This window comes from Thalassophryne amazonica, chromosome 3 (genome assembly GCF_902500255.1).
Source record: "Thalassophryne amazonica chromosome 3, fThaAma1.1, whole genome shotgun sequence".
Lineage (NCBI taxonomy): Eukaryota > Metazoa > Chordata > Actinopteri > Batrachoidiformes > Batrachoididae > Thalassophryne > Thalassophryne amazonica.
The window spans coordinates 51,170,612-51,242,700 of record NC_047105.1 but is presented as its reverse complement, the minus strand read 5'-3'; the positions used below and the strand labels follow the sequence as shown (position 1 = coordinate 51,242,700).

The window sequence follows — 72,089 nt, the reverse complement described above, 5'->3', positions numbered from 1 at the left end:
GCTTTAATTTCTCAGAATATCGCTTTTGATCTTCGGAATCAAGAGTTGACAAGTAGTCTTTCCATGTGTTTTCTCACTGCATCTGCTTGGAATCTGGTGTTTTCTTCCTATCAGTCTGTGCGCAAGCGCAGGAAAGTTGGATGTAAACAAAAACAGTGTTCTCTTGTATTCACCCACACACAATGCAGCTTGAGAGGAGGCTCGTCTGACCCAGTCAAGCTTTCAGATGGACAGCAGATGGATTTGACTTCTGTCACCCCCACCTTTGGCAGAGCTTGAGCTGCGTCCTCTTACCTTGTCGGGGACGGGCATGTTCTTGTAGGCTTCAGGGTCGTCATCGTCATAGCTCTCCGTTGGTTTTGGTTTCTGTACTTTTTTGGCTCTGAAAATTTAAAGATGGTTACCAGAATAGGCTTGAATCTCCACTCTGCATCAGTAATAGAAGTTTACAAAGTACAACAGCCTCAACTTCACCCATTTGAGCTGACAGATACTCTTCCAAAACACTGGGTCCTATCACTGCAATGAAGGTTTTTGTTTTGTTTTATTTTTTTGGTTAAATTATCCAGCTGTTTCCAGGTCATTTCTCAGTCAGGGCTCCTCCTAACAAGTTATCTTTATTAGGTGTACGAACAACTTCCTCTTATTTCACACAGGGAAGAAACAAAAACAATTCAACAGAATGAAATGTGGAACATATGTAAGTATTACAGACTGCACAAAATAAAATGTCCTACTGCTGCAGTTCAGACGAGCTACAATTAGCACGTTTTAGCCAAATAAACTTACCTCTGTGCTCGACCCATCGCAAAAACCGGCAACAAATATTTCTACTACATTAGTTATGTAAAAACGATAAAACACAACCTAATTAAGCGCATTAATAATTATAAATACAAATCAAAACGCTGAAAAGCAAACGCCACTCTTTTTTTCCAGCTTCCATGTGCTTCCGCAATTTCTTCTTCTACGCTGGATGTGACAGTTGGCAAACTTACAGGGGCATTTCCACCACCTACTGGACTGGAGTGCGGACAGGACGCGTGTATATATGTTGTCCTTAAATAAAACCAGTCATTTTTTTTTTTTTTTTTTTTGCAGTGGATCAGGGCATGCTCAAGAGTTTCTGGTCTGTTACAATAAAGGCAGAGCCCTATTGGTGCTTATTCTACGGAATATGGTTTAATCCTGTATGCTGTATTTTCCTTTGTGTTTCTGCCCTGCAATCTATTCAACCCTACATACTTTTGAGATACACAACAGCACCCCTACACAGAAGACCCCACGCACTACTAGCGGCCATGTGCTGACACTGTCCCCAGCCAGTGTGAGGAGATCCCTTAGCAGGATCAGTGCATGCAAAGCTCCAGGTCCTGCAACATTCCTGGTCTCGTGAGGGACTGTACTGAGAAACTCACAGATGTTTTCGCAGACATCTTCAACACCTCCCTGAGTCAGGCTGTTGTCCCCATGTGCCTCAAAGCCACCACCATCATTCCCGTGGCAAAGAAGTCATCTCACTCCCGCTTCAAAGACTACTGTCTGGTTGCATTCACTCCCTTCCTCATGAAGTGCTTCAAACAGGTAGTCATGCATCATATGAAGTCCGGCACCCCCTTCCCTCCTTGGACCCATTCCAGTTTGCATATCGGTCCAATCGCTTGACCGATGATGCCATTTAAACTGGCCTCCACTCAGCCTCACTCACCTGGACACTAAGGACTCATATGTTAGAATGCTGTTATAGACTGCTTATAGATTATAGAATGCTTATAGACTTCAGTTCAGCATTAAACTAAATCATCTCCCAGTGATTTACGAACTGGACCAGCTAGAGCTCAAGACCTCATTGTGCAACTGGTTTTTCTGACAGGAAGATCTCAGGCAGTACAGGTCAGAAGCAACACCTCCAGCACAATCACTGTAAATACAGGAGCACCCCAGGGATGTGTGCTGAGCCCCCTCCTCTTCACTCTGCTGACCCACAACTGCACATGATCATCACGCAGCGCCAAGCTCTTCATCAAGTTTGCAGACAACATGACTGTGGTGGGTCTCATCAGCAATGGAGATGAAACGACCTACAGGAGCTAGGTGAGCTGCCTGACCATGTGGTGCAAGGACAGTAATCTCTCTCTGAACATGGAGAAGAAGAAGGAGATTGTTGTGGATTTCAGGAGCGCGCATGCGCAACATGTTCCACTGACCATCAACGGCGCTGCTGTGTCGAGGCTGAGCAGCACCAGGTTCCTGGGTATGACATCTCCTGGAACAACACTGCATCACTGGCCAGTACAGCACAACAGCGTCACGCGCCACTGAGAACACCGTGACTGGCTGCATCACTGATGTTGATATATATAGTCCTGTACTATCACTACTTTTGATATTATTTTTGATTTTCCTTTCAACTTCTCCTACAGACTTTGATCAACAGACAGCAGAACAAATCTCTAGGAAAGAATGGTCGACAGTGACACAGCTGGACTTTTATTTAAAGCTGTACAGCCTTTCAAATTTCACAAAACTGACAAAATTTAATTTCTACTGAAATCCAAACATTATAATGTTGGTTTATTTTGTAACGTGTTGCAAAATTACAGCTCATTTTAATGAAGAGAACATATTTACCTGGGGGGTAAGATGTAAGATGTCTTGTAAATCACTTCAGAGGTGTTATCTGGTTTCAAAAACAAAGTTTTTTAGATTTAGAAGTGTTTATTTCTCGCTAATTTTTATAAAATATATGAGAAACAGGTTACATTTGTACACAAATAAGCTGTTTCTGAACGTTTTGTTGTGTGGGCCGCTGAAGAGGAGGTACTGCTGGCCCACCACCACAAGATGGCGCCCTGCTTGAAGTGCGGGCTTCAAGCACAAGAGGGCGTCAGAGCAACCAGGAGTGACAGCTGTCACTCATCATCCGTACCAGCTGTCACTCATCCACTACTCATCACCACCACCATAAAGGCCGGACTGCAACTCCACCTCCCCGCCGAGAAATCAGCTACCATTCAGGTAATTTCTCTGCTGACTCAAATCATTGAGTGATAACCTGAACTTCTTTTGCAGCCGTTATCCTGTGGTGTTCTGCCTTATCTGTGGGATTGGCGTTTGGTGTGATCAGCGACGGCTTCGCCTCACACCCCAAACCAAGATAAGTGGTTAAACAGGAGCTGCACGAGTGTGTGATTGGAGGTGAAGGTTCTCCCTCCTTTACTGAACACTGACTGTGGGAGTACTGAGTGTGCGAACTCACACTCATCAGGACTGTCTCTGTTTTCTGCCAGCAGTACTGGGTCTGACTGCTGAAGACAGCGGCCACCTGGGGTGCAGGGCTTGGCGGCTCCGGTGTTCTTCAGCTCCGTTGGTGGTGGAAGCTGTGTGGGGATCCAGCTCTTCTCCCGCCAGGCGTCTTCTATCGTCGAGCCTGCCCACACGTCACCTGGTGTATGATTGACAGTCCACCATATTGTAATTGTCTGTACGTCGTTGTGTGATTCACAACATTAAATTGTTACTTTTGGCTTATCCATTGTCCGTTCATTACCGCCCCCTGTTGTGGGTCCGTGTCACGTCACTTTCACAACAGGATTTCTCGGCCAGCGTCATGGATCCCGAGGGGCGTCAACCATCGCTTGAACAGCCAATGGAAGAGCGAGGTGCACAGGCGCCAGCAGGAGGCGTGTTGGGTGAGCTGAAGCACATCTTAACCGCCTTTACCGCTCGGTTGGACTTAGTTACCGAGCAGAGCAGTGTTCTCAATCGTAGGATAGAGGCTCTCACCGCCCAGGTGGAAGTGCATGCTCAGGCCGCTGCTGCAGCACCTCCTCCTGCTGACCGTGTGCCAGAAACAGACATTCCGCTGGTCGTTCAACGAACCCCCCCACCGTCCCCTGAAGCATACATAAGCCCTCCGGAGCCGTACGGAGGCTGTGTGGAGACGTGCGCGGACTTCTTGATGCAGTGCTCGCTCGTCTTTTCACAGCGTCCCGTCATGTACACAGCAGACGCCAGCCGGGTGGCTTATGTGATCAATTTGCTTCGAGGAGAGGCACGCGCCTGGGCTACGGCGCTTTGGGAGCAGAATTCACGGCTCCTAACGGTTTATACTGAGTTTGTGAGGGAGTTCCGACAGGTGTTCGACCACCCTCATAGAGGCGAGACCGCTTCAAGTGTGCTGCTGTCGATACGGCAGGGGCGTCGGAGCGCAGCGAAGTATGCAGTAGACTTCCGCATCGCGGCAGCGCGAGCCGGCTGGAATGCTGTTGCGCTCCGCGCCGCCTTTGTAAACGGACTGTCTCTGGTCCTTAAGGAGCACCTGGTGGCGAAGGACGAGCCGCGGGATTTAGATGGGCTTATCGACCTGGTTATACGGTTAGACAACCGATTAACGGAACACCGACGGCAGCGAGACGAGAGGCGTGGTCAAGTACATGCCGTCCCTCTTCCTCCCGGGTCTGAAAGGAAGCCGACTTCCCCACGCTCCACTGCCAGGGCTCTCCACGTGACAACAGCTCCCCCTGCTGACGTTGCTATGGAGACGAGCAGGGCCAAAAAACGATCAGATCAGAGACAAAGGAGGCTGATCCGTGGAGAGTGTTTTCTCTGCAGCTCTACCGAGCACACACAGAGAGAATGCCCCAAACGGTCAAAACAGCAGCACTCATCCTTAGAGACTGGGCTAAGGGTGGGTCACAACACCCACGTGGGGAAACCCCGACGATCTGCACAAATCCCAGTCACGTTCCTGAGTGGGGATCTAACCCTTCACGCCCCAGCACTGGTGGACACGAGGTTGGAGGGGAATCTGCTGGATAGCAGATGGGCAAAGGAGGTTGGGCTCCCTCTAGTGGCCTTACCGTCACCATTGTCGGTGCGGGCACTAGATGGCACCCTTCTTCCACTAATCACACACCAGACTCAGCCAGTGACATTGGTGGTGTCTGGGAATCACAGGGAGGAGATTGTGTTTTATGTAACACCTTCTACCTCCCGAGTGATTTTGAGTTTTCCATGGGTGTTAAAACATAATCCCCGGATTGATTGGCCGTCTGGGGTAGTGGTTCAGTGGAGCGAAACCTGCCACTGGGAGTGTTTAGGATCCTCGGTTCCACCCGGTGTGACAGCTAAGGAGGAGGTTTTAGTCCCCCCCAATCTGGCGGCGGTGCCGGCTGAGTACCACGACCTTGCTGACGTCTTCAGCAAGGATCTGGCACTCACGCTGCCCCTGCACCGTCCGTACGATTGTGCCATTGATTTGATACCGGGCGCTGAGTACCTGTCCAGCAGGCTGTACAACCTCTCACGTCCGGAACGCGAATCAATGGAGACCTACATCCGGGACTCGTTAGCTGCCGGGTTGATCCGGAACTCCACCTCCCCGATGGGTGCTGGTTTCTTTTTTGTGGGCAAGAAGGACGGCGGACTCCGTTCATGCATTGATTACAGAGGGCTGAACGAGATCACGGTTCGCAACCGATACCCATTACCTCTGTTGGATTCAGTGTTCACGCCCCTGCATGGAGCCCAAATTTTCATGAAATTGGATCTTAGGAATGCTTATCACCTGGTTCGGATCCGGGAGGGAGACGAGTGGAAGACGGCATTTAACACCCCGTTAGGTCACTTTGAGTACCTGGTCATGCCGTTCGGCCTCACCAATGCGCCCGCGACGTTCCAAGCATTGGTTAATGACGTCTTGCGGGACTTCCTGCATCGGTTTGTCTTCGTATATCTAGACGATATACTCATCTTTTCTCCGGATCCTGAGACCCATGTCAAGCATGTACGTCAGGTCCTACAGCGGCTGTTGGAGAACCGGCTGTTTGAGAAGGGCGAGAAGTGTGAGTTCCACCGCACTTCTTTGTCCTTCTTGGGGGTTCATCATCTCCTCCAACTCCGTCGCCCCTGATCCGGCCAAGGTTGCGGCGGTGAGAGATTGGCCCCAACCAATGAACCGTAGGAAACTACAACAGTTCCTCGGTTTTTGCAAATTTCTACCGGAGGTTCATCAAGGGCTACAGTCAGGTAGTTAGCCCCTGACAGCCCTGACCTCCACAAAAGTCCCCTTCACCTGGTCGGATCGGTGCGAAGCCGCGTTTAGGGAGTTGAAACGCCGGTTTCTCGACTGCACCGGTTCTGGTGCAGCCCGATCCCAAGCGCCAGTTTGTTGTTGAAGTGGATGCCTCTAACTCAGGGATAGGAGCCGTGCTATCCCAGAGCGGGGAGTCCGACAAGGTTCTCCATCCATGTGCCTACTTTTCCCGCAGGTTGACCCCAGCTGAACGGAACTATGACGTCGGCAATCGGGAACTTCTTGCGGTGAAGGAGGCTCTTGAGGAGTGGAGACACCTGTTGGAGGGAGCATCGGTACCATTTACGGTTTTCACGGACCACCGGAACCTGGAGTACATCCGGACCGTGAAGCGTCTGAACCCCAGGCAAGCCCGCTGGTCGCTGTTCTTCGGGCGTTTTGACTTCCGGATCACCTACCGCCCCGGGACAAAGAACCAATGATCTGACGCCCTGTCCCGGGTGCATGAAGAGGAGGTCAAGACCGAGCTGTCAGACCCCCCTGAAACCATCATCCCCGAGTCCACTGTCATGGCCGCCCTTACCTGGGATGTGGAGAAGACCGTCCAGGAGGCCCTGACATGGAGCCCGGACCCGGGGACCGGTCCGAAGAACAAACTGTACGTCCCACCAGAGGCCAGGGCTGCTGTCCTTGACTTCTGTCACGGTTCCAAGCTCTCCTGTCACTCAGGGGTGCGAAGGACCGTGGCAGTGGTCTGGCAGTGCTTCTGGTGGGCGTCTATGGAAGCCGACGTCCGGGAGTATGTCCAGGCCTGCACCACCTGTGCCAGGGGCAAAGCCGACCACCACAAGGCCCAAGGCCTCCTCCAGCCTCTGCCTGTGCCTCGTCGCCCCTGGTCTCATATCGGCCTGGACTTTGTCACGGGCCTCCCGCCGTCCCAGGGAAACACCACCATCTTAACGATAGTGGACCGGTTCTCCAAGGCAGCCCACTTCGTGGCCCTCCCGAAGCTCCCGACGGCCCAGGAGACTGCAGACCTCCTTGTCCACCACGTCGTGCGTCTGCATGGGATTCCATCAGACATTGTCTCGGATCGTGGTCCTCAGTTCTCCTCCCAGGTCTGGCGGAGTTTCTGTAGGGAACTGGGGGCCACCGTCAGTCTCTCGTCTGGGTACCACCCCCAGACGAACGGGCAGGCAGAGCGGACTAACCAGGAACTGGAGCAGGCCCTCCGTTGCGTGACCTCTGCGCACCCGACGGCCTGGAGTGACCATCTGGCCTGGATCGAGTACACTCATAACAGCCAAGTCTCGTCTGCCACCGGCCTCTCCCCATTTGAAGTGTGTTTGGGGTACCATCCCCCATTGTTCCCGCTAGTGGAGGGAGAGGTCGGGGTGCCCTCTGTCCAGGCCCATCTGAGAAGGTGCCGTCGGGTGTGGCGTACCGCCCGCTCTGCCCTGCTCAAAGCCTGGACGAGGGCCAAGAACCATGCAGACCGCCGGCGTGCCCCGGCCCCTGCGTATCAGCCTGGGCAGGAGGTTTGGCTTTCCACAAAGGACATTCCCCTGCAAGTGGAATCCCAAAAGTTGAAGGACAGATACATTGGACCTTCCCCATCCTCAAAGTCCTCAGTCCAGCCGCAGTGAAGCTGGCAGCTTCAGCTTCACTGCGGATCCACCCGGTTTTCCATGTGTCACACATCAAACCTCACCACGTTTCACCCCTCTGTACCCCCGGACCGGCGCCGTCTCCTGCCCGGATCATCGACGGGGAGCCGGCTTGGACCGTGCGCCGGCTCCTGGATGTCCTTCAGAAGGGCCGGGGGTTCCAGTATTTGGTGGACTGGGAGGGGTATGGACCTGAAGAACGCTCCTGGGTGAAGAGGAGCTTCATCCTGGACCCAGCCCTCCTGGCCGACTTCTACCGGCAGCACCCGGACAAGCCTGGTCGGGGCGCCAGGAGGCACCCGTTGAGGGGGGGGTCCTGTTGTGTGGGCCGCTGAGAGGAGGTACTGCTGGCCCACCACCACAAGATGGCGCCCTGCTTGAAGTGCGGGCTTCAAGCACGGAGAGGGCGTCGGAGCAACCAGGAGTGACAGCTGTCACTCATCATCCGTACCAGCTGTCACTCATCCACTACTCATCACCACCACCATAAAGGCCGGACTGCAACTCCACCTCCCCGCCGAGAAATCAGCTACCATTCAGGTAATTTCTCTGCTGACTCAATCATTGAGTGATAACCTGAACTTCTTTTGCAGCCGTTATCCTGTGGTGTTCTGCCTTATCTGTGGGATTGCCGTTGGTGTGATCAGCGATGGCTTCGCCTCACACCCCAAACCAAGATAAGTGGTTAAACAGGAGCTGCACGAGTATGTGATTGGAGGTGGAGGTTCTCCCTCCTTTACTGAACACTGACTGTGGGAGTACTGAGTGTGCGAACTCACACTCATCAGGACTGTCTCTGTTTTCTGCCAGCAGTACCGGGTCTGACTGCTGAAGACAGCGGCCACCTGGGGCGCAGGGCTTGGCGGCTCCGGTGTTCTTCAGCTCCGTTGGTGGTGGAAGCTGTGTGGGGATCCAGCTCTTCTCCCGCCAGGCGTCTTCTATTATCGAGCCTGCCCACACGTCACCTGTGTATGATTGACAGTCCACCATATTGTAATTGTCTGTACGTCGTTGTGCGATTCACAACATTAAATTGTTACTTTTGGCTTATCCATTGTCCGTTCATTACCGCCCCCTGTTGTGGGTCTGTGTCACGTCACTTTCACAACACGTTTTCTGCCATTTGATTTATTTTGTTCGTATGAGCAGTCAGCTGATGTCACCATGCCTCTCTTCTTTGATTGGCTGTTGCCATGTGCTTCCCAGCATCTCTCTCGCAAGTTTGGGGAGACCCCATGTGATCCATGATGTTGCTACCATAGACTGTATGGGTCGCTGCAGTAAGTAATTCAAGGCTTTTTGTTCTTTTGAAGTTTTTCCCTTCAGGTGAACTATTTATTAATTTTTGTCTGGACAATGTGAATTTTGATCATATTGGCAATGTCATATTATGAATCACGTATTTAAAGGCTAAGAAATGAAATTATAGTGGAGCCAAAAAATAATAATTTTTTTTTACTTAAATCTTAAAAAACCCAAAGGCCCTACAATTTTAAGTGTGTCAGACCTGCAGTTTGCACCTTTGTGTAAAAAGGTGAAGTCCAGATTGAAAAGCTGTTTCTAGGAGAGCTGGACAGGCATGTAGAAGGTCCTTAACTCATCAGCAGGACCAGTATTTGCTCCTTTGGGCAAAGAAGAACAGGATGAGCCCTGCCAGAGCCATACAGAATGACCTCCAGCAGGCATTGGTGTAGATGTCTCTGATCAAAGAAACAGACTTCATCAGGGAGGCCTGAGGGTCTGACATCCTGCAGTGGGCCCTGTGCTTATTGGCCTGCATTGTGGAGCTGGATTGGCAGTTGCCATAGAACACCAGAAATGGCAGGTCCACTACACACCTTATGCTTTTCACAAATGAGAGTAGGCTCAACCTGAGCACATGTGACGATGTGAAAGAGTCTGGAGGCGCCGTGATGAACATTATGGTGCCTGAAACATCATTCAGCATGACCGGTTTGGTGGTGGGTCATGATGGTCTGGGGAGGCATATCCCTAGAAAAACACACAGACCTCTACAGGTAGACAACGGGACCCTGACTGCTGTTATGTATCGGTATGAAATCCTTGAACCATTGTCAGATCCTACGCTGGTGCAGTCAGTCCTGGGGTCCTCCTGATGCACGACAATGCCCGGCCTTATGCAGCGAGAGTATACAGGCAGTTCCTAGAGGATGAAGGAATTGATACCATTAATTGGCCCCCACGCTCACCTCACCTAAATCCAACAGAACACATCTGGGACATTATGGTTCCACTCCATCCGATGTCGCCAGGTTGCACCTCAGACTGTCCAGGAGCTAAGTGATGCTGTAGTCCAGACCTGGGAGGAGATCCCCCAGGACACCATCTGTCATCTCATTACAAGGATGCCCCCAATGTTGTCAGCCATTAATACAAGCATGTGGGGGGCCATACACACTACTGAGTACCATTTTGAGTTGGTGCAATGAAATTTAGGCAAAATGGACAAACCTGCCAACATTTTCGCTTTGATTTTTGGGGTCTCTTTGCTTTGTTTTAATTAGCACCAGTTCTAAGTCAGCTGCTAGGCGCCAGCCGAGGTCACTCGGGAGGAGCTCGGAGTCAAGCCGCTGCTCCTCCACGTCGAAAGGAGTCAGTTGAGGTGGCTCGGGCATCTTTTCCGGATGCCCCCTGGACACCTCGCTGGAGAGGTGTTTCCGGGCACGTCCCACTGGGAGGAGGCCCTGGGGAAGACCCGGACACGCTGGAGGGACTACATCTCTCGGCTGGCTTGGGAACGCCTTGGGGTTCCCCGGAGGAGCTGGGGAGGTGTGTGTGGATCGGGAGGTCTGGGAGGCTTTGCTTGAGCTGCTGCCCCTGCGACCCGACTCCGGATAAAGCGGAAGAAAATGGATGGATGGATGGATTTTTTGGGTGTCTTTGCATTCAGTCCTCTGTAGATCGGCGATTTTTATTTCCATCAACTGATGTGGCATCCTTTCATTCCTAACACATTACCCAGTTCATACCAGGAAAGATATCCAGCATGATTTTTTTTTCTTCATTGAGATCTGATGTGTTTTCAAAGTGTTCATTAACTTTTTCTTGAGTGTTGCCTCACAGCAAAAAGGTCATAGGATTCCTTTGCACCTGCAGTCTTTCTGTGTGGTGTGTACATGTTCTCCCCATGTTCATGTGGGTTCTCAGGGTGCTCTTCCAAACACATGTAGATTAGGCCATAGTTATGGGTTTTATTGGCCTTCACAGTCTTGAACAACCAACGCGGCCCTCGTCAATAACGCATTGTTCTGACCTCTTACATGTCCAAAAGCTGCACGAGACGTTCATGTTTAAATCATTCGTAGACATATTTCCATGGTGTGAACTGCAGATGAATTGCAAGATTTCATAATGCCGATTTTGTGTCACAGTGACTTGATTTTAAAATCAGCAAAAAAATCACAGTCTGTTTGGAAGAAATGCCACAGCTCCGCAGCAGATTTTTTTGTTTACAAGATTGCTCACAATAAAAGTACAAAATTTTGGTCCTGGTCCTGTCAGGATGTGAGTTTTGCCATGGTTTATTCTTATGCTCTAGTTCTATTGTCTCAGTTTGGTTGCTTTTTGTATGTTTATTCTCTTGTTGGGTTTTTTCCTGCTTGGGTTTGTCTGTCCCTGTCTCTCTTGTCTGTCTCCTGGTTCTTGTGGTGGGCGTTTCTCTCCCTTTGGCCACACCCTCATTCTGGGTGCTTTTCATGCTCTGCCAGATTGAGCGCCTTGTGCCTTCTCTCCAGCTGTTTTGTGTATTCTCGACCTGCTTGCCTCTCGTGTGTATTGACCACCTGCCTGTATTACCACCACGCCTAAGCCTGATGTTCCATGTACTTTTGCTGTTGTTGGACAGCCTTTTTGTGTACCAGACCTTACATTTTTAACTTTTGTGGATCAGACATTGACATTTGTAAAAGGTCATGAATGCAACCTTCTGAAATTCCACACATTCTTCAGTTTAACATAGTCAGCGGGATTTAAAAATCCAGCCTGAATTTTAGAATATGCCAAAGCAGAGTTTCCACAGAAAAATGGACCTGAAACAAAGCAATAAAGCAAAAGCTTGAGTGACAGCTTAATTTTTAAAAAGAAGAAAGTTATATGACAGAGCCACTGCAACATATTTATGTAAGGTAAGTTAGGGATTAAAGGTGACCATAAAATCTGTGCAACAGACAGTCACATATGATGGAGACCCAAGATGATGAAGCAGAAGATTAGACTATGTGAACTATGTGAACTGGGTCCCAAATATAACATTAATTTAAGGTCCATCAGACAACAGTCAGTGATTTATTTGTATTGCTTGATGAATCCAGATGCTGCATGTTGGGACTTTTGTTCCTCATTCCAGCCCCTCTTCTCTCTCTGCCAGTGGACCTCCTCCAGTTTGGTGTGAGTCCATAAGCGGAGGTGCGAGGGCGACTGTTGGGCTGCAAAATATTTGGAGTTTTGTACAATACAGATTTCATTTCATCATTCCTCTTCTTCATCAGAGCAAAAGCGGTGTCAAATGATCCTGGTCGAAGCACTGTCAAGGAAGGAAATATATGTGTGTTTATAAAATGATCAATACACCAGCATCTATATACTGAACAAAAAATATAAATGCAACACTTGTTTTTGCTCTCTGTTTTTCATCAGTTGAAGTCAAACATCAAAGACTTCTATGCACACAAAAGGCTTTAGTCCTGTGAGATTTGGTTCATAAATTTGTTAAAGTCCGTGTTCGTGAGCACGTCACTTTTGCCAGGATAATCATGCCACCTCTCTGGTACGGCATACTGAAGATGCTGATTAGCAGCGCAGCCACCAGTAACTTTGAAAAGTTACTTTATTAGTTACTTTAAACAGTTACATTTTACAGTTACTTCATTAGCAGCTGTGGACAACTTGTCGACAGCTGCTGAATGTAACTAATAAAGTAACTACAGATTAATCTAATTTGGTCATTTTAAAGATTGAGTACTCAGAAAAGTAACTATTAGTTACTTTGCTGATTAGTAGAGGGAAAATATAATTTAAGGGGCTTGTATTATTTTAAAATTGCTGGCGCTCATACGACCAGGAAAAGCTTTTGTGTTTCTACTTGTGGCCCTAAAATATGGAATAATCTGGGGAAGGAACTCAAGCGATGTCCAAATGTCAATCAGTTTAAACACCAATATAAAGAATTGATGTTTTCTGTATATGTGAAAATTGTCCTAATTCTCTGAATTCTCTGAAAATTCAATTCATTGTTGAAGGACTATATAGCTGTTGGTTAAAGTATGGACAATTAAGTTACTGATTTTGTATTATTATTTTTGGATTGTGCGATGTGTGCTGTTATTGGGTGGATATGATGAGGAATTTGAGTTTATTGATTATTTAAGATGTCCCTGTTTTGCTGTTTCTGCTCACTTTGTTTTGTTTTGTTTTGGTTTGTTGTGATAAGTAAAAGTTGCTGAGGTAAAAGGTGTAGGTGTATATAAGCTTTGCTTCTACCTACACCCTTTTGGTTGCATGGGTTGACTGGGCTGAGAAATCAGTTTTGTTTTATTTTGTGTTGCAAAGTTCTTGAAACGAATAAACTTGAACTTTAACTAGTTACTTTGCTGATTACTCAATCTTAAGAATAACCAAGTTAGATTACCAGTTACCTTATTTGTTACATTAGCAAATTGTCAGCAGCTGCTAATAAAGTAACTGTATCAAGTTACTAAAAAAGTAACTAATGAATTACCTTCAAAGTAACTGTCATAACACTGCTGATTAGACAGCAGGATTATTGTACAGATGTGCCTTGGACTGGTCACAATAAAAGGCCGGATAGGTTTTTTTTTATCTGAATGATACTGTTCAGATTTTTTTTTTTATTGAAGCCAGATTTGAGCTGGATTTGCTAAGGTCTGAACACAAATGTGGTTCGAATCTGGCGAGCTCAGGGATCATGAATTCATACTTCCAGGTTTGTGAGGTCAACATTGGTTTGTGTGTGCAACCTCCCACCAAATTCTGATGTTATCCTCTCCAAAACTTTGTATAGCATCTTGTTTGTCTTTGGTAGAAGTTGATGATGGCCATAAAAGAATCCACTTGAAGTTCCTTCTTGTCAAAAGAGGAGACAAAAACTCCTCATGTCATTGTTTGGAGACCAGGAAACGCAAAATAAGTTGGGTGAAATGTACTGGTATCAGAACGTATTTGAGGACATCGGTGCTACATGAGCAATGTCGCCCAGCTTGACACAATGCATGGGTATGAGAAGACAGCAAGCCAGTGCTGTGGAAAGACAAAGAACCTCAAGGCAAAGTACAAAAATGTGAAGGATCACAATGCAAGTAGCAGAAGAAACAAGATATCTTGCTCCTCTTTGAGGAGCTTGATGTCATCTTGGTAGGCAGCCCTAGCTCCCAACCAACAGTAGTCCTGGACAGTGCGGGAGATGGGGTGGAGGGTGAAGTCTCCAATTCTGACAGTAGGAGTGATGAAACCAATGCCTGACGTGGACGCATGGAAGGTATGGAAATGCAGTTCGAAAGGCTTTTTCCTTTTAATCACAGTAATTTTTGATGCTTGTATGTTCTTTTATGGTACGGTTGTGTGAAACCGCAAAGAATTCAGCTTCAGCCGGATGACTTTGGATGCCTGTGTAGGATGAGCCGGATTACAAAACAGGTCTGAACTCTATCCATCTAGAATGTAATCTGGATTGAATCCGACTTGAGCCTGAATCTGAATGTGGTACAAAATGTGTAGCTGATCTTGAGAAGCCAGATGTGGTGGTCCTGGGCTGATATTGTTACACACAGTCTCTGGCTGTGAGTACAGTTGGATGTATTACCATTACCAAGTATCCAGGAACAATGTCAAAGGGAGTTTATGGTTGTGAAATAAGCCGCTCTGGTGGGGCATACCAACTGCCCGTTCCTGCAAAGCATGTGCAGTAATTATGCTGTTTAATCAGGATAGAGATCAGAGGTGGGCACAGTTCCGATAATTCAATAACCATCAAAGATAATGTTTTCATTATCGGATTATCTTTTTAGATAACTTTAAAAAACATTATCGGACTAATTATCTTGCGATAAATTTTTGTCCGGTAATTTTTAGACAGATAATCTGGTAAATAAAGATGAACAGCTACAAACATTTATAAAATTTAAACTCAGTTGAGCCTACCTATCTGTTAAATGTTTCGTAGATGATGTGTAGTTCTACCCTCTGCAAAACAGAGAAGAGCTGTTTCAAGAAGAACTCGCTCTATCCTCTGCAGGCAAAGGAGAACTGGTCCCCCCCCCCAAAAAAAACTAATTTCTTTTAACCCCATACTAATACGAGGGCAATATCACCCAAGTCATCCAGATGCATACATTTTTAACTTATGGTTCAGCTTTTAACCAAACTAATTCGGACCAGTTATTTAACCCCTTAACTCCTATTGTCGCATATATGCTACAATATTTGACTCAAATATGCAACATACCAAATTGACCAGTATGCCTGTTGTCGCAAATTTGCAACATACCATTATTATTATTATAACATTATAACATAAAGTCATTACCAAAATATCAAAATGACTACTTAGTTTTTTGTGCAAAAGTGAAATTAATAATCTCAACATTATTTACCATCTACTTAAAGGCAAAAACACACACAAAACATTTTTTTTATATACAGCTATATAAATTCAGGCATTAAGGGGTTAAATTAACATCATGTCTGAAGTTTTATAAAGTGAAAATATCAGATATCTGTTTTAGTTTTAAAGTAATGCACAAATTTTTAAGGTTTTAGTGTGGATATATGCTGTGTCCAGGTGCATTATGGATGATAGGGTAATCTCAGTACGTTCACGACATGAGAAATGCATTTGAAACACTCTGATCAGGCTCTACGGACAACAGCATTAAACTCTAGTGCCTAAAACTCATGTAAATATATTCTCTGGGTTTATAGACGTTGTTATTGTGTCTGCGTTTATTAAATTCCACGCATCTTAAATGTAGCAGACATGGATTACCTGGAATTTTGTTTTGGCAAGTTTTCAAGGTCTCTACTACCATCTACTGGCCAGTAGTGTTCATGGCAGTATTGGCCCTGAAGCTGGGCTGATATATTTTCAATCACTGTACTCGGCTACAGCTCACAGAACCGCACGGTGTAAAAGTTCAGAGCGCACGATTTATGTTCTCACACACGTACATTCAAAAACCACACGTCGGACTTGTGTTTCCAGAAGCAAAACGTAAACAGAAGCTTTTTTCAAACTTAATTTACAAAAGCTCTCGATGGGAGATATCAAAGTAAAAAAAAAACATTACAAGACAGGTCTGCAGTGTCTGCACAAGCACAGTGCGAGAGGTTGGACGCTTGTAGTGCTTCAGCAGTGGGATACCCTCACGACGGCCGACCAGAATATCAAACAGGTTTGATTTTCATCTCACCATACGATTGCCGATCAGGAGGTGGTCGTGAGATGTTAAACGCAGCTTGTTACTCCATATATACTAAACGATGCAGGACGCGCAATTAACCTGAAACTCAGTGCGATCCAAAAAATTCTCAGACGGATATCTAATTACAACTTGACTTTTTTTTTTTAAAATGTTTTTACAAATAAAAAAATTGAATATTTTACCAAAGCACATTTATCTGTAAACACCAACACACGACACACGTCACATTAACATGTTGGTTTACATAATGAATGACTCAACCAATCAGTGTTTAGCGGAGGCACATTTCACCCAGAATCCTTTACAATCTGTCTGTGTTTGTTACAAAACTTCAGAATTAGTGCATTATTCAACATTAAAAGATATATGTTAGATTTTAACTTTGTACAACTGACAGAATTGACATTAATGGAGTTATTCTATCAGTATTCATTTTATTTATACACCAAACCATAACTCAGCATTGCTTTATTTTCCAAGACCTCCTCCGCCTGACGGGAGCACTGTGATTGAGTAGAGAATTGAGCTTCATGGCTCCTCTCAGCTTGCTTCTGTGCTGGAAGCCATGTAGTAAACAAGAGCTTCCAGCAGGGGGCAAGATGTTCAAAGACAGAAGTGCGGGCTCATTGTTTGGGTCTGTTGTCGCTTTTCATGCTACCAGAAGTGATTGTGGTGTTTAAAACTCAAATTCAGCTTGTTAGTAGTTGCAAATGTACCTGAGACAATACTGGAATTTATCGGTTATCTGTAACTTCCGATACATTTTTGCGTGGTTTATCGGTTTATCTTTATCAAAGATAACTTTTCAGTTATCTGATTATCTGTTATCGAAGTTCATGTTTTGGTTATCTGTGCCACCACTGATAGAGATACTCCACACCTGCTACATGGACAGATTATCTTGGCAAAGGTGAACTAACACAGATTTCAACAAATTTGTGAACAAAATTTTGCGTGCATCGGAAATAAAGTCTTTGTTTTTTTGTTTTTTACTTAAATGGATGAAAAATAGGAACAAAAACAAAAATAATGCATTTAAAATTTTCTTAAAGCTACAGCGTGCATGATTTATTATCAACTCTTGTTGGGCGTTCACATTACATTATGCCAGTCCTGCTTTTGTTTTCCTTCTAGGTTTCACTTCTGTAGTGATCGGGATTCCTGCATGCTTGCCTTCTGTTGTGATAAGCAAAAATGAAGGTGGTCAAACTGGTTTGCCTGCACTAACACCCAGTAGGCCAACTACTGCTTCCTCTTCTTATTTCTTCAGTAATCTGAGTAAATATGTTTCTTTTGGGTGACTGTATCAACATGATGGTGTAACATGGCAGCCTCCATGGATGGCCCACTCCCATGTAGATATGAAGAGCTCATTCTAAGCTCATGAAAACATATCAGTTTTATTGTTGAATGTAGTTATGCACTAATGAACATATAGTAATGAATGTTATATTGCATTCATACTAATAAATGCCCTTACATTCCTACACACTGCAGCCTAAATATATAATAGCCAATACCAGTGGATAAATCCACTGTACTATAACCAAAATCTCACAAATTATTTTCTAACTAAATTACTAATTAATTTGTCATTACTTAGATTTGTCAAGAACTGTGTTTGTCTGGTTATCTGCCATGTTTAGTTTAGGTCTTCGTTTCATTTGGTTCTGAATGTGTGCTGTTTGGGTTTTTGTTTTTAATGTCTGCTTAATTTAGATTTTGGATTGTGTTTTGAGCTACTAGAGGGCACCACAATCTTTACAAAACTCGATCTCCGCAATGCTTACTATTTAGTGCGGATCAGACAAGGAATGAATGGAAGACTGCTTTCAATACTCTCACCGGCCATTATGAGTATATAGTTATGCCATTCGGCTTAACCAATGCACCCGCTGTATTTCAAAACCTGGTTAATGATGTTTTACGTGATTTCCTGAATAAGTTTGTGTTTGTGTACTTAGACGACATTCTGATTTCCCCAGATGAAGGTATTCACTCCTGACATGTGCGTTTAGTACTCGAGGACTTTATTATGCAACCATTTATTTGTCAAGCAGAGAAATGTGAGTTTCATAATCCACTGTATCATTTTTGGATTCGTTATTGCACCAGGGGACAATCCAGATGGACCCGGAGAAGGTAGCTGCAGTGCGTGATTGGGCAACCCCCAAAAGACCATAGGGAAGTCCAAGATTCCTGGGCTTTGCCAATTTTTACCATAAGTTCATTCGAAATTTCAGTTCTGTGGCAGCTCCTCTGCATAACGTTATCTCATCCCTCCAGACCTTTCACTGGTCACCGGAGGGTGATGAGGCATTTCGGGTCCTAAAGAAATGCTTCACAGCGGCCCCCGTACTACTCCTCCCTGACCCCGCCCAAACGTTCATGGTCGAAGTGGACACTTCTGATGTGGGGGTCGGAGCTGTTTGTCTCAAATTGATCCTGTTGATAAGAAGTTAAATTATTAATACGGTTTCTGTCCGCCTTCGATTGTCCAGGTCTGTGAGATACACCCCACCTTCCACGTCAGCCATGTGAAGCCTGCCCGCACCATTCCTTTGTGCCCTCTGGCCATTCCCCACCAGTCGCCCGGTTCATTGAATGGTGGGCTGGTCTTTTTAGTGCGGCGCCTCATAGGGGTCTCGGCGGCATGAAGAGGGGTATAGTAACCTGGTGGACTGGGAGGGGTATGTGCCGGAGGAGTGCTTATGGAACCCCTCACGTTTCATCTTGGACCCGGACCTGATCACGGACTTCCATGCTTGGCATCCTGATCCCCCTGGGCCGTTGGGTGCCAGCTGTTAAGAGGGGGTTCCTGCCATGAACTGTGTTTTGTCTGGTATCTGCCATGTTTAGTTTAGGTCTTCGTTTCATTTGGTTCTGATTTTGTGCTGTTTTGGGTTTTGTTTTATTGTTTTGCTTAATTAGATTTTGGATTGTGTTGTCTATGTGACTTCTCTGGCTGGGTGTTTATTGCCTGGGCTTTATCTGTCCCTATTTCTCTTGTCTGTCTCTGTTGGAGCTTGGTGAGGGGCGTTCCACTCTGTTTGAGCCACACCCTGTTCTGGATCTTTCCACACGTGGTTCCAATCTGCAGCTCATCACTAGGTGTATTTAAGCTCCACTGGTTGCACTGTTTTTTGCCTGATTGTTGTGCCTTCGCTTTTAGCTCTGTTTCATTGTGTTTTCAAGTCCTGCTGCCACGTTGTGTTTTAACCACCTGCCTGTTTATACCGACCACGCCATTTGCTTGATGATTTTGATCTGTTTGCTTCTTTTGGACTGCTTCTCTGTGTACAGGAACCCCCACTGATTAATTCAGTAAACGCCTCCCTGAACCAGAGCTACTGTGTCAAGTCCCACATTTGTCTCCAGCCTAAAATTAAATTAATGAAAGTATATAAATATTCCAAATAATGATAACTTTGTTTTAGTAGGGTTCTTTAGCCATAGTGTTTGTATAAGATATAAGTGATAAATCAAACATAATTTATTATGAACTCTGTTGAATCATTCCTCTCTTCTTGAATCAGTTATTAGAAAATAATGAAAAACATGTTCCATGGTCCTTCTAAATTAGAGTTCATAATTGATAAATGTTGTCACAACACTGTTTCCTTATTTTTATAAAGTTACAGTCTTTATAGTATATTGCATAATTGGCTTGCTGCTAGCTTCACAATAGGTGCAATGTCAAGGCGATGACGTCAAACCTAACGTTAGCATGAGCTGAATGCCTCCATTGTGAGCAAAAGTATTTATAATGTTCTTTAAAAAAAATACATACCTGTGCACCTTAAAAGAGTGATTCACAATGGATTTAATCGTTCACGTGTCTTGAAAACTTGCTAGGGTTACAGAACACGATGTTACCAGCTTAAAGTGAGCATGAAAACTAACATCACATACTAAAGGGTGTTACATAATGTGATGAAAACGAGCTAATGTTAGCATGAATTCCCGCGAGCATCACATAATGCTGGGAGGGTCCACTAGTTCTAGAGTCCACTGGTCCTAATGTCTTTGTATTATTTAAAGGTATATATTACAACCCCAAACTGATTAAAAAAAAAAAAAATTGTGAAATTCTGTTTCACAAATAAATGTAATACTTTCAAACAGCTAACATGCCAGATCCAGTTTTGTTCAATTTACAAAAATAAAACATGTGATTCTGTTGACATACACCATTAATCACCTTTAACTGTACTGTAGTCTATAAATCTGTTGAACTGAAAATCAACAAATAATGGTAATTCACCATAATTAAATGGGTTTTTTATTGTCACACTTTTGTAACATTATGTAACCTACTCTAGTGCAACATATAGCCTACCATAAATGTAAAAACAACTTCATCATGCTGTCCTTAATACTAGAACTAGGACTAGTGGACCCTAGGACTAGTGGGAAGTTCCCACATAATGCAACGCTTACAGGTATCACATAACATGATCCTAATGGGCTAACATTAACATTAAACCTTGCTAGTGTCACATAACGTGATGCTAATGGGCATCACATAATGTAATGCCAACAGGTTAACATTAGTATGAAAACTCGCTGGTGTCACATAACAAGAAGCTAACATGCGCCATAACACAATGCTAATGGCCTAATGTTAGCATGAGCTGAGTGCCACCATTGTGAGCAAAAGTAATTATAATGTGCTTAAAAACATACTTACAGTTGCAATTTTACTGGACATCTTCAGGTAATTTTACATTTTCACTAATTATGTGGTTTTCAATTTTTTTCTCAGACAGACTAACATAGATCAGACACACAGATATGGTCCTTAAAGAATTGTGGCATAAAAGCTGAGTTTGGTCTTTTACCTTTTGTGTGCACACAAATTACAGCACAGTATAAAACATTTGGACACTTACACTGGTCCTTAACCTCAACTCTGGGCCTGCTGTCGTGTCTTGCTTTGGAACTGTGATGTTCAGGTCCATCATGGGCGGGTTCAGTTCTGTTTCCTGTCTCTGCTGTGCACTCTTCCGAGTCTGCAGCCTCCTCTTAATGTCATTCAGAGAGCTGAAGCTCTCAGACTGAGGCACCCTCAGGATTAAAGGTTTCTGTAAGGGAAAGAAATTGCCTCAGGTTTCTGTTTTTTGTACAGTAAAACTCACATGTAATGGATTCAGGTGGACTAGCAAATTTTGTCCGTTATAATCGAAATCTATTATATGTATAAAATGGACAAAATTCATTATACATATAAAATGGACAAAATCCATTATATATATGTAACGGATTAGTTACAGTCAGGAGGCGCTGAATGATCTACGGGGACTCCTGAATCGTGACCTGCCGCATTTACCGTGTCAAAGCTGCATCTGAAAAAATAAATAAATAAATGCCTGTTTTAAATAAGTAACGGACATTATGTGCATTAAAAACATTACATTTGGACGAGAGACTCTTTTTTTTTTCTAATTTTGCTGCGGAGTGGTACCTTAAAATCCTAAAGCCTGATTTACGATTCTCTGTGGCCATGCAATGATATCAACGTGCACATGATTCTTTAAAGTTCTCCGTCACATCTTGTTGCAATTTGCCGCTGGACCAGTAGTGTTTTTCTGGATTAATTTGTCCCTCAACGAGCTCCACCTTTAAATACAACCATCAACCTCCAAACCAACGGTAATGTACATACAATTTCCTCCATGAATTTCTGGTCATTTGAGCATCTTTTTCTGACTCTGTGTTGTAAAATTGGTCATATTTGTGGACTTTTCTGCCAAACATATTTCATCCATGATTGAAATGTAATCAGCGTGCGCACTGCAAAATCTTTTAAAAAATGGTGGGAGAGGAAGGAGTGAAATCAGAAAAGTGACAAATCACAGCCCTTGTGGTCTCAGACGTTTAGCAGGTGCACATCAGACTGCGGAGAGGGTTCGCAGCCATGCAGAGGGCTGTGATCTAAAGCTCTTTGGGTCGCCACATCCAGGGCTATGTGTGAAACTTAACACCATATTACAGAGCAGGTAAGCAGCATTTTGTTAATAATCACCAGCCTTGAATTATGGCTTGCCTCATTTAGGTCTGGTGTCTGAGCATGCTTCATAAAAAATACATTTATTTTAGTCACGGAAATACAGTACTCACTTTCCTCGAATCGGCGAGTGTCAGTCCTGAACCGCATTTAGTGCTTCTGTTACTGGGCACGTCCAGACTGCTCTGTCCGGTACATGTGAGGGGTTTTTTATTAGAAATGCATTGCAATGGGATGGGAAGTTTTTTTCCGATGTGAGCGAAACCATTATGTTAACCTGTTAGGCTGTTAGCAGGAAGTTAGAATGAAAAGCTGGACTAATCCAAAATCCATTATATACCGTTTTCTATATTTATTACATATGAAGCAGCAGGACCTTCGTGGCCAGGACGATGGTGGGGATCGAACCCACGCGGCTCGCACAAAAGACTGTTTCTCTACCAGGTCAGCCAAAGGGGAACTCCCCGTTAGCCAAGCTAGCGGGAACGTCTTTTCAATTGGGACCCGGGACTTTCATCCCGCTACACATCTCCCCACCATTTTTGACTTCGTCCCGAAGTCACAGGTGCATGTTAGCATACTCTGTGACCCACATCCTGTTCGTGACGCCAGATTGAAGCAGCAGGACCTTCGTGGCCGGGACGACGGTGGGGATCGAACCCACGCGGCTCGCACAAAAGACCGTTTCTCTACCAGGTCAGCCAAAGGGGAACTCCCCGTTAGCCAAGCTAGTGGGAACGTCTTTTCAATTGGGACCCGGGACTTTCATCCTGCTACACATAGAAAACCATACAAAAGCATTGGGATGTTTGCTTTTGTCTGATGAGTGTGAATATCCGGTTTATATGATGACGGTTTAGGCGAGTTTTACTCTAGTGATGCCTTTAAGGTGTCAAATCTCACGCATAATCACGTTCTCACTGGGGAGGCCGAGATTTTGTTGTCAGTGTAAACAAGCGTTTGCGGGTGGTGGAATGGACAAGCAACAAGCAACTTGTTTGCAACATTGCGTTGTTATGGAGGTGAGGTCAACCAAAATATGTATTTAGATGTTTATCTAAGATAATCATGAGTCTCTAATGTGAGTTTTATAAAAAAAAAAAAAAGTGTGTTGCTGTTAGGGTCGTGTGTCGGGAACCGGCTCTTTTCGGGTATCCTTAAAAAATATTTAAATCCATCGACATCAATTACCTTTTTGCTTAACGATTCCCTTATCGGTCCTTCAGAGTGGCCGTTGTTTTTGGGGGTGTTTGTCAGGAAAATGATAATTTCTCTACATTGATTACAGACCCTGCAGTGGGTCTGTATAATCCACTGTTTCTGTAGCGCGACTTTGCTTTGAACCATGAACCGATGAAGCAGTGCTTCAATCTTCGATTTGCTGCTTCGTTGGTTCATTGTTTTATTTCACTTTATCTGAACTTTTCCCCGCTAAAACCCAAAAGAGCATATGTCTGTGAGTAATATTTACTTGTTATGGTCTTCTGAAACAGTTGATAGATGTCTTTTATAACTTACAAACGAGACAGATGCTAATGCGTTAGCATGTTTATGGCATTTTCAATGTTAAAGTTAGCCTTAAGCTGAGCCATTATCAAGCCTCCCTCCACAGCGCGCAAAGGATTCTGGGATACTCTAAAACCATGAATATCTGAGCTGCAGTGTGGTCAGACAGCTGCGATCACAAACCAGCAACCTACCCGAGAAGATACCGCATGTTCAGCTCGTAGCTATTTTCCACTGTACTGCTCTCCTCCTCGAAAACCTTCTCTGTTCTCACGTGCTGATTTTTCTGGAAAGGGAAACGTGCAAGTGCACTGAAAATTTGCTCTCTCTCTTTTCCACCAAGTCTCATTGCTGTTTTGTCATCTAAACGAGTGTCATTCTCCTTAGCTAGCTGCCTAAGAAAGTCTGATCAAACACTGCGTTCCTCCCTGTAGGAAAAAACAAAAACAAATCTTACTTTGAGTGGAACATTTCAACTCTGAGCTTTGCCAAATTTGTTTTGTGTTTGTGATCTTTTTGGTGTTACATTTTTGATGTTTCTGGGCTTGTGAGATGAAGGTGAGCCGGCACGGAGGACTGTCTATTACTGAGGAAAAGAATCAATTCCAAAGATTTCCATTAAACATCATCAGAAAAAAAATCCATACTTCAGCTAGCACAGTCAGGGGTAAAAATGGGTTTGAACCAAGACTACATGAACGTTGATGGTTTTTCTAGGCAGATTGTTTGTCACCTGGGCATTTTTTTCACTCACCCTGCCGGATTAAAAAAAAGAAAAAGCATGCATAAGCAACTCATTATACCAAGTACAAAATCTGTGCTGTCCTCCATGTGTGACTATTCAGAAAAGAATAATATGGTACATAAAACATATTTCATGATTTTGGCATGGATTTAAATATGTTGGGTACAATAAATAAATATTCAACCTGTATTGAATATTTACGCACAGACAATACATGCAAAATGAATTTTAGCCTAAAGTCAATCTTAAGGACTCATTAACGCAAGCCAGGTTAGGTTAGGCTCAGGTTTGGGCGCATGCACCTGTGCTGAGATCCGGAGCTGTGTTTTTCTTCATTTAAAGAGTGCAACACTCAGACGCACTTTACATAAGCAGGTAATACACAAAAACCATGCTTCCCTGCACACATTGCAGTTCATCACATGCAATGGTTATTGCATTAAGCCCTCTCAGACACATAACACCCATGGAGAGAAAACAAAAAAAATCACCTTACTGCTTCACCTCAGGGAGCTTTGGTGTGCCACTGTTCCCTTCCTATGCTCTCACAGGTTAACATGTTCTCACTCCCAGCTGTAACATTTTTGGGTGATTCTTTAACTACAGGCACTATTGGCCTTGTAAATGTAATTTCCACCACACCATGCCTTACCACTATAAAGCGCCTTGGGGCAATGTTTGTTGTGATTTGGCGCTATATACATGTGCTCTGATGTCACTGTTATCTCCATAGAAACTACCCAAACAATCTTTCATACAAACTGTTTAAGGGACATTACAGTGTTGTGGTGGAAATTACGGCAATAGTGTGGGACAACTACATTTTGTTTAAAAAAATCACAACAGTTTGTATGACATTGAATACCCCAATTATGTTTTGATTATTTTACTGATATTTTATTCAGAGATATTTTAAAACATTAGAACAACGTTTTTTTACCATTCATTTTTATCATTGAAGATCAAAAGTCTGGGGTGGGGACAAGCACAACACGGCAATATTTGCATATAATGATGCTGAAAAAAGGTGAAAAAGTCATCATAGACTACTAGAACAAATTTCTTAACACACTTTCATTGTAAAGATAACTATAAAAGTGTGAAATTTCCCCTTTTTTCTGTTTTTCATACAATATGATCAAAGGACATAATAAGTGCCCGTAGTCTAAGAATCACCCTTTTATGCTTTTTAACTATCTGCTTCATGTCTGCATCATCTGGGAACATTCCTTTATGTTTTAGTTATGACTAAGTTTACGTTTAAGGATATGGTTAGGGTTTAGGGTCAGCATTTCCTGTTGCAAGCTACCCAGCTTGTCACATATTGATATTCGGTCACAAAGAACCATTTTCGTAAAAATTTGACACCTTGGGTCTGAAAATGCACTGGACAACTTGACACTAATTTGTCAATTCACCAAAAAAATCTTTCAGTTGTGCCCATTTTCTCACTCTAAGCCCAAGTTATGCACCTTATTGATGGCCATTAAAACTTAGTCATTCCCCTAAATCATTTGCACAGCTGTACGCCACTCATTGTGTGCCCGCCTTCAAAACGTGTTTCCAATGATTCCCTGCATCATGTTTAGATCGATCTGACTGCATTCCTTGAGATCATTTGTCTTACTCTGTTGTTGTGAGCAAATCCCTGCGCTATCACACTTCTACATTCCTCATGTCACATGTTCACTGATCTTCTTGCTTGTGGTCTGCTGACGTTCCCCTCAGAATCTCAGGGGCCCCACATGAAGACATGCTTTGGGTGATGGTAAACACCACCAGTGACTAATTATGTTTATATAACAGCCGAGTGGATCCTTGTCATTTGACTGGTGCTTTGTATGTCACTTGAAATGGATTATTCGTCCCATTTGTGTTGCATTGCATTTAGAGCGCAGTTTGGTTACATTTAGAGTGCAAATTTGGTTCCATACGTTTGGTAACATTGCACTCTGCACACACACACACACACACACACACACACACACACACACACAACACACACACACACACACACACACACACACACACACACACACCACACACACACAACGTGCATGCATACACAAAACAAATCCACTGTGCTGTCTGGAGGCAGTTAGCAGGAAGTTAGAATGAAAAGCTGGACTAATTTCTGATGTAATTTTTTTTTTTCACTGCACTTAAGATGTACAGAGTCTTTTTTTTTGTAGTACACACGCGCACAAGCGCTGACCTGGTTGTGTGAGCACGCACACACGTGGGACAACAACGCAAGGAAGGCGGCGATTTGATTGAGCTAACTGATGGTGCTAATTCTTGTAACACACACACACACACACACACACACACACACACACACACACACACACACACACACACACACACCACCCACACCCAATCCCACTCCGCTGTAAGCCATCTGGATGCATGAAGAACTGTTCAGATGAAAAGCTGACGTGATATTTATCTGGACTGAGGAATGACACAGTCTTTTTTTTTTATGGAAGTCTGAAGTCAGTGCACAGCATCACCAGAAAACACATCACAATTTGGACTTCAGCGGCAGTGGAACACCAAAATGTAAGTCCCTTTTCTGTTGTTTATAAATTAATAAATATCAAATGACAAGGATCTATTTAGCCATTATATAAAACAAATAATGAAAGCTGGAACATACCATTCAACTCTGCTTTGCCTCATTGAATGGTTTGTTCCAGCTTTCACCTCATGAAATATTGTACCACTGAACTCATAACATTCATTATTTGTATACTAAAGCATTTGTAGGTGTGACACATACATTTGCCAATCTAGTAGTTGGTTCTATTTTGAGAAAAACATCCATGGTGGGGGCTTTAGGGTCAAGTTGAACGTTGTTCTGCAGCATTGTCTTCTTTGGCACAGGATCTTCATGAAGATCAGCAAGCGTCTCGGGTAAGATGCTATCTCTCTGGACAACACCCATGGCTTCCCAGTCAAGCGTGAAATCAGCAGGCGGGGACGGAGGTGCAGTAATTTCAGGCTCCATGGGGAGATTTCTGGGAAATCTGCGATCTGAGAAGTCTTTTAACCGGTTGATCACATCAGTGTGTAGAAAAGCAGCCCTCCACATGTCTGGGATGGGGAGTGAGGCAGCATAAAGGATCCTGAACTCCTTATCAAACAATTCAACCACTGGGCCTTGGAGGACAGTGATTAGCTGTCGGTGTAGGTGGGCATCCGTCCATGTGAGGCTACAGAATCAAAAGACAGCATGTCACATGACTCATAGGTAAATATTAGGAAAGGGATCATCAACAGCAATTTTTACCTGTAGCTGCCATGAATCACTGTCTCTAGATCCACTAGAAGGAACTTATCTTTCATTTCCCCAACTACCACGCTGCCTGTCCTTGAACAGAAAGTTTTTCCTCCAAGAGTACGGACCTGCATGTTCTGCAAAAGGACACCATAAGTCACGTGTTTCAAGTTTCAAGAATGAAACTCAAGACATCAATCAAACATGGTGTTTGTGTGTGAATGAAGAGTTCTACTTTAGACTTTAGGGCCCTTCACACATAGTGTGAAGTTTGGACAAAGTGCACACTTAGTGCACATGACGCAGGAATCGTGTGCAAACCGTGTACTTTCGTCCCTGTCGCCAACGCCTCGTACACCTGTTGCTACAACTATTTTCACACACAAGCACCTGAAAGACAAAGTGTGCGCTGTGTGAACCCATCGCACCCGGCCAGCCAAATTTCAGGTGACACACATGAACATCTAACACAGCTCGTTTGGCACTTAGAAAATGTGTGGCCAGTCACACACTTGGCACGACAACAGACTGCATACAATCACTTTCGTACTCGCAGATAAATTTGTCTAAGTCCCACAAGAGTATGGCTTTGGTGTGTACGCTGAGATGACAGGAGGTGTGTCCTCCCACTGAAGCAGCTGTGGAAATCTGTGGATCTGGACATTACACTGGACACCATTACTGTGTTTGGGACGGACATGGATAAACAACTGCCTACTGTGACGTGCGTGTGTCTGTTTGCTGTTATCAAGTGGACATAAATAAAAACATATATCACTGTGGCGACGTGCTGCAGTGAGCGAGCGTGCACGGCGCACACATGAACAGGCTGCTCCCATGTTGAAACAGACCAACAGATCAGAACACGCAGCAGGTGATCTCACTGTCATGTCACCCATGTAAGCTCTGTTCCACATGATGCAGTGTCCTGCGATGTATCGTCCACAAGACACGCACGTGGGGCCAGTTGGAGACGCGCCAGCAGATGTGGACATTAATGAGACGAGCGAACTGCCTTTCATTTCATGACTATATGTCTGTGAGGTCATTTACAGAGGAACAGACAGATCACATTTGTATTGTTTGCTTGATGAATGCAATGTTTTTATATGTGTGTAATTTTAATTTTTTTCTGTAATACTTCCATGTCCTTCCTGGTATGAGGCAGATTCCCACAGCTCAAAGAACAGCTTCATAGCTTAGTGGTAAAGTCTCTGACTGGCAATCAGAGCTTTTGGACAGCGCGGGTCCGCGTCCAGTGGGTGGTTTTTTGTTTTTTTTTTTCACATAAGTGGCGCGATGTGCCACAGCTGGCATTGTGTGTTCCTGCCTGAAAGACATCGGTGCATGCACAAACCCTTGCACCGGGTTCATGCATGCCTGCCTGTCGGCGTAATGTTTCGTGGTGCGCTAATTTCACACTGTTTCGCATACTATGTGTGAAGGGGCCCTAAGCAGCATGCGCCTCATGGAGGAATGTTGTAAGTTCATGTCCTTCCAAACACGGAACGTGTTCTCAAGCTAGCACGTCCAGGAGCAGAGATCTTTACAGCCGCGGCTGTGAGCGAACACGCCCCCTGTCCGTTCAGCGCCCAGACCAACGTGTCATGTCACTCTGTGTTATGTGGTCATTCATTTTCGTTATTTGTTATGTAATTGCGTATGTAAGTTTTGTCGTAATTATTTATGTACATGTCCTGGTGGTGGTTTCTGTGTTTTTAATGTGTGCACTGAGCCATCATCCAGCTGTCAGTGTGCTGTGATCAGCTGACAGGCCCATCCCCGTGCTGTGTGCTATCAGACCCGGCTGTCCGGGCCCCATGTGATCAGATCTGTACATACATGTAAGCACTTTATGCAGGTGTGCTCCCTCCCCCCTGGCCCAGCACATAGATGTGTTGGGGGAGAGATGCATGACACACGTGCACATGTGCGAGGCACATGCACCACATGTGTGTGGTTTTTGCAACTCCACAGTCGTGGGGGGCACTTAGACAAATTTTACATCCAGCTCAACAGTGATTATCTGCTGACTGTTTTCATGTTAATAGTGTAAATGGCCACACATTTTCTAAGTGCCAAACGAGCGGTGTTAGATGTTTGTGTGTGTCACCTGGAATTTGGCTGACACCTGCCGCGAGAGGGTTCAATGGGCTCTCATAATGCACACTCTGTCTTTCAGCCGCTGGTGTGTGCAAATAGATGTAGCAACAGGTGAACGAGGTGTGACAGGCAGCTAGGATTTTACGCAATTTGCATACGATTCCTGCTTCATGCGCACTTCATGCACAATTTGACCAAATTCGTACTATGTGTGAAGGGGCCCTTAAGTTTCATGCACATCTGTTTTGTCCAGTTCATGATTGTATTTCTTAAATTTAAAATACTCTTCCTTCTATGTCATTAAAATTTGTCAGTTTTGCACCACCAGGAAGACATACCATTGGACTGTTGTGTGCTAGTAAAAGTGCATGTTCCATTCAATTTAATTCAATTTATTTAGTTTATATAGTGCTAATTTCTGCCAAATCCCAACAAAGTTGCCTCAGGGTGCTTCACACAAGTAAGGTCCAACCTTACCAACCCCAAGAGCAAGCACACAGGCGACAGTGGTAAGGGAAAACTCCCTTTGATGATTTGAGGAAGAAACCTCAAGCAGACCAGACTCAAAGGGGTGAACCACTTCTTAGGCCATTCTTCCAAAAAGGTTTACAATGCAGAACACAGCACAACAGCAACTCCAGCCAATGCAAAAGAACACTTCATGATTTACAACTCAGTGATTTTTAATTACACCTTTCTTCATAATTGGCCTGTGTTACAAAGCAGCTCATCCATGCTGCTCTGTTAGACCAGTAGTGCCTGATTGTTTCAAGTCAATGATTTGTGTAATTTGTCACACATTAAAGGATGGCTGCAGAAATTGACTCACAGGATGCCTGAGTCTGGTGAGTGCAAAGTTCTCCTGGATGGATCTTTGGTTCAGGATGATGTAAACGGGGACTCCTCGGGAGGCAGCATCGTGTAAATCACCAATGACGGCACCGTCTGTAAGCCTGTCAGTCACGATGGCAATGACCTGCATAGAACATGAAATGTCACCAATCTTCTGTTTCATGCACTTGTTGAAATAAAAGCTTCCCTTTGTTATTTCATCCGCCAAGGATGTAATAAAATCACTGGCTTTTATTTATTTGTTTGTCTGTCTGTTAGCAGGATTACATCAAAGCGGATTTTGATGAAATTTTCACCACAGATACATATTAGGCCATGGAAGACTCCATTAAATATTGGAGGTGATTCAGATCCGGATTCTGGATCAAGATTTCGACTCGTAGACTTTTACAGATTCCATTAAAGCTACTTCACAGATACATCACGAATCACGATGTAAAACCAACATCAGGAAGTCACGCTTGTGGATCAAGATTTCACTTTACATAGTCTTTGAAGGATTACATAAATAAAAACAAACAACAAAAAACAAAACAAAACAAAAAATAAAAGTACTTCATGGATTCTCACCAGATTTGTACCACAGATAGAGATAGGGGCATGGAAGACTCCACTGAATTTTGGAGGTGATCCAGATCCAGATTCTGGATCAAGATTTCACTTTATATAGACTTTTAAGGATTATGTCAAAATTACATCACAGATACGACATCACAATATAAAACCAAGGTCAGCAAGACACTATTTTATTTCAGCTAGTGAATTAAATATCAGATTGCAACATCTTGATCAGTCGGATTATTCTGGATCAGTATGCAATTATTGCACTGTGTTGTGGAATCTGGATCGAGGTAAAGTGCAGGTCACGATGTGAATCACATACGTTTTTTATTTTGAGTCCTTGTCAACCCTTGACAGACATCAGAAATCTCCTATTGCTCTTGTTTTCATTATATCTTAATCAAACGTGCCCCAATCACTCTTATATTTGATAGTGAGGTGGACGTCAGAAATCTCTGATTGCTCCTGTCCTGTTTAAAAAAGTGATTAGATGACTATCATTTTCTTTGCGCAGCAATGAAAAACAATTCTGTGAAAATGTTTGTGACCTCGCTTGCACTTTCACACATTTTTATTTGTTTATAACTCAGACTTTTTAAAAATAATTCATGCTTCCTTTTGCTAACCCTTCTCAAAGGACGTCCTTTAAGCTCACAGTGAAAACACTTTTTTTAACACGACATAGTTAGAATAACACAAATAAATTATCACTTTTGCAACCAGTTTTCTTTAACCAGACTAGGGGATGGATACATGAACATTCCAAGTCACTGAATGTGTCTTGCAGTTTATTTACATCAATCATTAAAAAAATACAAACAGCATGGTCAGGTCTGAACGCATGCTCTGATACCGCATATCGCTGCATCCACAATACCTCAGAACTGTCCTGAGTCCTGCATGACAACCACCCAAGAAAACTAGAGCACCTACGCCAACACGTGTTTCCAATTCCACAGAATTTACCTTGGACAAAAATTCCTGACAAAAAGTCCTGTTAGAAGTGGATTTTCTTAAGCTGAGTATGTATTTAGTTCATGCACTTGAATCAAAGTTTTTTTGTGGTGTTGTCAGGTTTTTGTCTGATGTCTCATGTCTGATGTCTGTCAAGGGTTGATGAGGACTCAAAAGATACAGTTGTTCTCAAATGTTTACATACCCTGGCAGAATTTTTTGCTTTTTGGCCATTTTTAAGAGAATATGAATGACAACACAAAAACTTTTTTTTCACTCTTGGGTAGTGGTTGGGTGAAGCCATTTATTGTCAAACAACTGTGTTTCATGACTGTGCATAATTTCTCCAATCACAGCCACATAAGCCTATAACTTCTTCTGGGTTGTCTGGGTGTCTTGGTGGCTTTCCTCACTCTTCTCCTTCTTGCACAGTTCTCAAAAACTGAGTGACTGTGCAAGAAGGAAAAGAGTGAGGAAAGCCACCAAGACACCCAGACAACCCAGGAGAAGTTATGGGCTTATGTGGCTGTGATTGGAGAAATTATGCACAGTCATGAAAATTTGACTCATTTTGTGATGGGCGCACGAAGAAAAAATGTGAGACTGGGCTGCTCTACAAGCACGGTGCTCTAGTTATGGGTGTCCTGGTGGCTTTCCTCAGTAGCAGTAGTAGTTATTCAGTTAATGAGAACTGTACACTCCAGACAGATTTACCATACAATATATTGTTTGTATTTCTTAATGAAAGATGGAAATGAAGTCCATGACATTTTCAGTGACTTGAAAATATTGATGTACTCATCATTTAAAGAAAATTGTGTGTAAAGGTGATATTTTAATTGTGTTAGACTGAAAGTGGCACAAACGTACACATTTAATTCATGCCACATTTCCACCCTGAGTTTAAAGATCAAATCTATATTATAATAGCCAAGTGTGTGTGTGTGTGTGTGTGTGTGTGTGTGTGTGTGTGTGTGTGTGTGTGTGTGTGTGTGTGTGTGTGTGTGTGTGTGTGTGTGTGTGTGTGTGTGTGTGTGTGTGTGTGTGTGTGTATGGCTTTGATCATGCAAAAACCGGGGAGAGCTAACATTTGTTGTTTGGTATGCTTATATATTTTGAGTCAAGGATGAATGCTGCAAAAGTGAAAAGTTGATAGAACAAATATTTTTGGAGAAATTAACAATTTTAGCTAACCACTAAACAATGGATGCTGTGCTGCAAAGCACCATGGGAGTTGGGGGTTTTAAATGTTATTGTGGTTTATGTTAGTTTAACAGTGTTGTTAGTGTTATTGCTTTATTGTGTTTTTTGTAGCACAATTGGTTTAGTCAGTTTAGATAAGTCTCATGTTGCTATTACTATGAGAGACCTACATTTCATGTTGGTCACATGAGTGAAATGTTTAGTGGTTTTAATGTCTTCAGCCACTGTCTTTATTTGTCAAATTAAAACCACCTGCTTACAGGAGCTGTGCATGCATGTTGCTAACTACTTTCTGGACTCACACCATTCCAGCAGAGAGAAGTAAGTCATCTTTATTTTAAAAGTGTGAGTGTGGTGAGTGATTTTAAGTTCAATGTAAGTACATAATATAACTGTAGATACGTTCAAAATACATGGATGACAAAAGAAAGTGAAAACACTTATTTCCATTGTGGACCATTTCAAAATCAAATGACAAAAAAGAAGTGGAAATAAAATAATAATAGTGTATATGATAACAAGAACCTAAACAATTTATAAATACATTAAGACACTAAATTAATATTAAAAAATTACATAACAGGAAATATAAGGGTTGAGTTCTTCTAAAAATTGTTGAGGTCTAAGGTTCTAAAAAGATTTTATACTCGCACACCATTCCAGCTCATTATACAAGCTTAGCTTAATTTATTACCACCTTTACCACAAAAATGTCAGCTATCCATTTCATAAACACTACCCAGTCTAGAGCCTGTGGATCCCCATGGGCAACACGCTAGTTTTAAACTAAATTTAAAACATGAATACTGATTTATCATTATTTTTTTTATTTCATGTAATAATCAAAATAAAATGTTTAAAAAAAGCTCAAAGGATCACTCACAAGGTAATTTTTCAGTTCACTTTATATTCTGTTAGTTTTATTTCATTGGCTGTATAGTTTTATATTCAGTTAGCATTATGCTGTAATACTCAGTTAACTTTATAGTTGTGATAATATTATATTGGCTTTTATTGAGTATATGCAGTTTGTTTTATGTTCACTTAGCTTTAGATTATATTAACACTAGCATGTTAATACTAGTGTGTTGCCCGTGGGGATCCACAGGCTCTAGATTGTTGTGTTTAAAGAGGTAGCTGACATTTTTCAAGTTTTGTGAATAATTGTATTTATTATTTGGCACATTTAGTTGATGTCATGTTTTACAACTGGCACGATGGGGCTATTTGCTTTGTTCAGAGCTTGTGTAGTTATCAGGGAGTGAATAATGGTTAATTAGTGGTTATATCAACGTCCAACGTCCATTGATTACACGTAATATCCCTAATTTCTCCAAAAATATTAGTCCTATCAACTTTCCGTTTTCGCAACGTTCATCTTTGACCCAACATACCTAAGCATACCAAACAACAAATGTCAGCTCTCACTAGTTTCTCCGTGAACGAGGTTACATACACATGCACGCACGCACGCACGCACGCACACAGAGGTCACTTGGCTATTATAATATAGAAGATGTTTGCGCTGTATTCAGTTAATTTCTACTGAGTTAGTCTCATATGCAGTTAGTTCTTAAGTTTTATCTTTTATTGATTATTAGTACTTTTAATTATGACGTGAAAATTGTTCAAAAATGCTTTACAAATAACCAGGCTTGTACTCGTAGCTGGTCTATAGTGCTGGTTGTGTACAAAACAACAGACTCTTTGGATGTACTAAGTTTCGTTTTAGTTAGGATTTGCATCCAATAACTAAATGTAGCTCCAACTCAAACAAAGCACATGCACACAATAAAAAGGAATTGAATTTAGTTGGGGCTGAAAATATTCATTCAGATATCAGCCTTTTATCAAATATGGATGAAAAATTACATTTCGATGTTGATGTCAAGAAAGATGTCAAGACAATTGAAATTGCTAATATTTAAACTCGACTTGAGACTCAGTTCGCCAGTTTACAAGTAAAATAAAAATAAATATCTGCATACGCGGGTGGCCTTTTGGAGATGATGTCGGATGACCTCTCTGACAGGAGGCTGCCCCTCTGTAGGAGGACTGGTGTAGACTGAAACATGCTCCTTCTGCACCCAGGAGTTGTGTTCAGGCCAGCCCAGCTGCAAACAAGGAACTGGGGTGTCTGAACAGAAAGGGAAGTAGGTGGAGGAGAAGTACATCTCTGTGGTGCCATCATCTCCATCCTCCTCCTTTTGTGCTTGTAGCGAGTTAAAGCAATACTCTTGAGCCCAGGTGATTATCTGGCTGACCTCTTCAGGAGCCAGGAAGCAGCCGGAGCCCTCTGCACTGATGAAGCTATAGAAAGCCTCTGGACCTCCACAGAGGAGTCTCTCCACAGCCTGCCGCTCCTTCTCACAGTGGAAGAACTCCGCGGAGGACTCGGTCACCGGCAAGAACACCACATCCTCGTCCAGGGATTGCACCTGAGAATTTGACATTGCGAAAAGCCTCCAGTGGCGCAGACTTTAGCAAAGCTCCATCTATGGACGTTTGGTAGATGGCACCTCCTCGGATCAGCTTACGCCACCATTCACACTATCGTAGGAGAGCATTTCTCCCAGCCAACAGATAAACACCGTCACTGTTAAGTGCCATAACAAATCAGATATCTTGCCAATTTTCCTTTTCCTTATCAGGGTTTGAAAATTCAGTCCTGATCCTGTTTTGTGGTTCCTGAGGTCTTGTGTCCAATGAAGAAAAGTCAGCTGGTAAAAAGTGATCAGTCCTTCAGCTTTTCAACACAAATCGTTTTTACACAAGTTCCCAGGTGCTGCTCCCACGTTCCCTCCCCTACATGTCATCATACTCTTCTTAACTCTTCCACTCCTTACTGACGTTTTCAGATTCCAGAAATTCTGCACATTGCAGATCACTTTCATCGAGGCACAATCACGCCGCTGTAATGACGGCCATTGCTGCACTGTGTACGTTAAATCGGTGCATGTGGCGTTGTGGCCTTGCAAACATCACTATGCAAATTTACTATATAGTATTACTGTGTACTTTTGTATCTTCCATCTACGCCGTTTTCTTTTCCACCAGTTTTCTTCTTAAACTGGTTCAGCCTGACGGGTAGGTTTGTAAGTCTCAGTGCTGTGTTTAACTTCCAAACTGAGTTCTCACGAGTCACTCCACTCCACTTCTTTTATTTTATTATTTTCAAAATTCCTCAAGGTGTGTTGCATTACTGCTACAATGGTGACCTTTTGTTTGTCCTTTTTTAAGAATCAATTGTCCACCACATGTCTGTCTTATTCTGCAGGAGAGCGTGTGCACCGATTAGAAACTCGAAACTACAAACTGGGTGAACGACAAAGACGTCACGCCCTTCTGCAATTACAGCGATGTGTCAGGAGATCACAGAATAAAGCACATGTAGGTAAAGCCTCACTCAGAAGTAGAATTTATAATTCAGTATAATTTCACAGGTTGGTGAAAATAATAAATGATTCATCATATTGTTTTGAAAAGTGAATGTGGTCACTTTATTGTGGTTTTTAATGAGTAAACATGTACACAATCCAAAAAAAAAAAAAAAAAAGGCACATGAGCTGCCTGTTGTTTTGTAAAGAACAGAATATATTCACAACAAGAAGTTACAGCACTGTGGAAAAAGCTTTTGCCCTTCCCCGAATTCATCTATTTTTGAAAATATGCAACAGTTAATAATTGCAGGTCATCATAAAAAGATGATATTAGTCAACAAAAACAATAGATTATTTTACTATCTTTTTTTTTTTACTTGGCTGATTTAGATCAATAATTTATGTATGAAGAAGAATTTAAGTTTTAAGTGTGAATCATATTTGCAACACATAATCTCAGATAAACAGACAATAATAGTCAACACAAGCAGAAACTTATTTTCTTGTTATTTTTTAACTGAGGTGGCTGATTTAAAAAAAAAATACGGTGGCTGATTTTGAAAAATTATTTTTCTACATTAATAATAATAATAACATTTTGAATGGAAATACAATAATTACAGGGATTGTAGTATTTTGAAGAAATTAATTTTCAAGATGCAGATCTTCAAAAGGGTTTTTGTTGTTGTTGAAGTTCAATAATGAAGAAGAAAAAGAAGGAAATGAAGAATTATGTTGAGAAAGATGTGAATATCATCTTAAAAAATTGCCACACAAGATTTAATTTATTTTTGGGCTTTCTGAAATCAACACTGGGTGAAAATAATACATAGCAGTTTCAAAATAATAGCTACAGCACACATAGTATTTGGTCAGATGTCACGTAATAAGTTTCACTTTGACCAGAAGCTTGTGGCAGAATTCTGAAGGGATATTCACATAAAAGTCATGTTCTTTCAAAATAATGCTCCAAATGGTATGTTTTGTTAGTGAAATAGGCCTCCAGGCAAAATGTCTTTTCCTTGGTTGACCAAGACATGTTGGGGAAGACGATTGTTCCAATTATCAAGCAAATTATTACAAATTTTATGGGCTCTGTTTTTTTTTGGGGGGGGGGGGGGGGGCACCCTGTGTGATGTGTAAATACAGAATCAATCAACAAATAAATCAATTAAAAAGCGTATTCACTTGTTTTTTCTTTGACTTAAATTAAATTGTGTCGATGAACTAAAGAAGGGGCTAAAAGATTATTATTTACTTAAGTCAGTGTTGACATACTTCATACAAGATATGAACAAGAGCTTTGTACTGTATCTTACAACGTTTTATGTTTTCATTTGCTGTTGAGTTACTATTCATAAAACAGTCTAATCCATCACAAAGAAAATCCTCCACTATGACATCATATCCTGCACAAAATTCAGCACTTCATGTTGTCTTGAGATACAACAACCTTAAATGAAAGAGTTATTTAATTCATTTGACTTCCTGCTCTTTGAAACCTGCTGCTGATTCCAGTGCAGCTCATCAGGTAGTAATTCATGACTTCATTGCTTCTTTCGTAGGTGCACGTACAGAACGCCACTTAGGAGGAGGAGAGGGACACTCAACCATGCAAGAATGAAGCAGAATCCAAAGCGCCCTTTGCTGAGATCTCTGGAGTCATCTAAGATCTCCTTTTTGTGGAACGTAAAGATCAAGCATGCGGCAAAGGTGGTGAATCCTAGAAGTCACAAATGAAACCTTTTAGGTGAAAATTCTACGGTCTTCTTAATGTTTACATGCAAATGTTTTCTACTTTTATGTTTTAAGCTCAATTCAGGAGCTGATTGCAAAGAGTGAATAAATGTGAAAAGTTGTGCTTTTAACAAACAAGCATTTGAAGACCTGCAAAGGTCTGGCAGAGGCCCGTGAAGTAGAAGAGTCCTCCTTTGGACATGATGAACAGCTGACCCAGAAACACCAGGAAGGAAATGGAGGCGAAGACCACAGAGAGGATCATGAGGGCCTGGACCGACTGCAACCAGTCTGAGACGAGTAAGACCAGACACTTCAGGTTATTCTATCACAAATGTAAAATACGAGCGCTAAACTACAGGTAATAATAATATTATTATTAATACTGAACCGTTTTCGTCTGTAGCAGCACATAACCAGGTGTTTGTGGTGTTGTCATGGAAGCAGTTATACCAGAGATCTGTGATTTCTGAATCTGCCCACAGCCACCATGACTAAAGAAAGAAAGAGAAAGTTAGTTTCAAAGCAAAAGGCAGCACCTTTTACACATCATAACCAGTAGATCATGTGATGGAAGGCCTTCCTCTACCAAGGCTCTTCAGACCCCCTTCATTTAAATTAAACACCAAACCACATTCCTATATTTAAAAATCTCTTGTGTAAACCAGATCCTGATCACTATCTGGGTCTAGACCAAAGAACACCTGCAGACAGAGGTTCAAGTAGATCCTGAACATTCACCTTTGAACCCAATGTTTGATCCTGAATATTCACCTTTCTTTCTGATTGGTGATCTATGATAAAGATCTTTGTTCTTTATAATTTTTTTAAAATTCCTGATCACTCATCTTTGATCCTGATCTTGGATCTTGACCCTGAATTGCCACCTTTGTTTCTGATTGGTGGTCTCTGATTCTGATCTTTGTTCTTTATCACTCGTCTTTGATCTTGATCACTCATGTTAGATCCTGAATGCTCACCTTTGATTCTGACTGGTGACCTTAGATCCTAATCTTTGTTCATTATCATTATTATCATTCATGTTTGATTCTGATCACCCCTTTTTGATCATGAGCATTGATCTATAACCTGAATGTAAACCTTTGTGTCTGATTGCTGAGCTGTAATCTTGGTCCTTTATCACTCATCTTTGACACTGAACTTTGACCCTGATCACTCATCTTTGATCATGTTCCTAACCTTTGATCCAAATGACATATCTTTGATATTGACTGCTGGATTTTTATCCTGACTACTGACATTTGACTGTGATCACATTGCCAATCCTGTTGTCTGGCCTTGACTTAAAGAAATAATCAAAACAATGACTTTAAATCAATCAATCAATCAATCAATTTTTTTATATAGCGCCAAATCACAACAAACAGTTGCCCCAAGGCGCTTTATATTGTAAGGCAAGGCCATACAATAATTATGTAAAACCCCAACGGTCAAAACGACCCCCTGTGAGCAAGCACTTGGCTACAGTGGGAAGGAAAAACACCCTTTTAACAGGAAGAAACCTCCAGCAGAACCAGGCTCAGGGAGGGGCAGTCTTCTGCTGGGACTGGTTGGGGCTGAGGGAGAGAACCAGGAAAAAGACATGCTGTGGAGGGGAGCAGAGATCGATCACTAATGATTAAATGCAGAGTGGTGCATACAGAGCAAAAAGAGAAAGAAACAGTGCATCATGGGAACCCCCCAGCAGTCTACGTCTATAGCAGCATAACTAAGGGATGGTTCAGGGTCACCTGATCCAGCCCTAACTATAAGCTTTAGCAAAAAGGAAAGTTTTAAGCCTAATCTTAAAAGTAGAGAGGGTGTCTGTCTCCCTGATCTGAATTGGGAGCTGGTTCCACAGGAGAAGAGCCTGAAAGCTGAAGGCTCTGCCTCCCATTCTACTCTTACAAACCCTAGGAACTACAAGTAAGCCTGCAGTCTGAGAGCGAAGCGCTCTATTGGGGTGATATGGTACTACGAGGTCCCTAAGATAAGATGGGACCTGATTATTCAAAACCTTATAAGTAAGAAGAAGAATTTTAAATTCTATTCTAGAATTAACAGGAAGCCAATGAAGAGAGGCCAATATGGGTGAGATATGCTCTCTCCTTCTAGTCCCCGTCAGTACTCTAGCTGCAGCATTTTGAATTAACTGAAGGCTTTTTAGGGAACTTTTAGGACAACCTGATAATAATGAATTACAATAGTCCAGCCTAGAGGAAATAAATGCATGAATTAGTTTTTCAGCATCACTCTGAGACAAGACCTTTCTGATTTTAGAGATATTGCGTAAATGCAAAAAAGCAGTCCTACATATTTGTTTAATATGCGCTTTGAATGACATATCCTGATCAAAAATGACTCCAAGATTTCTCACAGTATTACTAGAGGTCAGGGTAATGCCATCCACAGTAAGGATCTGGTTAGACACCATGTTTCTAAGATTTGTGGGGCCAAGTACAATAACTTCAGTTTTATCTGAGTTTAAAAGCAGGAAATTAGAGGTCATCCATGTCTTTATGTCTGTAAATTTATTTTGTCAATAAGCTCCACAAAACTGTATTCAGTTAGTAAAAAATAAAAATCAAAGTTCATCTACTTTAAGGGACTTGTATTATTAGAATTTTTGAACTAACCTTATTTATTTTAAGTAAATAATAATATCAAGTGCACAACCCACCTCATTCATTTTGATCTTTGATAGAAATTACTCATCTATCATCAAATTTGTGAACTGTGATCCCTATCACTGAATTTTGATCCTACTTGCTTTGATCCTGTAATCAGGAAAAATTAAATCAGCATCAAATATCAGCTTTAACCATCAAAGTCAACATTTGCCCCTGTATCCAGATCCTCACCGAAATTTATTGGGATCTTCCTTGGACCATGAACCCCACTCTGTCAAATTTTCTTTAGATTGGTTCATTAGTTTTTATGTAATCTTGCTAACAAACCAACCAAGCAGCCAACCAACCAACAATCAGACGCAGGTAAAACACAACTCCTTGGCAAAGGTAAAAACTAATGGATGCGATTTCAAAGACAAACTTGGATCTGTTGCAGCTCACTACACTTAAAGAGGTTGTGTTTGAGAGCGTGCACTGGTAGAACTGCTTTTGGAACCAACTGATGATCACCAGGGTGGTATGAGGTCCATTAGGATGGGTTACATGCAGAGGACAAATTTTGTTATATGTATGTACAATGACAGTAAAGGCTCTATTCTATTCTATCCTTATTTCCTGAAATTACCCATCTATCTGTAGCAGGCAGGTCTCCTCTTCCTGCTATGCATGTGGTGTGTTTTGACATTTTCACAGAAAGATGTGTCCATCTCAGTGGTGTGGCCTTATCAGCATACTGTGGTAACTTTGACTGCTGAACCACCGTCAGGAGGAGAGTGACAGAGAATGACGTGTGGGCGTCTCTTTGAATTGGTTCAATTGTTGCGGCTCGAGACAATGAGCACCGAGGACTGGATCATGCTAAGTACAATGTCCTACATGTCCCATGTTCAAGCTGGCTCTCCATGATGCATTTATGAGTCAACGCTCATGTAACACAAAGTCATTTTACCAAGAAAGACCTGATAACAAGGGTATCCAGTCACCATCTCAGGGCACTGGTTAAGGTTCAGGTCTCACAACCATACAGTGAGACTGCTAGCTGCAGGACCCTAAAGAAGTAGCCCTTCATTTTCCTGCAAAAGGTATCAATGTTGCCCAACACCTCTGTCCAGGGACCTTGTGACTCCTTAAGTACTTCTCAGGGATCTCTCAGAGACATGAACGTCACTGCCGAAATAAGTGAATGTCTCACTTAGTTTAACACTTTAATTACTTTTTCAAGGCATCACTTGGAGATCTTAATCCTTGCTTTTGTCATGACTCTGCTGGACTATTGTAATGCACTGTACACCGGTATTAGCCAGGCCTCACTTGCACGGGTGCAGCTAGTTCAGAACGCTGCAGCCCGTCTTTTAAGTGGATCCCGGAACTATGACCGTATTTCACCCCTTCACTGGCTGCCAGTTCGTTATCGTATTGATTTTAAAATTTTATTGTTTGTTTTTAAATGTCTCAATGATCTTGGCTCATGGTATCTGTCTGACCTGCTCGTGTCTTATTCCCCATTACGTTCTCTTAGGTCACAAGATCAAGCTCTGCTTGTAGTTCCTCAGACCAAACTCAAACTTAGAGGTGATCGAGCTTTTTCTGTTGTTGGTCCCAGATTGTGGAATGACCTGCCTCTCTGTATCAGGCAGGCAGATTCACCTCTAGTCTTTAAATCTCACCTTAAAACATATTTGTTTTCTTTGGCTTTTGACTAGAGGGTTGATGATTTTACTGTTTTAAAGACTTATATTGTTGCCATTGTTGTTTACCATGTAATTATTTTATTTTTTTATGTCTTTGTTGTACAGCACTTTGGTCAACCTTGTTGTTTTTAAATGTGCTCTACAAATAAACTGGATTGGATTAATCGCACACACATACACTTCTGATTGGCCGAGTCCAGAGAATCATTGAAAACCTGGATCTCAGTCTTGATTCAGGAGACTCATTCAGCTTTTCCGCCTCTGTAATCATCTTATCCACTGATTCAATGACAATCACAGCATCATCTGAAAAGTGTCCCACCAATAAAAGCACCCAGGTCTCTGGACTCCAAGTCTTTAACCAGCAAGTGGCCCATGTGAGCACCAAACTGAGTGGACGATGGTCAACAGATTCAGGATTTCTGTCTAGGTTTCATCATGGCTCTTGGAGCTTAACAGTGACATATCAGCATTGCTCACCTTCTCCAGGGTTGCGATGACAACCATAGCCAAAGCGACAAGATGCAGCAAGGTTATTGATATGAGCAGGAAGACCATGGCTGCTTGAGCTGAGGAACAGTCTGGTGTCCTGTGAGCAAACATTATTGTTATTAATATTATTTTTTTTATTGACATTGATTGTTTACTGTGGTGTTGGGGGCATCTACTGAAGTCAACTTTTTTTGTAACTATTATTGCAAGGCATGTCATTTTACAACTGAAGAGGATGAGTAAAATGTGTTGTAGGAACAAGGTGCTGAAATGCTTCACCTCAGGGAACTGTTGTGGATGACTGCTGCTCCTGCTTGTACAATTTGATGCTTTTTGCACAAAATTATCAACAGAAAGCCTCTTACTCATCTTTTCAATTGAAATAACATTTACCAGTGCACCAGATGCTGGCACACTTTGTCGAAAAAGGAAAGACAGATGACAGTCTGACTGGCTTATTGCACGCCCAAGACTAATGAAGAAAAAGAAATGGACAAATGAATGCATTTCTGCAGCTCTTTTCCACCTGAAGTTGACACTAAAAGCACTTTTTCCAATGACACCTCACACCAATATCTGTGTGTCACAATGTTATGGGCTCCACTGCACACCAGGAGCAATTTGGTAATTAAGGACCTTGCCCAAGGGCCCCTCAGTGATTTAATGTTCTGAACAGAAATCAAACTGAGGACCCTCACCCCTCTAACCTCTAGACCACCATCTCCCCACTTACATACTGTGTCTAAGTCAGTTCGGTCAGTGGGACAGTTGATCTACAACATGTAGACTTGGGTTTATTTCCCATTCACACCACTTGTATTGTCTCAGTCCACCTAGCTGTAAACAGAAACCAGCTTTGACTGGGGAAATAACTGCCGATGGACTTGCGCCCCTTCCAGGGCAAATGTTTGGTCTGCTTGAGGTTTCTTCCTATAATAAAAATACAGAGGTTGTTTTTCCTCCTCACTATTGTTAATGTGGGCACCAATGAGCCTCAGATCCTATATAGGACTCCTATTTGGTATTTTAGATGGTGCCCCATAAGTCATCAAGGTCCCAAGTCTTTTCTGAAGGAGATTTTGAGTACCTCCCTCATACTGTACATATAAAGAAGCTGTATCAGTTTTCCAAACAAACCAGATGAAGAATCCTTCACAGTCTGACCAGCCCTTGAAGAATCTGAACATCAGTGATGTCCAGTATATGTGTGCTGGAGTCCTCCTCATACAAACCACCCAAAGATTTCTCCTGGAGAGAAACGCTTCCCAAATCATCCATTTCCAAAAACATATGCCAAATTTTTCACTGTGCATTCAGTTTTGTTAGACTTAGTCCTCTGTCTTCCAAATATGGGTCTTGCCTGGTTTTGCCCCCAGAGAGATAACAGGTCTCAGTCAGGCATGTGTGTGATAATGGTTGGCGGTACCTGATACAAGGCAGAACTAAAGTGGCAACAAGCGTGTGGAAATATAGAAAAGCAGCGTCATAAATGTAGCATGTCAATATTGCTTAAAGTTCATATTTCTATCTATGTTATCCGCCTTGTGTTTTTTTTTTTGTTTTTTTTTTGTAGCTAAGAGAAACCATGGCATTGCATTTCTTATCCAGTGTCACCAACATGTTTGGTTCTTACCAGTTATCTTTGGATTCTTCATACCTTAATGAGATGTTCTGGATGATACAGTGATCTTGCAGCCTTGTTACTGTCCTCTACCTTCTTAAGAGACCAAAAGCTCCAAAACTGGGAAAGGAAGGTACAGGAGAGGAATGTGGGGTGAGATATAGGAGGCGTTCTCAAAAGTAATTTCCGCAAACTTGCCCTCCCCCTCAGTCTGTGGTCTGGACCAGCTCTAAACTAAAAATAACATTCCACTGGACTTCCACAAAGGCAGTATACTCTCAAAAAATAATATATATAATGCACAAAAGCGCTGAACTATACATCACTATAACAATGAGGAAGTGGTTCATGCAAAATGACATCATTTCAGAGCAATGATGAGCAGGGAATTTGGATATATTTTGTGATAACTATGAAACTGCAAGTTATGTATATTTCAAATATCAGATACTTGAGAAGCAGGAAAGAAGGTCTGATTACCGCCCACTACGGTCTCTGTATGTCAAATCCTCAACTTACAATCAACAAATTACACGCAGCGGGAACACGTCACATTTTTCTCAGTAAATACATTTCTAAAGGTGCTATTGACATGGAATTTTCACCAGATGTTGGTAACAATGCAAGTAATCTACACTTGGAAAGAAACCAAAACAAATAAAGTACAGAAATTAAGTTATGTATAATAAAAGAGAATGACACAGGGAAAAAATATTGAACATGCTTACTGAAATTTACAAAAGCTTTTTTTGGTAATGACAGGGTCAAGATACCTCTTGTATGGATAAACTAGTCACATGCATTGCCCAGGTGTCATTTTGGCCCATTCTTCCACACATTCTTCAAGTCTTTAATTCTTTACATAGATTTTCTGTTGGATTCAAGTCGGGTGATCGGCTGGGCCATTCTAGCAGCTGTGTTTTCATTCTCTGAAACCAACTGGGAGCTTCCTTGGCTGTGTATTTGTGATCACCGTCTTGTTGAAATGTCCACCCCTGTTTCATTTTCATCATCCTGGTAGATTTTCATCAAGAATGTCTTGGCACATTTTTCCATTCATCCAAACACAAACAAACACATTCACGCCCACCTACAGACAATTTAAAGTTTCCAATCCACCTACCCTGCATGTCCTTGTATATGGGATGAAGCCGGAGCACCCGGAGGGAACCCATGCAAACACGGGGAGAACATGCAAACTCCACACAGAAAGGCCACCGGTGGAAGTCAATCCCATGACCTTCTTGCTGTGAGGTAACAGTGCTAACCACTAAGCCACTGTGCTGCCACTGGAACATTCAGAAGTTTAGAAATCTTTCTGCAATCACTCTCTTCAGTATGTATAGCAACAATAAGGTTGAGAAGATCTTGAGAGAGCACTTTGCTTTTACTCATCATAAGATGTTTCTTGTGTGACGCCTTGGTTAGGAAACACTTTTTTATAAGCCATCATTTGGGACTGAACTTTCTGATACTAATTTGCACTGCAAGGGGCAGGATTGCTTTCTTGTTCCTGATAAATTTCAGCTGGTGTCTTGGCTTTCCATGTCATTTTGCATCTCCTTTTCTTCAGGTGTTCAATACTTTTTCCTGTGTCATTTCACATTACACAAAACCTAATTCATGGGCATCTATGGTTTGAATTCTTTGTTTGTGTGGATTACTTGGGTTGTTACTAACATCTAGTGAAAAGTTCATATCAATAGCACCTTTAGAAATATATTTACAGAGAAAAATGGTGACATGTACAAATCTTATTTTACCCGCTGTATAACAGTTTAACAAAACCAAAACTTCTTTGGGCTTCTCCCTTTTTCCACTTGGGGTCTCCACAGCAGATCCAATATGGATCAGAATGTTGATTTGGCTCTAATTTTATGCCGGATGCCCTCAATGATACAAGTCTACATTACATGGCGAACAGGCAGGTGTGGTCTTGACCCGGGAACCTTCTGAAAGGAAAATTCTAAAATGCTGCTAAATGTTTAATATGTGCAAATAACATAAATGAATAAAACTATGTGTGACCATTAAAATTTAGAAATAGTATAACCCCATGTCAGAAAAGCATGGGACAAAAACAAAACAACAACAAAAAAAACCCACTCAAAACACACTTCCACCCTGAAAAAGAAGAATTTTCTTTCAACAGAACAGATCTAATCTATGCTTGACTCTGCAATGTGCCTTCTGGCAAATTGGAGTTGAACTTTCAAGAGTTTTTTTTTTATAAAAACCATCTCTATATCATTTCATCATGAAGCTGTATAACTGGTGATGCAAAACTCAAAACTTGCACTGTGCACAATTTCTTCAATCACAGCCACAGCAGCCTATAACTTCTGGGTTGTCTTTTCTCCCTAATCTTCTTCTACAGTCACTCAGCTTTTGAGAACTGTTGCCTCCACACAGATTTACCATAGAGTACCATACTGTTTGTATTTCTTCAAAATTCATGGAAATATAGTCCAAGACATAATCGGTTCATCCCCTGACTTGTCTGATGAAAACTGGATGTAAAAGTGATGGTTTGTATGTGTTATACTAAAGGGGGCACTTACTTATTCACACCATCATTTTGGTTTTTAGATATTTTTTTTTTAATTCATGATGTAGAGATTACTTTTCAATGTGAATTTAAAGGGCATACTTTTATAAATTGTAATATACAATCCTGAATTTTTTGTTTTGCTTTTTGATGTCCTAAAAAATGATCAAGATCAAGCACGAGAGGGCGTCGGAGCGACCGGGAGTGACAGCTGTCACTCATCATCCGTACCAGCTGTCACTCATCCACTACACATCACCACCACCATAAAGGCCGGACTGCAACTCCACCTCCCCGCCGAGAAATCAGCTACCAATCAGGTAATTTCTCTGCTACACTTAACGCTGACTAATAGTCTGAACTTCTTTGCAGCCGTTTTCCTGTGGTGTTGCCTTATCTGTGGGATTGGCGTTTGGTGTGATCAGCGACGGCTTCGCTTCACACCCCAACCAGATAAGTGGTTAGACAGGAGTTGCACGAGTGTGTGATTGGAGGTGGAGGTGCTCCCTCCTAACTAAACACTGACTGTGGGATTACTGAGTGTGCGAACTCACACTCATCAGTACTGTCTCTGTTCTCTGCCAGCAGTACCGGTTCTGACTGCTGAAGACAGCGGCCACCTGGGGCGCAGGGCTTGGCGGCTCTAGTGTTCTTTAGATCCGTTGGTGGTGGAAGCTGTGTGGGATCCGGCTCTTCTCTCGCCAGACGTCTTCTATCGTCGAGCCTGCCCACACGTCACCTTGTGTATAATTGACATTCCACCATATTGTTATTGTCTGTACTTCGTTGTGCGATTCACAACATTAAATTGTTACTTTTTGGCTTATCCATTGTCCGTTCATTAACGCCCCCTCTTGTGGGTCCGTGTCACGACACTTTCACAACACAATGCAGGTCTGCTTTAAGCTCGAGTCAGTCTGCTCGACACTGCATCCAGCTTTTTGAACCAGAAGTGTCAGTGAGCAGCGTTTCGAGCATGCCCCCATCACGTGACCACTGCGAGCGAGGCCTCGTTACGTCACACCACGTGTCGAGCTTCGCGGAAAATTAGAATAATCTGGGCGTGTCAATACGACCCACCAAGTATTTAAATGAGATCTGAATCGCAGCTCAAACCGCGGGTTTTTGACAGGAGGAGATTGCTAGCAACGCTGTTATTGCCAATTACCACGTGAATCGGAGCCAAGGAAAGCATTAGTTTATATTTAGGTCTAGTTTAGAGTTCATTTACTATAGTTAGCTACATACACATAGGATCTAACATAGAGAGACACACACCATACACAACAGGCATCCATTCATATGCAACATTTATTCACACAGTACATCAACATATGTTATAGGTTAGACTATAAATTATAGGTAGATCAGAGACTGAGCTGAGTGACTGAAGAGCTGTGATTTTGTTGAAGTGAAAGGTGCGTGTGTGTGTGAGAGATAGAGAGTGAGTAGTGGTGAGGAAGGGACATGGAGGAGCCAGTTCCAAAAAGAGCATGATCAATTGCTTGGGAGCACTTTGATCTAATAAGCCCCAAAAAGGTCAAGTGCTTGATTTGTGCTCAAGAGTTGAGGTACAGTAACAATACGTCTTCAATGCGGTGACACCTGAGGTCCAAACATCCCGAGACATCAATGGCTGCTGCTCCTGGAGCAGGAATCAGGCCATGTAACCTGTATTTTATTCTTTATCTAAGATTAAAACATACTCATAAACAAAAATAGCTCAGCATGTCATACTGTATTTCCATTAAAGGCAGACAAGCTGATTTGGATGAGGCACTGGTGGACTATGTTGTGGAAGATGCACAACTGTTCAAAATAGTGGAAAGCAAAGCCTTCAGGGCTTTACTACAAAGGTTTGATCCAACATATGCCTCCCTCCAGAGGAGAAGACCCGCTCAAATACTGGGGGACACGAGTCGCAGTCTATCCCAATTTACAGAGAATGGCAAAAAAAAATATGCGAGCGGGTCTTCTCCAAAGCTGGAGAGGTGGTGAGGCAGAAGAGGAGCCAATTAAAGTCCAGCACCGTTGAAATTATTCTTTTTTTGAATAAAAATTGATGAAAGTTGCACAATCACCGTCTCCTATCCCCTCTATTCTACTAATTACAGTAACATGAGCACCAGTTGCAGAAGCACGTCTTTCTCACTTTTCCCGTCACATTTTATCCAAATATAGTTTGAGGAATGATAACACAAATCTACATATATTCTACAATAAAGGCTTTCAGAACCACTATGTGTGCATCTGTAGGGACTATTTATTACATTAAAAAGACACAATAATACATATGACATTTTTATTATTATTATTTTTCAAGAACAAACCACATCAGTCATGAATTAACGCAAACATTTGTCAGGGCACTCGCTCAAGGTAATTCTCAAAACAATCCAACAGATGTCACCCTTCAAACTGTATCACACGCGTCGAGGCAGTGTGTCGATTTTCAGCCAGTTGTGTTGCAGTGGCTCATTGATTCACAAGGCTTTGAAATTGCCATCACTAGATACCAGTCGTCCGGAGGGAAACCAGGAGTTAAGGAACCAGGGCCAGGTGACACCAGTGGAGCTGATGGTGGCAGGGAATTTACAACAAAGAGAGACAAAACTACTAACAGTTGAAAAGCAATCAGACTGAGGAAAATCAGGCAATATTACAGCTACAAAGCTGAGATGAGGTTCCCACATAGAGGACTGCAAGAATCTGGCGAGGGTTAAATGAAGACCGAGGGTTTAAATACTGCAGGGACGATTGGTTGCAGGTGACCCTGCTGCCACAGGTGAACCCAATAATCATCTGCACTGACAAGAGAGTGTGGAAGGGAGGGAGAGAGCACAGCAGCAGGAGAGCAGCAAAACACAACATCTGGAATACTGATTGCTACTGTGTGATGGTTCAACCTCGATGCCTGAGTCCAGGGAAATCCACACTCCTTCTGGACCACTTTAACATAAGGGTTCTTTTCTTCACAGTACAGTGCATTTGGAAAGTATTCACAGCGCACTACTTTTTCCATATTTCCTTATGTTACAGCCTTATTCCAAAATGGAGTAAATTCATTTCTCTCGAAATTCTACTCACAGAACCCCATAATAACAAGATGAAAAAGTTTTTTTTTTTTTGCAAGTTTATTAAAAATAAAAAACTAAGAAATGACGTGTCCATAAGTGATTGGAGCAGGTTTTCATTCAGGATGTCTCTGTATATTGCTGCATTCATCTTTCCCTCAATCCCAACTAGTCTCCCAGTTCCTGCCGGTGAAAAACATCCCCACAGCATGATGCTGCCATAACCGCATTTGTTTCCCACTGTCTGTCTCTGTCTGGGATGTTTCTGTTTTGCTATTAACTATGTCATGCAGAAAAATGTTGAGAATTACCGCGTGAGATGTTTTCCAGAAATGCACCTGTTACCTTGCTTAGGGAGAGGAATAAAAAACATCAGAAACCACTAATTATGAGAGCATGTGCACAGAGAGACTTACAATCATGAGTACTTTGATGTTGTCTTGCTAACTGGGACATTAAAAAGCATGCGACATGTCCTTTAATTATTAGGTGAGCTATTTCAATATATATAAAAAATAATTAAACAATATTTTTGTTATTTTAACAATTTAGTTGGTACAAAAAACAAACATGCAAAGGTTTTTTTTTTTGTTAAAATATTTTTTCCATTTTTGTGTTACTGCATGAACTCCCCACAAGGAGGCACAAACAACACTTTCCTCTGTCTGTCCTCTTCATCATCCTTATAAAACATAAACAGATGATAAGCTGCACTGATGTCAGCAGATGAACAAAGTTCATTTCCTTCCTCATCAGCTGTGTTCTCAGCTCGGTTTGAATGTGAGGATCTTTTTGCATGATATTTGTTTGAAATGCTGTGCAGCATCCACACATCTTCTTGTTCCATCTCCAGCCTCTTTGAGCATTGTAACAACTGGAAATCTTTGCACAGCAAAGGGACTTCAAGGTCACTAATGAGATCTTGATGCATGTTCTAATTGCCCGGCTCTTGTTCTCTTCAGGCTGAGAGCAGTGTGTTGAGGGATCTGTTCCTCTCTGAGATGGGGAAGAGGTCACAGCCCACAGTGAGATCCGGCATTTGAGTGATGAGGCGCACTCAGCTCATTTAACCCAAAGAGCTTATGACGAGGTGTATTAATCATCACCAATCATGTTAATCATCATCTGTTTCATTCTGCAAGAGTTTTCTCATGCTGATCAGGGAAGAAGGACGTTAGTCAGGGAGCTTACCAAGAACCCGATGGTCACTTGGACAGAGTTCCATCATTCCTCTGTGGAGAGAGGAGAACCTTCCAGAAGGACAACCATCTCTGCAGCAATCCACCAATCAGTCCTGTATGGTAGAGTGTCCAGACAGAAACCACTGTTCAGTAAAAGGCACATGGCAGCCTAAAGGCACCTGAAGGACTCTCAGACCAAGACAAACAAAATTCTCTGGTCTGATGAGAGAAAGATTGAAATCTTTGGCGTGAATACCAGGCATCATGTTTGGAGGAAACCAAGCACCATCCCTACAGTGAAGCATGGTGGTGGCAGCATCATGCTGTGGGGATGTTTTTCAGCTGCAGGAACTGGGAGACTAGTCAGGATTGAAGGAAAGATGAATGCAACAATGTACAGAGACATCCTGGATGAAAACCTGCTCTAGAGTGCTCTTGACCTCAGACTGGGGTGATGGTTCATCTTTCAGCAGGACAATGACCCTAAGCACACAGTCAAGATATCAAAGGAGTGGCTTCAGGACAACTCTGTGAATGTCCTTGAGTGGTCCAGCCAGAGTCCAGACCTGAATCCCATCTGAACATTTCTGTAGAGATCTGAAAATGGCTGTGCACTGGCGCTCCCCATCCAACCTGATGGAGCTTGAGAGGTGCTGTAAAGAGGAATGAGCAAAATGACCCAAACACAGGTGCATCAAGCTTGTGGCAACATATTCAAGAAGACTGTTGTGTGGGCCGCTAAAGAGGAGGTACTGCTGGCCCACCACCACAAGATGGCGCCCTGCTTGGAGTGCGGGCTCCAAGCACGAGAGGGCGTCGGCTTTGCTGGAGGTGACAGCTGTCATCAATCAACACAAGCTGTCACCCATCATCACCACTACAAAGACCGGACTGCAACTCCACCTCCTCACCGAGAAATCAACTACCATTCAGGTAATTTCTCTGCTGCCTGACACTGTGTGTGTTTAACCTGAACTTCTATTTGCAGCCGTTTTCCTGGAGTGTTTCCTTATCTGGAGGATTGGCGTTTGGTGTGACAGCGACGGCTTCGCCTCACACCCCAACTCAGATAAGTGGTTGACCAGGAGCTGCACGAGTGTGTGTGATTGGAGGTGGAGGTTTTCCCTCCTTTACTTAAGACAGACTGTGGAGTACTGAGTGTGCGAACTCACACTCATCTGGACTGTCTCTGTTTTCTGCCAGCAGTACCGGGTCTGACTGCTGAAGACAGCGGCCACCTGGGGCGCAGGGCTTGGCGGCTCCGGTGTTCTTCAGCTCCGTTGGTGGTGAAAGCTGTGTGGGGATCCAGCTCTTCTCTCTCCAGGCGTCTTCTATCGTCGAGCCTGCCCACACGTCACCTGGTGTATGATTGACAGTCCACCATATTGTTATTGTCTGTACGTTGTTGTGCGATTCACAACATTAAATTGTTACTTTTTGGCTTATCCATTGTCCGTTCATTAACGCCCCCTGTTGTGGGTCCGTGTCACATCACTTTCACAACAGGATTTCTCGGCCAGCGTCATGGATCCCGAGGGGCGTCAACCATCGCTTGAACAGCCAATGGGAGAGCGATGTGCACAGGCAGGAGGCGTGGTGGGTGAGCTGCAGCACATCTTAACCGCCTTTACCGCTCGGTTGGACTTAGTTACCGAGCAGAGCAGTGTTCTCAATCGCAGGATAGAGGCTCTCACCGCCCAGGTGGAAGCGCGTGCTCAGGGCACTGCTGCAGCACCTCCTCCTGCTGACCGTGTGCCAGAAACAGACATTCCGCTGGTCATTCAACGACCCCCCCCCCACCTTCCCCTGAAGCATACATAAGCCCTCCGGAGCCGTACGGAGGCTGTGTGGAGACGTGCGCGGACTTCTTGATGCAGTGCTCGCTCGTCTTTTCACAGTGTCCCGTCATGTACGTGTCAGACGCTAGCCGGGTGGCTTACGTTATAAATTTGCTTCGAGGAGAGGCACGCGCCTGGGCTACGGCGCTTTGGGAGCAGAATTCACGGCTCCTAACGGTTTATACTGAGTTTGTGAGGGAGTTCCGACAGGTGTTCGACCACCCTCATAGAGGCGAGACCGCTTCAAGTGTGCTGCTGTCGATAAGACAGGGGCGTCGAAGCGCAGCGAAGTATGCAGTCGACTTCCGCATCGCGGCAGCGTGAGCCGGCTGGAATACTGTTGCGCTCCGCGCCGCCTTTATAAACGGACTGTCTCTGGTCCTTAAGGAGCACCTGGTGGCGAAGGACGAGCCGCGGGATTTAGATGGGCTTATCGACCTGGTTATACGGTTAGACAACCGATTAACAGAACACCGACGGGAGCGAGACGAAGGGCGTGGTCAGGCACAAGCCATCCCTCTTCCTCCCGGCTCTGAAAGGGAGCGGACTTCCCCACGCTCCACTGCCAGGGCTCTCCACGTGACAACAGCTCCCCCTGCTGACGTTGCTATGGAAACGAGCAGGGTCAAAAAACGATCAGATCAGAGACAAAGGAGGCTGATCCGTGGAGAGTGTTTTCTCTGCAGCTCTACTGAGCACACACAGAGAGAATGCCCCAAACGATCAAAACAGCAGCACTCGTCCTTAGAGACTGGGCTAAGGGTGGGTCACAATACCCACGCGGGGAAACCCCGTAAATCTGCACGAATCCCAGTCACGATCCTGAGTGGGGATTTAACCCTTCACGCCCCAGCACTGGTGGACACAGGGTCGGAGGGGAATCTGCTGGATAGCAGATGGGCAAAGGAGGTTGGGCTCCCTCTAGTGGCCTTACCGTCACCATAGTCAGTGCGGGCACTAGATGGCACCCTTCTTCCACTAATCACACACCAGACTCAGCCAGTGACATTGGTGGTGTCTGGGAATCACAGGGAGGAGATTGTGTTTTATGTAACACCTTCTACCTCCCGAGTGATTTTGGGTTTTCCATGGGTGTTAAAACACAATCCCCGGATTGATTGGCCGTCTGGGGTTGTGGTTCAGTGGAGCGAAACCTGCCACCAGGAGTGTTTAGGATCCTCGGTTCCACCCGGTGTGACAGCTAAGGAGGAGGTTTTAGTCCCCCCCAATCTGGCGGCGGTGCCAGCCGAGTACCACGACCTTGCTGACGTCTTCAGCAAGGATCTGGCACTCACGCTGCCCCCGCACCGTCCGTACGATTGTGCCATTGATTTGATACCGGGCGCTGAGTACCCGTCCAGCAGGCTGTACAACCTCTCACGTCCGGAACGCGAATCAATGGAGACCTACATCCAGGACTCGTTAGCTGCTGGGTTGATCCAGAACTCCACCTCCCCGATGGGTGCTGGTTTCTCTTTTGTGGGCAAGAAGGACGGCGGACTCCGTCCATGCATTGATTACAGAGGGCTGAACGAGATCACAGTTCGCAACCGATACCCGTTACCTCTGTTGGATTCAGTGTTCACACCCTGCATGGAGCCCAAATTTTCACGAAATTGGATCTTAGGAATGCTTATCACCTGGTTCGGATCCGGGAGGGAGACGAGTGGAAGACGGCATTTAACACCCCGTTAGGTCACTTTGAGTACTTGGTCATGCCGTTCGGCCTCACCAATGCACCCGCGACGTTCCAAGCATTGGTTAATGACATCTTGCGGGACTTCCTGCATCGGTTTGTCTTCGTATATCTAGACGATATACTCATCTTTTCTCCGGATCCTAAGACCTATGTTAAGCATGTACGTCAGGTCCTACAGCGGTTGTTGGAGAACCGGCTGTTTGTGAAGGGCGAGAAGTGTGAGTTCCACCGCACTTCTTTGTCCTTCTTGGGGTTCATCATCTCCTCCAACTCCGTCGCCCCTGATCCGGCCAAGGTTGCGGCGGTGAGAGATTGGCCCCAACCAACGAACCGTAGGAAACTACAACAGTTCCTCGGTTTTGCAAATTTCTACCGGAGGTTCATCAAGGGCTACAGTCAGGTAGTTAGCCCCCTGACAGCCCTGACCTCCACAAAAGTCCCCTTCACCTGGTCGGATCGGTACGAAGCCGCGTTTAGGGAGTTGAAACGCCGGTTCTCGACTTCACCGGTTCTGGTGCAGCCCGATCCGAAGCGCCAGTTTGTTGTTGAAGTGGATGCCTCTGACTCAGGGATAGGAGCCGTGCTATCCCAGAGCGGGGAGTCCGACAAGGTTCTCCATCCATGTGCCTACTTTTCCCGCAGGTTGACCCCAGCTGAACGGAACTATGACGTCGGCAATCGGGAACTTCTTGCGGTGAAGGAGGCTCTTGAAGAGTGGAGACACCTGTTGGAGGGAGCATCTGTACCATTTACAGTTTTCACGGACCATCGGAACCTGGAGTACATCCGGACCGCGAAGCGTCTGAACCCCAGGCAAGCCCGCTGGTCGCTGTTCTTCGGGCGTTTTGACTTTCAGATCACCTACCGCCCCGGGACAAAGAACCAATGATCTGACGCCCTGTCCCGGGTGCACGAAGAGGAGGTCAAGACCGAGCTGTCAGACCCCCCTGAAACCATCATCCCCGAGTCCACTGTCGTGGCCGCTCTTACCTAGGACGTGGAGAAGACCGTCCGGGAGGCCCTGACACGGAGCCCGGACCCGGGGACCGGTCCGAAGAACAAACTGTACGTCCCACCAGAGGCCAGGGCTGTGGTCCTTGACTTCTGTCACGGTTCCAAGCTCTCCTGTCACCCAGGGGTGCGAAGAACCATGGCAGTGGTCCGGCAGCGCTTCTGGTGGGCGTCTATGGAAGCCGACGTCCGGGAGTATGTCCAGGCCTGCACCACCTGCGCCAGGGGCAAAGCTGACCACCACAAGGCCCAAGGCCTCCTCCAGCCTCTGCCAGTGCCTCGTCGCCCCTGGTCTCATATCGGCCTGGACTTTGTCATGGGCCTCCCGCCGTCCCAGGGAAACACCACCATCCTAACGATAGTGGACTGGTTCTCCAAGGCGGCCCACTTCGTGGCCCTCCAGAAGCTCCCGACGGCCCAGGAGACTGCAGACCTCCTGGTCCACCACATCGTGCGTCTGCATGGGATTCCATCAGACATTGTCTCGGATCGTGGTCCTCAGTTCTCCTCCCAGGTCTGGCGGAGTTTCTGTAGGGAACTGGGGGCCACCGTCAGTCTCTCGTCTGGGTACCACCCCCAGATGAATGGGCAGGCAGAGCGGACTAACCAGGAACTGGAGCAGGCCCTCCGTTGCGTGACCTCCGCGTACCCGATGGCCTGGAGTGACCATCTGGCCTGGATCGAGTACGCTCATAACAGCCAAGTCTCGTCTGCCACCGGCCTCTCCCCATTTGAAGTGTGTTTGGGGTACCAGCCCCCATTGTTCCCGCTAGTGGAGGGAGAGGTCGGGGTGCCCTCGGTCCAGGCCCATCTGAGAAGGTGCCGTCGGGTGTGGCGTACCGCTCGCTCTGCGCTGCTCAAAGCCCGGATGAGGGCCAAGAACCATGCAGACCGCCGGCGTGCCCCGGCCCCTGCGTACCAGCCTGGGCAGGAGGTTTGGCTTTCCACAAAGGACATTCCCCTGCAAGTGGAATCCCACAAGTTGAAGGACAGATACATCGGACCTTTCCCCATCCTCAAGGTCCTCAGTCCAGCTGCAGTGAAGCTGGCAGCTTCAGCTTCACTGTGGATCCACCCGGTTTTCCATGTGTCCCACATCAAACCTCACCACGTGTCACCCCTCTGTACCCCCGGACCGGCGCCGCCTCCTGCCCGGATCATCGACGGGGAGCCGGCTTGGACCGTGCGCCGGCTCCTGGACGTCCGTCGGAAGGGCCGGGGGTTCCAGTATTTGGTGGACTGGGAGGGGTATGGACCTGAAGAACGCTCCTGGGTGAAGAGGAGCTTCATCCTGGACCCGGCCCTCCTGGCCGACTTCTACCGGCGGCACCCGGACAAGCCTGGTCGGGCGCCAGGAGGCGCCCGTTGAGGGCGGGGTCCTGTTGTGTGGGCCGCTGAAGAGGAGGTACTGCTGGCCCACCACCACAAGATGGCGCCCTGCTTGGAGTGCGGGCTCCAAGCACGAGAGGGCGTCGGCTTTGCTGGAGGTGACAGCTGTCATCAATCAACACAAGCTGTCACCCATCATCACCACTACAAAGACCGGACTGCAACTCCACCTCCTCGCCGAGAAATCAACTACCATTCAGGTAATTTCTCTGCTGCCTGACACTGTGTGTGTTTAACCTGAACTTCTATTTGCAGCCGTTTTCCTGGAGTGTTTCCTTATCTGGAGGATTGGCGTTTGGTGTGACAGCGACGGCTTCGCCTCACACCCCAACTCAGATAAGTGGTTGACCAGGAGCTGCACGAGTGTGTGTGATTGGAGGTGGAGGTTTTCCCTCCTTTACTTAAGACAGACTGTGGAGTACTGAGTGTGCGAACTCACACTCATCTGGACTGTCTCTGTTTTCTGCCAGCAGTACCGGGTCTGACTGCTGAAGACAGCGGCCACCTGGGGCGCAGGGCTTGGCGGCTCCGGTGTTCTTCAGCTCCGTTGGTGGTGAAAGCTGTGTGGGGATCCAGCTCTTCTCTCTCCAGGCGTCTTCTATCGTCGAGCCTGCCCACACGTCACCTGGTGTATGATTGACAGTCCACCATATTGTTATTGTCTGTACGTTGTTGTGCGATTCACAACATTAAATTGTTACTTTTTGGCTTATCCATTGTCCGTTCATTAACGCCCCCTGTTGTGGGTCCGTGTCACGTCACTTTCACAACAAAGACCTGCCAAAGGTCCATCAACAAAGTATTAAGCAAAGGGTGCGAATATATGTGATTTCTTATTTTTTTATTTTGAATAAATTTGAAAAAAACAAAAACAAAAAACCTTTCTTCATGTTGTCATTATGGGGTGAGTAGTATTTTGAGGAAAAAAATGTATTTACTCCATTTTCAAATAAGGCTGTAACATAACAAAATGTGGAAAAAGTGAAGCGCTGTGAATACTTTCCAGATAAATTTGTATATAGACTGGTGTGTGCCTTTCAAAATCATGTCCGGTCAACTGAATTTACCCCAGGTGGACTCCAGTTAAATTGTAGAAACATCAGGATGCACCTGAGCTCAATTTTGAGCTTCATGGCAAAGTCTGTGAATGCTTATGTACATATGATTTCTTTGTTTTTTATTTTAGTAAATTTGCAAAAATCTAAAAACAAAAACACACAAAAAAAATTTTCTCATTGTCATTATGGGGTATTGTGTGTAGAATTTTGAGGAAAACAATTAACTTCATCCATTTTGGAATAAGACCGTAACATAACAAAGTACGAGGTCTAGTAGAAAAATATACAACCTTATTATTTTTTTCAAAAACCATATGGATTTGAATCACGTGTGATTGCGTCAGACAAGCTTGAACCCTCATGTGCATGCGTGAGTTTTTCCACGCCTGTCGGTTGCATCATTCGGCTGTGAGCAGGCTTTGAGTGAGGAGTGGTCCACCCCCTCGGCAGATTTTCATTGTCAGGAAATGGCGGAATGATCTGCGCCATGCGACACGCGGAATTCCTCCGCACGTCTGTCTCAATGTGCCGAAAACGTGCTGATGTCCACGTCTTTTCACAATTCCTGTGCTAGTCAGATGACGTCCCGGATAAAACACAGCGTCCAGTTTGGAAATAAATGGCACATTCCACTGTTACAGGAGTTTTTGTCATGGAAAGAGGAGCGGAGGCTTCGCGCGTCGCGGCGGTGCCGCATGGCGCACAGCAACGCCGTGATGAAGCCTCACAGGACATGTTCTGGCATGTCCAGGCACATCCACAATTTCTCGGATAATCACTCGATGGAAAAACCACTGACAGCTGTCTGAACGCCATCTCAAAGCCGTCCTGCGAGACCAAAACGGAGGTGTTCCTTTGTCTCGCTCCATCAGCAAATCGGTCGTGACGCGCAAAGCCTCCGCTCGGCTTTCCATGGCAAAATCTCTTGTTAAAAGTGAAATCTGCTGGAAAATGGTTGATGTCCAGCTCTTGTGATAACCAGAGAAAGTGCACACGACGGTCCGGCTCCACAGAGCCATCCGTTTAGAAATGATCCGTTGGTTTGTGGCTCTTGATGGCGGCACGGAGCGCGGCGCGCCGAGCGTCCTTAAAGCCATCCTTAAAGCTGTAGTAACAGTCCTTATTCTCTGTGAAGCCCGTAAAATTTTCACTGAAAGCCAGATAAATTTTTCTGATGGTTTCCAGCTGCCAGTCTCTAACAGTTTCTGAAAAAATTCTGATGGAAAAAAAGCCCAAATCATTCCGCCATTTCCTGGCAATGAAAATCCGCTGAGGGGGCTGGACCACTCCTCACTCAAAGCCTGCTCACAGGCGAATGACGCAACCGACAGGCGTGGAAAAACTCACGCATGCGCACGAGGGTTCAAGCTTGTCTGACGCAATCACACGTGATTCAAATCCATATGGTTTTTGAAAAAAATAATAAGGTCAGATACTTTTCTAATAGACCTCGTATGAAAAAAGTGCTGTGAATACTTTCCGGATGCACCGTCAGAGTTTCTACCAACTTCATCCGTTTGAAGAAGGAACCCTGTCAGCAACATTATGAGAGGAAATGATGTTCACTCTGTCTTCATTGTTCTGCAAAGCTACTGGCTGCTCAGCAGGAAAGCAGAAAAACTGAAAACCACAGTGGTTCCGAGTCTGTTCTACAAACTACATCTGATGAACCAGTTTTCATCTAAATAAGAGCTGACAGAAGCAAAGCAAATCAAGTGTGGGAGATGGAAAGTATGCAGCAGAAAGAGCCCACAAGAGCAGAATGTCCTTATTGTCGCCTACAGAAATGAGTTGACAGAGTGCTTGGACTCAAACACAAACAGTAAAAGGTTAGCTGAACCTTACTTAGTGGACAACTGAGGAAGCAGATGTTTTTTTTTTTTTCTAAAATTAAACAGTTGGTAAACTGTAAAATAAATCAAATGATCTGGCAATATGAGTGGGAAATGAGGTGTATATACTGAGTGAGGGATGAGATGGACAAAAAGAAGGTAAAGCGGGTGGCAAAGGCTCAAGAATTGAAGCTGTCAAGTGGGGAGAAACACTGAGAAGCAGTAAAAGGAGAAAAACTCAAATTGCAGGTCATATTTATATACATTTGTGATCATGGGGTGGAATTAATTGCAGCATGTTTTATGTATGAGAGGTAGGAGAGTGCATGGGTGCAAAAGCTAACATGCAAACAAAAGACACTAACACACACTTTTACACAGAGAACACTTTGAAACCTTCTTACGAGTTTTATTTTGATTTTCTATAACGGTGTGGCCTCAAACTGGTGGCCTGCAGGCTAAACTAGTATTTCACAGCCCATTCACAGGTGTTGTGAGTGCCTTATCATTAGGTACTGAATCACTGTGAATGCAACTGTCAAGTGCACCTGCAGCAGGACCTCTCATGCCCACAATCAACGTGGGGACACGTGCACCTGTGAGCTCCTTTTTGGCAAAAGCCACTGACGTCTGGTGTGGTTTCAGGTCAATGGGCAAATCCTGTTCACTTTTTTCCATTTGGAGTTTCACGTGTGACCTTCGTGTCTGAGTCCTTGGCCTTTGCGATCGATAGATGCCTGGATAGAGTTTATGGGGTCATGAGGTCGCTCGACACGGGTGCTTGGCAATGTTGATATTTTTGCAGGAGAAAGAAGATCCGAGGCTTTAGGATGTGGGTGCCCCCTGTCTGACTGTGTGTGTTGTGTGGGCTGCCAGAAGAGGAGGTACTGCTGGCCCACCACCAGAGGGCGCCCTGCCTGAAGTGCGGGCTTCAGGCACGAGAGGGCGCTGCCGCCACAGACACAGCCGGGGGTGACAGCTGTCACTCATTATCTCATGCCAGCTGTCATCCATCTTCACTACATCATTCCACTCCATAAAAACCGGACGTCATCTCCACCTCGTTGCAGAGATATCATCTACCAGTGAAGGTAATATTCGCTCCCGTAATCTAAACTGTGTCTTAGTCTGAACTCTTTTTGCAGCCGCTTTCCTGTGGTGTGCCTTATCTGTGAGATTGGCGTTTGGTGTATTCAGCGACGGCTTCGCTTCACACCCCAACCAGATAAGTGGTTAGACAGGAGCTGCACGAGTGTGTGTTAGAGGTGAAGGTGGAATCTCCACCATTGTTGTTACTGGGTGTGCACGCACCCACGTCTTATTGTTTTTGCTCCTCGCCAGCAGTACCAGATCCGACATTCGGAGACGGTGGCCACCTGGGGACTCGGGACTTGGCGGCTCCAGTATTCTCCGGGTTCGGTGGCGGAGGAAATCGTGTGGTTCCGGTTCTTCTCAGGACAGACTTCTTCTATCCTCAAGCCTGCCCACATGTCACCTTTGTGGATTGACTGTTTTCATGCATTCTGTATTCCTCTGTGTTTTGGTTGTGCCCTTTCACAACAGTAAAGTGTTCATATTCGACTCTTTCATTGTCCGTTCATTTACGCCCCCTGTTGTGGGTCCGTGTCACTACACTTTCCCAACAGTGTGGATGCTCATGCATGTGTCTCCCTCCCTAAAGGCTGTGTTCTTTCTCCCCTGCTCTTTTTGCCGTGGAGCAAAGTGGTGGGAGCATCATGCTGTGTCGATGTTTTTCAGTGGCAGGAACAGGGAGACTAGACAGGATTGAGGGAAATATGAATCCAGCAATGATCAAATCAATTTTATTTATATAGCGCTAAATCACAACAAACAGTTGCCCCAAGGCGCTTTATATTGTAAGGCAAGGCCATACAATAATTATGGAAAAACCCCAACGGTCAAAACGACCCCCTGTGAGCAAGCACTTGGCGACAGTGGGAAGGAAAAACTCCCTTTTAACAGGAAGAAACCTCCAGCAGAACCAGGCTCAGGGAGGGGCAGTCTTCTGCTGGGACTGGTTGGAGCTGAGGGAGAGAACCAGGAAAAAGACATGCTGTGGAGGGGAGCAGAGATCAATCACTAATGATTAAATGCAGAGTGGTGCATACAGAGCAAAAGGAGAAAGAAACACTCAGTCCATCATGGGAACCCCCCAGCAGTCTAAGTCTATAGCAGCATAACTAAGGGATGGTTCAGGGTCACCTGATCCAGCCCTAACTATAAGCTTTAGCAAAAAGGAAAGTTTTAAGCCTAATCTTAAAAGTAGAGAGGGTGTCTGTCTCCCTGATCTGAATTGGGAGCTGGTTCCACAGGAGAGGAGCCTGAAAGCTGAAGGCTCTGCCTCCCATTCTACTCTTACAAACCCTAGGAACTACAAGTAAGCCTGCAGTCTGAGAGCGAAGCGCTCTATTGGGGTGATATGGTACTATGAGGTCCCTAAGATAAGATGGGACCTGATTATTCAAAACCTTATAAGTAAGAAGAAGAATTTTAAATTCTATTTTAGAATTAACAGGAAGCCAATGAAGAGAGGCCAATATGGGTGAGATATGCTCTCTCCTTCTAGTCCCTGTCAGTACTCTAGCTGCAGCATTTTGAATTAACTGAAGGCTTTTCAGGGAACTTTTAGGACAACCTGATAATAATGAATTACAATAGTCCAGCCTAGAGGAAATAAATGCATGAATTAGTTTTTCAGCATCACTCTGAGACAAGACCTTTCTAATTTTAGAGATATTGTGCAAATGCAAAAAAGCAGTCCTACATATTTGTTTAATATGCGCATTGAATGACATATCCTGATCAAAAATGACTCCAAGATTTCTCACAGTATTACTAGAGGTCAGGGTAATGCCATCCAGAGTAAGGATCTGGTTAGACACCATGTTTCTAAGATTTGTGGGGCCAAGTACAATAACTTCAGTTTTATCTGAGTTTAAAAGCAGGAAATTAGAGGTCATCCATGTCTTTATGTCTGTAAGACAATCCTGCAGTTTAACTAATTGGTGTGTGTCCTCTGGCTTCATGGATAGATAAAGTTGGGTATCATCTGCGTAACAATGAAAATTTAAGCAATGCTGTCTAATAATACTGCCTAAGGGAAACATGTATAAAGTGAATAAAATTGGTCCTAGCACAGAACCTTGTGGAACTCCATAATTAACCTTAGTCTGTGAAGAAGATTCCCCATTTACATGAACAAATTGTAATCTATTAGATAACTATGATTCAAACCACTGCAGCACAGTGCCTTTAATACCTATGGCATGCTCTAATCTCTGTAATAAAATTTTATGGTCAACAGTATCAAAAGCAGCACTGAGGTCTAACAGAACAAGCACAGAGATGAGTCCACTGTCTGAGGCCATAAGAAGATCATTTGTAACCTTCACTAATGCTGTTTCTGTAATATGATGAATTCTAAAACCTGACTGAAACTCTTCAAATAGACCATTCCTCTGCAGATGATCAGTTAGCTGTTTTACAACTACCCTTTCAAGAATTTTTGAGAGAAAAGGAAGGTTGGAGATTGGCCTATAATTAGCTAAGATAGCTGGGTCAAGTGATGGCTTTTTAAGTAATGGTTTAATTACTGCCACCTTAAAAGCCTGTGGTACATAGCCAACTAATAAAGATAGATTAATCATATTTAAGATCGAAGCATTAATTAATGGTAGGGCTTCCTTGAGCAGTCTGGTAGGAATGGGGTCTAATAGACATGTTGATGGTTTGGAGGAAGTAACTAATGAAAATAACTCAGACAGAACAATCGGAGAGAAAGTCTAACCAAACACCGGCATCACTGAAAGCAGCCAAAGATAATGATATGTCTTTGGGATGGTTATGAGTAATTTTTTCTCTAATAGTTAAAATTTTATTAGCAAAGAAAGTCATGAAGTCATTACTAGTTAAAGGAATACTCAGCTCAATAGAGCTCTGACTCTTTGTCAGCCTGGGTACAGTGCTGAAAAGAAACCTGGGGTTGTTCTTATTTTCTTCAGTTAGTGATGAGTAGTAAGATGTCCTAGCTTTACGGAGGGCTTTTTTTTATAGAGCAACAGACTCTTTTTCCAGGCTAAGTGAAGATCTTCTAAATTAGTGAGACGCCATTTCCTCTCCAACTTACGGGTTATCTGCTTTAAGCTGCGAGTTTGTGAGTTATACCACGGAGTCAGGCACTTCTGATTTAAGGCTCTCTTTTTCAGAGGAGCTACAGCATCCAAAGTTGTCTTCAATGAGGATGTAAAACTATTGACGAGATACTCTATCTCACTTACAGAGTTTAGGTAGCTACTCTGCACTGTGTTGGTATATGGCATTAGAGAACATAAAGAAGGAATCATATCCTTAAACCTAGTTACAGCGCTTTCTGAAAGACTTTTAGTGTAATGAAACTTATTCCCCACTGCTGGGTAGTCCATCAGAGTAAATGTAAATGTTATTAAGAAATGATCAGACAGAAGGGAGTTTCCAGGGAATACTGTTAAGTCTTCAATTTCCATACCATAAGTCAGAACAAGATCTAAGATATGATTAAAGTGGTGAGTGGACTCATTTACATTTTGAGCAAAGCCAATTGAGTCTAATAATAGATTAAATGCAGTGTTGAGGCTGTCATTCTCAGCATCTGTGTGGATGTTAAAATCGCCCACTATAATTATCTTATCTGAGCTAAGCACTAAGTCAGACAAAAGGTCTGAAAATTCACAGAGAAACTCACAGTAACGACCAGGTGGACGATAGATAATAACGAATAAAACTGGTTTTTGGGACTTCCAATTTGGATGGACAAGACTAAGAGTCAAGCTTTCAAATGAATTAAAGCTCTGTCTGGGTTTTGGATTAATTAATAAGCTGGAATGGAAGATTGCTGATAATCCTCCACCTCGGCCCATGCTACGAGCGTTCTGGCAGTTAGTGTGACTCGGGGGTGTTGACTCATTTAAACTAACATATTCATCCTGCTGTAACCAGGTTTCTCTAAGGCAGAATAAATCAATATGTTGATCAATTATTATATTATTTACTAACAGGGACTTAAAAGAGAGAGACCTAATGTTTAATAGACCACATTTAACTGTTTTAGTCTGTGGTGCAGTTGAAGGTGCTATATTATTTTTTCTTTTTGAATTTTTATGCTTAAATAGATTTTAACTGGTTATTGGTGGTCTGGGAGCAGGCACCGTCTCTACGGGGATGGGGTAATGAGGGGATGGCAGGGGGAGAGAAGCTCCAGAGAGGTGTGTAAGACTACAACTCTGCTTCCTGGTCCCAACCCTGGATAGTCACGGTTTGGAGGATTTAAGAAAATTGGCCAGATTTCTAGAAATGAGAGCTGCTCCATCCAAAGTGGGATGGATGCTGTCTCTCCTAACAAGACCAGGTTTTCCCCACAAGCTTTGCCAATTATCTATGAAGCCCACCTAATTTTTTGGACACCACTCAGACAGCCAGCAATTCAAGGAGAACATGTGGCTAAACATGTCACTCCCGGTCCAATTGGGGAGGGGCCCAGAGAAAACTACAGAGTCCGACATTGTTTTTGCAAAGTTACACACCGATTCAATGTTAATTTTAGTGACCTCCGATTGGCGTAACCGGATGTCATTACTGCTGACGTGAATTACAATCTTACCAAATTTACGCTTAGCCTTAGCCAGCAGTTTCAAATTTCCTTCAATGTCACCTGCTCTGGCCCCCGGAAGACAATTGACTATGGTTGCTGGTGTCGCTAACTTCACATTTCTCAAAACAGAGTCGCCAATAACCAGAGTTTGATCCTCGGCGGGTGTGTCACCGAGTGGGGAAAAACGGTTAGAAATGTGAACGGGTTGGTGGTGTACACAGGGCTTCTGTTTAGGGCTACGCTTCCTCCTCACAGTCACCCAGTCGGCCTGCTTTCCCGGCTGCTCGGGATCTGCTGGAAGGGATCTAACGCCGGCTAAGCTACCTTGCTCCGCACCGACTACAGGGGCCTGGCTAGCTATAGAATTTTCCACGGTGCGGAGCCGAGTCTCCAATTCGCCCAGCCTGGCCTCCAAAACTACGAATAAGCTACACTTATTACAAGTACCATTACTGCTAAAGGAGGCGGAGGAATAACTAAACATTTCACACCCAGAGCAGAAAAGTGTGTGAGAGACAGGAGAAGCCGCCATGCTAAATCGGCTAAGAGCTAGTAGCTGCGCTAAGCTAGCGGATTCCTAAAAACAAAGTGAATAATGTGTAAATAATTTAGAGGTGATTCAGCAGAGGGAGTGCTTTAGTTAAGGCACGTGAAGATTACACTGTAAAACAAATCGTTATCTAGTTATCTAGATCAATCTAACTGCGCAGATTAAACAGCTAACAGATACAGCAAAACACTGCTGTGCTCCGGAACAGGAAGTGATACAATACCACAGTGAGAGCCAACCACCAGTAGAGGCAAGAGGCATCCTGGATGAAAACCTGCTCCAGAGTGCTCTTGACCTCAGACTGGGGTGACAGTTCATCTTTCAGCATGACAATGACCTTAATTAAGCACACAGCCGAGTTATCAAAGGAGTGGCTTCAGGACAAGCTGTTAATGTCCTTGAGTGGTCCAGCCAGAGCCCAGACCTGAATCCGATTGATCATCTCTGGAGATATCTGAAAATGGCTGTGCACCGATGCTCCCCATCCAACCTGTTGGAGCTTGAGAGGTGCTGCAAAGAGGAATGGACAAAAATGCCCAAAGATAGGTGCACCAAGCTTGTGGCATCATACAACCCCAATTCCAATGAAGTTGGGACGTTGTGTAAAATGTAACTAAAAACAGAAAACAATGATTTGCAAATCCTCTTTAACCTATATTCAATTGAATACACCACAAAGACAAGATATTTAATGTTCAAACTGATACACTTAAATATGCTCATTTTGAAATGGATGCTTACAACACGTTTCAAAAAAGTGGTATGTTTACCACTGTGTTACATCACATTTCCTTCTAACAACACTCAGTAAGTGTTTGGGACCTGAGGACACTCATGATTGGGTATAAAAGGAGCATCCCCAAAAGTCTCAGCTGTTCACAAGCAAAGATGGGGCGAGGATCACCACTTTGTGAACAACTGCATGAAAAAAAATAGTCCAACAGTTTAAGAACAATGTTTCTCAACATTCAATTACAAGGAATTTAGGGATTCCATCATCTCCAGTCCATAATATAATCAGAAGATTCAGAGAATCTGGAGAACTTTCTACACAACATTGAATGCCCGTGACCTTCGATTCCTCAGGCGGCACTGCATTAAAAACTTACATTGTGTCAAGGATCTTACCATGTGGGCTCAGGAACACTTCAGAAAACCATTGTCAGTTAACACAGTTCGCCGCTACATCTACAAGTGCAAGTTAAAACTCTACCATGCAAAGCAAAAGCCATACATTAACAACATCCACAAACGCCGCCGCCTTCTCTGGGCCCGAGCTCATTTGAAATGGACAGACGCAAAGCGGAAAAGTGTGCTGTGGTCTGATGAGTCCACATTTCAAATTGTTTTTGGAAATCATGGACGTCATGTCCTCTGGACAAAAGAGGAAAATGACCATCCAGATTGATACGTACCAGCGCAAAGATCAAAAGCCAGCATCTGTGATCTTATGGGGGTGTGTTAGTGCCCATGGCATGGGCAACTTACACATCTGTGATGTCACCATCAACGCTGAAAAATACATCCAGGTTTTTGAGCAACACATGCTGCCATTCAGGTGATGTCTTTTTCAGGGACATCCCTGCTTATTTCAGCAAGACAATGCCAAGCTACATTCTGCACGTGTTACAATAGCGTGGCTTCATAGTAAAAGTGTGCGGGTACTACACTGGCTTGCCTGCAGTCCAAACCTGTTGCCCTTTGAAAATGTGTGGTACATTATGAAGCACAAAATACGACAACGGAGACCCTGGACTGTTGAACAACTGAAGTTGCACATCAAGCAAGAATGGGAAACAATTCCACCTACAAAGCTTCAACAATTAGTGTCCTCAGTTCCCAAACACTTATTGAGTGTTGTTAGAAGTAAAGGTGATGTAACACAGTGATAAACATACCACTGTCCCAGCTTTTTTGAAATGTGTTGCAGGCATCCATTTCAAAATGAGCAAATGTTTGCACAAGAACAATAAAGTTTATCAGTTTGAACATTAAATATCTTGTCTTTGTGGCATATACAATATTGGTTGAAGAGGATTTGCAAATCATTGTATTCTGTTTTTATTTACATTTTACACAACGTCCCAACTTCATTGGAATTGGGGTTGTATTCAAGAAGACTTGAGGCTGTAAGTGCTACCAAAGGTGCATCAACAAAGTATTGAGCAGAGGGTGTGAATACTTGTGTACGTGTGATTTCTTAGTTTTGTTTTTTTTTAATAAATTTGCCAAGAAAAACAAAAAACAAAACAAAAAAACTTTTCATGTTGTCATTATGGGGTGTTGTGAGTTGAATTTTGAGGGGAAATAGGAATTTACTCCATTTTAGAATAAGGCTGTAACATAACATTTGGAAAAAAGTGAAGCGCTGTGAATATTTTCCGGATGCACTGTATGTTCCCGCACAGCATATTTCATTTCAGGTGTACGTATGTTCCTGGTGCATTTTTCTCATTTGGTGGCACTTATAGGTGATGCATTAATATTGCAAGTCTTAAGAATTGCCCATTGCAATACAAGTTAAAGCCATTATTATTTAAAATCAAACAATTTCAAATAATTTACAAAACATTTGCACCTTGGTTTCCTCAGCATGTACCGAATTAAGTGGTAATATAAAAGCTATATTGCCCTGAAAATGTTTCTGACATTGTGTGGGCATGTGGGGTGCTGCACAATATTGTTCCTCTGGGCAGCATGATGGAACCACCTGAGGAACCACAGCCAGGACTGGTCAATGTGCGGCCCACCCAGAATGTCATTCAAACCCATGTCAAGTCAGACACAATATAAAAAGATGAACGGCACAAGATTAATTTCTTAACCATTTCTTTTAATCAATCAATCAATCAATCAATTTTTTTTATATAGCGCCAAATCACAACAAACAGTTGCCCCAAGGCGCTTTATATTGTAAGGCAAGGCCATACAATAATTATGTAAAACCCCAACGGTCAAAACGACCCCCTGTGAGCAAGCACTTGGCTACAGTGGGAAGGAAAAACTCCCTTTTAACAGGAAGAAACCTCCAGCAGAACCAGGCTCAGGGAGGGGCAGTCTTCTGCTGGGACTGGTTGGGGCTGAGGGAGAGAACCAGGAAAAAGACATGCTGTGGAGGGGAGCAGAGATCGATCACTAATGATTAAATGCAGAGTGGTGCATACAGAGCAAAAAGAGAAAGAAACAGTGCATCATGGGAACCCCCCAGCAGTCTACGTCTATAGCAACATAACTAAGGGATGGTTCAGGGTCACCTGATCCAGCCCTAACTATAAGCTTTAGCAAAAAGGAAAGTTTTAAGCCTAATCTTAAAAGTAGAGAGGGTGTCTGTCTCCCTGATCTGAATTGGGAGCTGGTTCCACAGGAGAGGAGCCTGAAAGCTGAAGGCTCTGCCTCCCATTCTACTCTTACAAACCCTAGGAACTACAAGTAAGCCTGCAGTCTGAGAGCGAAGCGCTCTATTGGGGTGATATGGTACTACGAGGTCCCTAAGATAAGATGGGACCTGATTATTCAAAACCTTATAAGTAAGAAGAAGAATTTTAAATTCTATTCTAGAATTAACTTTTAATGATTGGCTTCTGTCAGTGAGTCTGTCAGTGAGATTTTTAACAAGTGTTTGTTGATCTCTCAAATGCCTCCAACAATTTCCCTGTGAAAACCCAACCTGTCGGGTGGACCTCAGCACCGGGGGTCAAATAGGGAGCACCAGAGACACTGGAGGGGCCAGCCTGGACAGAATGGCCCAACTTAGTGTGCGGCATTGAGGGGAGTGGGTGATACTGGATGTTGTGTAGTCTATGTTAAATACAAAATATATAACCATTAAAATCACATTCACAAAAACAAGCTAAAGTGTTGTTCTTACAAATGAGGAGGTCTACACTGGCCTGATGGTCTTCAAATGCAAAATTAAAAACTGCTAACGGGTGGCTATTCATTATTAAGGCAAATGTACTCTGTATAGGACGGTTCTGCAATTAAATAACGTGTTTACCTTCATTGCAGTGTCTACCTTCCTCAGTTGGGTTGGAATCCCCCACACCTGGCGCCACGCCTAAGAGTTGCCACTTGCTGTTCAAATGGCAGGAGCTCCTCCACCTTGGTTCTGCTGCCCGTTTTTTTCCCACTTTTTCCAGTGGGCAGGAACTTTCCTTTCTATGTCGACCTTCACATGCAACCTTTTTTTTTTTAAACCATCTGCCATTTAAACCATCATTTGTTGACACCACTGCATTAATAAAATAAAATATTGCTTATGCACATTTTGATAAATCTCAGTTTTTGGGGGACGTATGCAACTTTCCAGCTTTGAGCATAAGCAAGTTTTTAGTAGGACGTTTTAGAGCAGAATGTATCAGAATCAGACTGTAATCAAGGACATCACTGCTGCACGTGCGATGCATGGGAACAAGAAGATGGCAACCCAGTGCCATGGGAAGATGGTGAAGCTCAAGGCCAAATACAAAAAGGTGAAGGACCACAATGCAAGAAGCGGAAGAATTCAGTTTGAGTTTGGACACGTCTGTAGGATAAGACAGATTTGGAAACCCCCACCCCCCAAGAAGTCTGAATGCTATCCGTACAGAAAGCAAACCGAATTGAATTGAGCCTGACTACCAACCCCAATCAAATCAAATCAATTTTATTTATATAGCGCCAAATCACAACAAACAGTTGCCCCAAGGCGCTTTATATTGTAAGGCAAAAGCCAGACAATAATTACGGAAAAACCCCAACGGTCAAAACGACCCCCTATGAGCAAGCACTTGGCGACAGTGGGAAGGAAAACTCCCTTTTAACAGGAAGAAACCTCCAGCAGAACCAGGCTCAGGGAGGGGCAGTCTTCTGCTGGGACTGACTGGGGCTGAGGGGAGAGAATCATGAAAAAGACATGCTGTGGAAGAGAGCAGAGAGCAGAGAATCTGAATGGAATCATTGAAAGCCTGGATGGTCTTTTTGACCCAGCATCTCAACTACTACAACCAGGGTAGCGATTGCTTTGACAAAGACCACAGCATTGTCCATGACGTGAAGTCCCTGTCACAGTGACGTATTCGTAGAGCTGCTCATTGCAGCGTTGGGTTTCATTTAAATACGCCCGAAATACACGTGTACTCAGCCTTTTTTAGCGTTTGTTCATACTTGCAGCTGCATGTGTTTGCGTTTTAATGTGTGCACACAGGCGCGTGTACCATGCCGCTATAAAACCAGTTCAGTGCTATTTTCTGCCTCCATGGAAGTGCGTGCTGTTCTCTACTGCATGGTGTGGTGTGGTACAAAAACAGTCATTTAACATTATTATTATTATGCAGCGAGTGCGCATTTATTTTAAAGAGT

General features: G+C 43.8%; 3 protein-coding genes across 4 annotated transcripts in view; all 3 read right to left on the bottom strand.

Annotated features, from left to right (window-relative positions):
- The window catches only part of utp3 (UTP3 small subunit processome component), an 18,225-nt gene extending 17,241 nt beyond the window's left edge, over positions 1–984 (bottom strand). The window contains exons 1-2 of the mRNA XM_034166252.1: positions 790–984; positions 295–382 (exon numbers count right to left, since the gene is read on the bottom strand). Coding sequence (XP_034022143.1) covers positions 295–382; positions 790–806 — 105 coding nt within the window. The 5' untranslated portion in view covers positions 807–984. The remainder of the gene's footprint in view (positions 1–294; positions 383–789) is intronic.
- Positions 985–23,907: 22,923 nt separating this feature from the next.
- Positions 23,908–36,247, bottom strand: fam83e (family with sequence similarity 83 member E). The gene is made up of 7 exons (XM_034166251.1): positions 35,360–36,247; positions 30,631–30,777; positions 27,711–27,835; positions 27,201–27,633; positions 24,368–24,428; positions 24,200–24,259; positions 23,908–24,101 (listed from the first exon to the last, which is right to left on the bottom strand). Exons 1-5 carry the CDS (start codon positions 35,822–35,824, stop codon positions 24,420–24,422), a joined length of 1,179 nt encoding a protein of 392 aa, XP_034022142.1. The 5' UTR covers positions 35,825–36,247; the 3' UTR covers positions 23,908–24,101; positions 24,200–24,259; positions 24,368–24,419.
- Positions 36,248–36,857: 610 nt separating this feature from the next.
- LOC117507905 (epithelial membrane protein 3-like) lies at positions 36,858–45,045 on the bottom strand. 2 transcript variants are annotated; one of them, XM_034167664.1, is made up of 5 exons: positions 44,959–45,045; positions 43,290–43,398; positions 38,880–38,982; positions 38,639–38,779; positions 36,858–38,474 (listed from the first exon to the last, which is right to left on the bottom strand). In XM_034167664.1, exons 2-5 carry the CDS (start codon positions 43,365–43,367, stop codon positions 38,299–38,301), a joined length of 498 nt encoding a protein of 165 aa, XP_034023555.1. In that variant the 5' UTR covers positions 43,368–43,398; positions 44,959–45,045; the 3' UTR covers positions 36,858–38,298. The 2 variants fall into 2 exon arrangements, with proteins under 2 accessions (XP_034023555.1, XP_034023556.1); XM_034167665.1 differs by having other exon boundaries at positions 44,935–45,025.
- Positions 45,046–72,089: the final 27,044 nt, after the last annotated feature.

Coding starts and splice junctions, on each gene's coding strand:
- fam83e (XM_034166251.1), bottom strand. CDS start 35,824: ATGTCAAATTCTCAGGTGCAATCCCTGGACGAGGATGTGGTGTTCTTG. Junction 27,836..30,630: donor TCACCAGACTCAGGCATCCT/GTGAGTCAATTT, acceptor GTCCTTTTGCAG/AACATGCAGGTCCGTACTCT. Junction 27,634..27,710: donor GTGATTCATGGCAGCTACAG/GTAAAAATTGCT, acceptor TTGATTCTGTAG/CCTCACATGGACGGATGCCC.
- LOC117507905 (XM_034167664.1), bottom strand. CDS start 43,367: ATGGTCTTCCTGCTCATATCAATAACCTTGCTGCATCTTGTCGCTTTG. Junction 38,780..38,879: donor TGCTGCTACAGACGAAAACG/GTTCAGTATTAA, acceptor TACTCGTCTCAG/ACTGGTTGCAGTCGGTCCAG. Junction 38,475..38,638: donor CCTCTGCCAGACCTTTGCAG/GTCTTCAAATGC, acceptor TGTGACTTCTAG/GATTCACCACCTTTGCCGCA.